The sequence below is a fragment of the Taudactylus pleione genome, unplaced genomic scaffold (genome assembly GCF_031769625.1).
Source record: "Taudactylus pleione unplaced genomic scaffold, aTauple2 ptg000634l, whole genome shotgun sequence".
NCBI lineage: Eukaryota > Metazoa > Chordata > Amphibia > Anura > Myobatrachidae > Taudactylus > Taudactylus pleione.
In genome coordinates, this window is record NW_028285036.1 from 584,905 (window position 1) to 645,537 (window position 60,633).

At 46.9% G+C, this 60,633-nt stretch overlaps 1 protein-coding gene across 2 annotated transcripts; it reads left to right on the forward strand.

Moving 5' to 3' along the window:
* Nucleotides 1–607: 607 nt before the first annotated feature.
* LOC148479148 (sodium- and chloride-dependent betaine transporter-like) lies at nt 608–43,974 on the forward strand. 2 transcript variants are annotated; one of them, XM_088454885.1, is made up of 15 exons: nt 608–720; nt 16,718–16,932; nt 23,953–24,087; nt 25,602–25,742; nt 26,718–26,799; nt 27,314–27,446; nt 34,488–34,622; nt 36,611–36,714; nt 36,949–37,073; nt 37,577–37,689; nt 38,772–38,909; nt 40,326–40,428; nt 40,519–40,619; nt 41,086–41,256; nt 41,816–43,974. In XM_088454885.1, exons 2-15 carry the CDS (start codon nt 16,722–16,724, stop codon nt 41,960–41,962), a joined length of 1,839 nt encoding a protein of 612 aa, XP_088311011.1. In that variant the 5' UTR covers nt 608–720; nt 16,718–16,721; the 3' UTR covers nt 41,963–43,974. The 2 variants fall into 2 exon arrangements, with proteins under 2 accessions (XP_088311011.1, XP_088311012.1); XM_088454886.1 differs by having other exon boundaries at nt 608–715.
* Nucleotides 43,975–60,633: the final 16,659 nt, after the last annotated feature.

Sequence of the window (60,633 nt, forward strand, 5' to 3'; positions counted from 1 at the left end):
TTGAGCAGCTTCCATGTTATGTTTGCAGTTCTTGTAACTTGTAGACTGTTATTTTCCCCATAACATTATATTTGTAAATCATGTAGATGTATTAATAAAACAACCCTGACTTTAGCTAGTTTATATAGTCCTTTATGTAAATTCAGACAACAGGGAAAAGAGTGAAAGAAATGAGGGGGTGTAAAATATCTGCAATAAGACCACAATAACAGGACATGCAGTTATATTACATGTGTGTTTATAAATAGGATTAAACGCTATAGTTTTTTTTTATGATCCCTTTATAAAGTAACTATTATTACAACATGTGTTATACACGCCTCGTGGGTATTTAGGATGCTCTTATGGAGTTACTTCTATACACGCTGCCCCGGACACTATGCATGCAGAGGGTCCCGCCATCGGAGGATGCTACTCCTGATGTGCAGGGAGTATGTACAGTGACCGGTCCTGCAGGGTGACAGCCAGGTAATAGTCTGGATCCAGGCCATGCCATGTTGCAATCATCCTCCTGTAACCTCTCTATTAGCTGTCCTTTCTCCTACCTCCTCCTCCCTCTCTCCCGCCCCCCTCTCCTCTGTTTAATAGTCAGACAAGGGATCCTGACACTGTGGAACTGACTGAGAGCAGCACTGGGGTAAATGTGACATCTGTCTATTCACATCCATTCCCCTGCGACTGTCCTGCCCCTGTGCGAGTGGAAGCTTCCTCTGAGGTGAGGTGAGTGTCAGTGGGAGTCTGAGAACAACTCTTATCCATGGAGGAAAAGTTAGTTTAGTTCACTTTTATACTATGTGAAGGCGGCTTTTGGAGAGGAGATTATTTTGAACCTTATTAGGATCTATCCCCATAGATATCTACTGTCTGTGCCAACAGCTGAGTAATGTGGACACAGAGTATATAATAGTGGGAGAGGCTTTGGCTGGATTGGGACATCTCTTTGCTTTGCTATGGCTGACATGTAACAAATAAAAAGTTGCAAATGGCACTATGAAAACTTTCTTGTTGCACACAAGGGAGGGGTGCTCAGTCTGTTACATGTTACCCCATCTGTAAAAATAACAGCAGGGGTCACTGGAGTCAATAAATGTCACCTAGTATTTTTTTTATATATACTTTTTTTTATTTTTTATTTTTTTAATTAATAATTTGTATGTTATTGTTACAGGACATTGCTTTTTATTTGCTCTTATGGTTATATTGAATGTAATGCAATGCACTGGAGCAAAACTTAACACTCTATGATGATGTTTAAATAATATGGTGTTAATAGTCTGCAGTACCCTATAACAGCTTTAGGGGGCGCTGGCTGCTATGATTCTTACATCTTTTGCTGTAGAATTGTGCTGGAGGATCTAGCACTCCCACAGGCGGTGTGAGGGTACTACAGCTCATCAGCAAAACATTTGCACATTTTGAATAAGGTGCCTCATAATTAGGTCATAACAATAACATATAGAAGACATACAGTATAGAGACTTTTTATTTTATTATGTCGTTGGAAACCCATCCTATACAGTTAGCGGTAGTGGGCTTGTGTTGTCATAATTAAGCAAGTTAGTTATGAATTTGATGTATTACAAGTGTATACTCTGCAGGAGGTTAATAAACCTTAGCATGCTACTTACAATGCACCTTGCTCTTTACAGTGTTATAAAACGAGGAAGACGTAACACAGGGCGAGCTACAATAAAATAAACATTATACAGGCGTAATAAGTTAATAGAGAAACTATACTATGGGGCTTAATTAATAAAACGGTGTAATGTGCACAAATGTATAGTAACCCGTAGCAACCACTCAGATTCTGTCATTTTTCTAGTGCAGACAGGTTTATTGTAATACATAGACAAAAGGGGCTTGTTCCCAGGACCCCTGCAAGACAGGAGGACCACCCTTAAACTGCCTAAGAATAGAGGCCGGGTCGGAGCCTCTATCTCATAGGAAGGCAATAGGCCCTTTGTGACAAAGACGTGATCTTTCCATCGGCTTCGGTAATGGGAACCTCCAGCATTGCTCCCCAGATATTTTAAAGTGGGTGCAACGCTCTCACCAGTCACAAAGACCATTCATATTTATTGTTACCTGCTCACTTGACTAACACTTGATAGTCTACCATTGGTATACAGCAGTGACAGGCAGCCTGATACAGTTCAGGGGCTGCATATTACTCTTAGGGGTCTAAGTACTAAGCCTTGGATGTTGCCCATTACTAGTATATTGTCACAAGTCACCTGGGGGCCAGCTAATGGCTTAAAGTGGTTCTGGGTTGCTGTGGGTTACGGCACATATGTACACATTATACATAAATGTTTGTTAGAGTCTGCGCCAGCGTTACCACTAGGCAAAGCTTGGCCTAGGGCCCCAGGGTGTCGGGGGCATCTAAAATTATTAACACAGCGCAACACTCCTAAGAATAGAAGCTGCTGTGTAGCCCTCACTCACCACTAGGGCAACACTGAGAGGGGATGGCAGGGCAAAGTGGCAACAGGGGACTATTGGGGCATTATCTGAGGGTGGGGTGCCCAAAGATGCACTGACCTGCCCAGTTTATAGCCGCCACTAGTGTGGCACAGGGGCCTATTCATGATGTTAATTATTGGGGTTCTATTATTGGGGTTCTAACTCGCCGCAGATTCATCATTGCTCCAGTGCGGTAACAGCTGATGCTACAATCAACTATCCCCGCGAGCGGCTTCACTGCTCCTTTTCAGAGGTCACGCATGTGCACAAGAGCCTCGACGTCCGGTGGAAGGAGCCTGACCGGGGAGGAGGGATCCAAAAGGATCCCTCTTCGTGACCCGGGACTCCTTCCCATTGGGAAGGAGCGGGTATCAGGAGCATTCACCATCTGAAGATGGTGAATGCTCCCACACTCAAGCTGTGAAAATATATTAATTTTGGAGCTTGAATTCTGTCCCCATACTAGTGTATAGGGACAGCAGGATATTCCGCCAGAGGAAGGTAAGCAGGAGATATCAGTGATACTAGTGTATGGGGACAGCGGGCCATTCCGGGAGAGGAAGGTAAGCAGGAGATATCAGTGATACTAGTGTATGGGGACAGCGGGCCATTCCGGGAGAGGAAGGTAAGCAGGAGATATCTGTGATACTAGTGTATGGGGACAGCGGGCCATTTCGGGAGAGGAAGGTAAGCAGGAGATATCTGTGATACTAGTGTATGGGGACAGCGGGCCAATCCGCAAGAGGAAGGTAAGCAGGAGATATCTGTGATACTAGTGTATGGGGACAGCGGGCCATTCCAGGAGAGGAAGGTAAGTAAGAGATATCGGTGATACTAGTGTATGGGGACAGTGGCCATTCCGGGAGAGGAAGGTAAGCAGGAGATATCTGTGATAATAGTGTATGGGGACAGCGGCCATTCCGGGAGAGGAAGGTAAGCATGAGATATCTGGGATACTAGTGTATGGGGACAGCGGGCCATTCCGCCAGAGGAAGGTAAGCAGGAGATATCTGTGATACTAGTGTATCGGGACAGCTGGCCATTCCGGGAGAGGAAGGTAAGCAGGAGATATCTGTGATACTAGTGTATGGGGACAGCGGGCCATTCCGGGAGAGGAAGATAAGCAGGAGATATCTGTGATACTAGTGCATGGGGACAGCGGGCCATTCCACAATAGGAAGGTAAGCAGGAGATATCTGTGATACTAGTGTATGGGGACAGCGGGAGAGGAAGGTAAGCAGGAGATATCTGTGATACTAGTGTATGGGGACAGCGGGACATTCTGTGAGAGGAAGGTAAGCAGGAGATATCTGGGATACTAGTGTATGGGGACAGCGGGCCATTCCGGGAGAGAAAGGTAAGTAGGAGATATCTGTGATACTAGTGTATGGGGACAGCGGGACATTCCGGGAGAGGAAGTTATGCAGGAGATATCTGTGATACTAGTGTATGGGGACAGCGGGCCATTCCGGGAGAGGAAGGTAAGTAGGAGATATCTGTGATAATAGTGTATGGGGACAGCGGCCATTCCATGAGAGGAAGGTAAGCAGGAGATAGCTGTGATACTAGTGTATGGGGACAGCGGGACATTTCGGGAGAGGAAGGTAATCAGGAGATATCTGTGATACTAGTGTATGGGGACAGCGGGAGAGGAAGGTAAGCAGGAGATATCTGGGATACTAATGTATGGGGACAGCGGGACATTCCAGGAGAGGAAAGTAACCAGGAGATATCTGTGATACTAGTGTATGGTGACAGCGGGCCATTCTGGGAGAGGAAGGTAAGTAGGAGATATCTGTGATACTAGTGTATGGGGACAGTGGGCCATTCCGGGAGAGGAAAGTAAGCAGGAGATATCTGTGATACTAGTGTATGGGGACAGCGGCCATTCCGCAAAAGGAAGGTAAGCAGGAGATATCTGTGATAGTAGTGTATGGGGACAGCAGACAATTCCAGGAGAGGAAGGTAAGTAAGAGATATCTGTGATACTAGTGTATGGGGACAGCGGGCCAATCCGCAAGAGGAAGGTAAGCAGGAGATATCTGTGATAGTAGTGTTTGGGGACAGCGGCCATTCCGGGAGAGGAAAGTAAGCAGGAGATAACTGTGATACTAGTGTATGGGGACAGCGGGCCATTCCGGGAGAGAAAGGTAAGTAGGAGATATCTGTGATACTAGTGTATGGGGACAGCGGGCCATTCAGGGAGAGGAAGCTAAGCAGGAGATATCTGTGATACTAGTGTATGGGGACAGCGGGCCATTCCGGGAGAGGAAGGTAAGCAGGAGATATCTGTGATACTAGTGTATGGGGACAGCGGGCCATTCCACAAGAGGAAGGTAAGCAGGAGATATCTGTGATACTAGTGTATGGGGACAGCGGGAGAGGAAGGTAAGCAGGAGATATCTGTGATACTAGTGTATGGGGACAGCGGGAGAGAAAGGTAAGCAGGAGATATCTGTGATACTAGTGTATGAGGACAGCGGGACATTCTGTGAGAGGAAGGTAAGCAGGAGATATCTGGGATCCTAAAGTATGGGGACAGCGGGACATTCCGGGAGAGGAAAGTAACCAGGAGATATCTGTGATACTAGTGTATGGTGACAGCGGGCCATTCTGGGAGAGGAAGGTAAGTAGGAGATATCTGTGATACTAGTGTATGGGGACAGTGGGCCATTCCGGGAGAGGAAAGTAACCAGGAGATATCTGTGATACTAGTGTATGGTGACAGCGGGCCATTCTGGGAGAGGAAGGTAAGCAGGAGATATCTGTGATACTAGTGTTTGGGGACAGCGGCCATTCCGCAAAAGGAAGGTAAGCAGGAGATATCTGTGATAGTAGTGTATGGGGACAGCAGGCCATTTCGGGAGAGGAAGGTAAGCAGGAGATATCTGGGATACTAATGTATGGGGACAGCGGGACATTCCGGGAGAGGAAAGTAACCAGGAGATATCTGTGATACTAGTGTATGGTGACAGCGGCCATTCCGCAAAAGGAAGGTAAGCAGGAGATATCTGTGATAGTAGTGTATGGGGACAGCAGACAATTCCAGGAGAGGAAGGTAAGCAGGAGATATCTGTGATACTAGTGTATGGGGCGTATATCTGTGATATCTCCTGCTTTACCTTCTTGATGAATGGCCCAATAACTTAATTTTTACAATTGCAGGTGAAAATGTTCATTTTCAGATGATTTTGTAAAAATGAATTGATGATGAATAGGCCCCTAAGTGTGACTGTCAGGGTGGCCCCACCTTACAAAGATGCCTAAATTACAATTGAAGACCTAGGGGGAGATGTATCAAGAGTGGAGAAGTTGCCCATATCAACCAATCAGCTTTGAGGTAGCATTTATCATGTACATTCTATAAAATGGCAGCTAGAAGCTGATTGGTTGCTATTGGAAACACCCCCTTGTTCACCTCTCCACTCTTGATACACCTCCCCCAGTACCTTTCATACCAGAAATACATTTCTAACACAAATACTGTGGGGTCTATTTACTAAGCTGTGTTAGGAGATAAAGTGAACAGTGATCAGGTACCAGCCAATCAGCTCCTAACTGTCATTTTTCAAACACAGCCATGGTGACATGGCAGTTAGGAGCTGATTGGCTGGTACCTTACCACCGTTCACTTTATCTCCTAACACAGCTTAGTAAAATAGACCCCTGTATCTTGATTTTATAAGGCAGGTCTAGGTAATCCTTGACTTTCCTGCTCTTGTGGAACCAGAAGTCTCAGCATGCCAGTCAGTCATAAGGTATCATCAGGTAGGGTACCGGCAGCAGTCACATCCTCTGCCCCCTGGTATTTACGCCGTTGCAGGGGATGTGATTGGACAGTCAGGGGCACACTCCGGAATCCTGTGGGCGCATCTGGCGCAAATCTGGTTCCTGCAGAGCATTCGGAGCATTTGCTCAGTGTCAGCAGCGCAGAACACGTGGGACTCAGCAGAATTAGCTACAAAACAGATAAACAGACACATGAACAGCGCTGGGCATTGTAGTACGCATGTGTTTTCCATCTTGGGCTGGGTCCGTGTAATTGTAAACAGGCTGAGGTTTATTTTGCAGTTTGGAAGGGAGACTCTGACACACGACGCAGGTTTTCTAAGCTCTGCTAAAAAAAAAAAAAAGCTCTGCATTACCCATCTGTGGCTCTCTTTGTGCTACCTTCAAGCAGCTACATATATAAAACAACTGGGTGGCTTTATAATTAACAACCTACAAAATCCAACATTGCATTTTATTTTCATTGTACATTTTTTGTTAAGTGGTCCTAAACTGGCGAACCCTGCAGGACAACCGCTGGCACCGATGTCCACACGTGTCAGTAATAAAGAACCACCCAGGGTTAAGACTATCAGGTAAATGAAGAAGACACCACGCGGCAGGATGTGTCGGGGTGACGCATCTCGCTGGCTGTGGTGCAGGGATGATATTATAGGTGTAGTCCTACAGACCATCCAAGCACAAGCTCAGCCATTATATCAGCCAATCAGCATCCTAAGGGGGAGGGTGATCAAACCTTCTATAGCGGATGTAGAGGTGTGGCCCAAGGCAACCAATTAGCTTGCAGCTATCATTGTATAGACCGTACCAGATAAATGGCAGCTAGGATCTGATTGGTTTCCTCATTCGTCCTCTTTAGAAGGTTTGATAAATCCCTATAACAGGGGCTGATGTACCCCTAGCCTGCAGAGCTTACAATCAAAGGGACTTTTCTGAAACCTACATAAACAAATGAGAGACGTTCTAAGAAAAGTTGAACATTAAGCAAACTTACATTAAGTTGGATCATGGGAGGGGGCTGCTTTGTCCTGATTTTTCTTGTATAACATATTGGGAGGGAGGCATGCATGAAGTACACAGCCTGCGGTGCAGAAGTCAGGCGCTGGGAAACAGGCTGGCATACATAGTCGTTGCCTGTTGGCACTGTTTAGCCTTAGATCAGAGGGTTACGCTGATTGTCACATGCTTCTGATGTGGTTTGTTTCTGTGTTCAGATGAATTGTCTGTCAATATTCCCCCTTTGATGGCGAGTCACGCTCTTGCCCTGTACGGTCTCTATATAATGTGCTGCTCACACAATGGCCGTGGCGAGTCTTTGTTGGCATCGTGTAGTTTGGTTCAAAAGAGATTTTTCATGTGGGCAGAAAAAAAAATAAAAAAATTAGAAAACACCATAGAAAGATGTTTTTATATGATGGATCCGTCGTGTGTTATAACGAGGACACCTGGGCAGATAAATACTACAAACACAGTATATTAACACTTACATTAAAGGTTTAGAACTATACCCTACGTAAACATTAAACGCAGTACATACAAATGATCTGCTTCGCTCTATGGCCCCTAATGAATGAATCAGTCTATAATTTACTGAGACGCTTTATGCACTGAATATGGGAAAGTGTAACTGTACAGGCACATGAAGAGCAATGACATAAAAAACATTAAGATGTACAAATGTAATATACGCAATAAAGACGGTCCCCATATCCCCATTATGAATCTCATTATTTATTTAAGATTTAAATGAGCTTCTAATGAGAAAAAATGGAAACCCCCAAAACTAATTAAGGGTGATCCAATGGTAGGAAGCAGGAGACATAGTAGAAATTAAGGGGTCTATTTACTAAGCTGTGTTAGGAGATATAGTGAACGTGTTAAGGTACCAGCCAATCAGCTCCTGATATTTTTTAAAAAAGACAGCCCAGTGAAATGAGTGAGATGACAGTTGGGAGCTGATTGGCTGGTGCCTTATCTCATTTCACTTTATCTCCTAACACAGCTTAGTAAATAGGCCCCTTATTTTGTACTTTCGCCGCAAGTGCATCCCGTCTGAGACCGCGGTCATGCGGAGTTTTGTAGAATATCTGCCATGTGAAGAATTAGATACATTGTGCAGGTCATCCTGTCTGCCGCCTCGTAAATGGCAAATCTAAACAGTATACATTTCTCGATACTAATAGAATAGGAACCCTGTGTCTGTCTGTCTGTTTGTTCCAAGTTGTCGCAAAAAAACGCACTGACCCGATTGTCATGAAAACTGAATCGTTGTGTAGAGGAAACTCCTAGAAATATCCTGCACTTTGTAATATCTCAATCCGTCAAGTAAAAGCTGTGCAATAATAAAAACAACATTTATTGACCTTATCAATGCAAGCGGTGCGGCACCATGCGCGTGGCCGGTAAGGGGTGGGGGGAGAGGTGCTGTGGCCCCGTGGTCACATGAATAGGACAGGTTACATAGCAGTCTGTGCACAGGGCACACAGTGACATTGGTGAGATAGGTGTGGCACAATGCACTTGGCCGGTAAGTGGTGGGGGGAGAGGTGCTTTGGGCCTGCAGTCACATGAATAGGATACGCTACATAGCAGTCTGTGCACAGGGCACACAGTGACATTGGTGTGAGTGGTGGGTGAATAGGATAGGATACATAGCAGTCTGTGCACAGGACACACAGTGACATTGGTGAGATAGGTGTGGCCACATGCACGCGGCCAGTAAGTGGTGGGGGGAGAGGTGCTGTGGCCCCGTGGTCACATGAATAGGACAGGTTACATAGCAGTCTGTGCACAGGACACACAGTGACATTGGTGAGATAGGTGTGGCCACATGCACGTGGCCAGTAAGTGGTGGGGGGAGAGGTGCTTTGGGCCTGCAGTCACATGAATAGGATACGCTACATAGCAGTCTGTGCACAGGGCACACAGTGACATTGGTGAGATAGGTGTGGCCACATGCACGCGGCCAGTAAGTGGTGGGGGGAGAGGTGCTTTGGGCTGGCGGTCACATGAATAGGATAGGCTACATAGCAGTCTGTGCACAGGGCACACAGTGCCATTGGTGTGAGTGGTGCGGTATCATGCACGTGGCCAGTAAGTGGCGGGGGGAGAAGTGCTGTGGCCCAGTGGTCACATGAATAGGATAGGCTACATAGCAGTCTGTGCACAGGGCACACAGTGACATTGGTGAGATAGGTGTGGCACAATGCACGTGGCCGGTAAGTGGTGGGGGGAGAGGTGCTTTGGGCCTGCAGTCACATGAATAGGATACGCTACATAGCAGTCTGTGCACAGGGCACACAGTGACATTGGTGTGAGTGGTGGGTGAATAGGATAGGATACATAGCAGTCTGTGCACAGGACACACAGTGACATTGGTGAGATAGGTGTGGCCACATGCACGCGGCCAGTAAGTGGTGGGGGGAGAGGTGCTGTGGCCCCGTGGTCACATGAATAGGACAGGTTACATAGCAGTCTGTGCACAGGACACACAGTGACATTGGTGAGATAGGTGTGGCCACATGCACGTGGCCAGTAAGTGGTGGGGGGAGAGGTGCTTTGGGCCTGCAGTCACATGAATAGGATACGCTACATAGCAGTCTGTGCACAGGGCACACAGTGACATTGGTGAGATAGGTGTGGCCACATGCACGCGGCCAGTAAGTGGTGGGGGGAGAGGTGCTTTGGGCTGGCGGTCACATGAATAGGATAGGCTACATAGCAGTCTGTGCACAGGGCACACAGTGCCATTGGTGTGAGTGGTGCGGTATCATGCACGTGGCCAGTAAGTGGCGGGGGGAGAGGTGCTGTGGCCCAGTGGTCACATGAATAGGATAGGCTACATAGCAGTCTGTGCACAGGGCACACAGTGACATTGGTGAGATAGGTGTGGCACAATGCACGTGGCCGGTAAGTGGTGGGGGGAGAGGTGCTTTGGGCCTGCAGTCACATGAATAGGATACGCTACATAGCAGTCTGTGCACAGGGCACACAGTGACATTGGTGTGAGTGGTGGGTGAATAGGATAGGATACATAGCAGTCTGTGCACAGGGCACACAGTGATGAGTGGTGGGTGAATAGGATAGGTTACATAGCAGTCTGTGCACAGGGCACACAGTGACATTGGTGTGAGTGGTGGGTGAATAGGATAGGCTACATAGTCTGTGCACAGGGCACACAGTGACATTGGTGTGAGAGGTGGGTGAATAGGAGAGGTTACATAGCAGTCTGTGCACAGGGCACACAGTGACATTGGTGTGAGTGGTGGGTGAATAGGATACGCTACATAGCAGTCTGTGCACAGGGCACACAGTGACGTTGGTGTGAGTGGTGGGTGAATAGGAGAGGTTACATAGCAGTCTGAGCACAGGGCACACAGTGACATAGGTGTGAGTGGTGGATGAATAGGATAGGCTACATAGCAGTCTGTGCACAGGGCACACAGTGACATTGGTGTGAGAGGTGGGTGAATAGGAGAGGTTACATAGCAGTCTGTGCACAGGACACACACTGACATTGGTGTGAGAGGTGGGTGAATAGGAGAGGTTACATAGCAGTCTGTGCACAGGGCACACAGTGACATTGGTGTGAGTGGTGGGTGAATAGGAGAGGTTACATAGCAGTCTGTGCACAGGGCACACAGTGACATTGGTGTGAGTGGTGGGTGAATAAGAGAGGTTACATAGCAGTCTGTGCACAGGGCACACAGTGACATTGGTGTGAGTGGTGGGTGAATAGGAGGTTACATAGCAGTCTGTGCACAGGGCACACAGTGACATTGGTGTGAGAGGTGGGTGAATAGGAGAGGTTACATAGTCTGTGCACAGGGCACACAGTGACATTGGTGTGAGAGGTGGGTGAATAGGAGAGGTTACATAGCAGTCTGTGCACAGGGCACACAGTGACATTGGTGTGAGAGGTGGGTGAATAGGAGAGGTTACATAGCAGTCTGTGCACAGGGCACACAGTGACATTGGTGTGAGTGGTGGGTGAATATGATAGGTTACATAGCAGTCTGTGCACAGGACACACAGTGACATTGGTATGAGAGGTGGGTGAATAGTATAGGCTACATAGAAGTCTATGCACAGGACACACAGTGACATTGGTGTGAGTGGTGAGTGAATAGGAGAGGTTACATAGCAGTCTGTGCACAGGGCACACAGTGACATTGGTGTGAGTGGTGGGTGAATAGGAGGTTACATAGCAGTCTGTGCACAGGGCACACAGTGACATTGGTGTGAGAGGTGGGTGAATAGGAGAGGTTACATAGTCTGTGCACAGGGCACACAGTGACATAGGTGTGAGAGGTGGGTGAATAGGAGAGGTTACATAGCAGTCTGTGCACAGGGCACACAGTGACATAGGTGTGAGAGGTGGGTGAATAGGAGAGGTTACATAGCAGTCTGTGCACAGGACACACAGTGACATTGGTGTGAGAGGTGGGTGAATAGGATAGGTTACATAGCAGTCTGTGCACAGGGCACACAGTGACATTGGTGTGAGTGGTGGGTGAATAGGAGAGGTTACATAGCAGTCTGTGCACAGGGCACACAGTGACATTGGTGTGAGTGGTGGGTGAATAAGAGAGGTTACATAGCAGTCTGTGCACAGGGCACACAGTGACACTGGTGTGAGTGGTGGGTGAATAAGAGAGGTTACATAGCAGTCTGTGCACAGGGCACACAGTGACATTGGTGTGAGAGGTGGGTGAATAGGAGAGGTTACATAGCAGTCTGTGCACAGGGCACACAGTGACATTGGTGTGAGAGGTGGGTGAATAGGAGAGGTTACATAGCAGTCTGTGCACAGGGCACACAGTGACATTGGTATGAGAGGTGGGTGAATAGTATAGGCTACATAGAAGTCTATGCACAGGACACACAGTGACATTGGTGTGAGTGGTGGGTGAATAGGAGAGGTTACATAGCAGTCTGTGCACAGGGCACACAGTGACATTGGTGTGAGTGGTGGGTGAATAAGAGAGGTTACATAGCAGTATGTGCACAGGACACACAGTGACATTGGTGTGAGAGGTGGGTGAATAGGAGAGGTTACATAGCTGTCTGTGCACAGGGCACACAGTGACATAGGTGTGAGAGGTGGGTGAATAGGAGAGGTTACATAGCAGTCTGTGCACAGGGCACACAGTGACATAGGTGTGAGAGGTGGGTGAATAGGAGAAGTTACATAGCAGTCTGTGCACAGGACACACAGTGACATTGGTGTGAGAGGTGGGTGAATAGGATAGGTTACATAGCAGTTTGTGTACAGGGCACACAGTGACATTGGTGTGAGAGGTGGGTGAATAGGAGAGGTTACATAGCAGTCTGTGCACAGGGCACACAGTGACATTGGTGTGAGTGGTGGGTGAATAGGAGAGGTTACATAGTCTGTGCACAGGGCACACAGTGACATTGGTGTGAGAGGTGGGTGAATAGGAGAGGTTACATAGCAGTCTGTGCACAGGGCACACAGCGACATTGGTGTGAGTGGTGGGTGAATAGGAGAGGTTACATAGCAGTCTGTGCACAGGGCACACAGCGACATTGGTGTGAGAGGTGGTGAATAGGAGAGGTTACATAGCAGTCTGTGAGAGGTGGGTGAATAGGAGAGGTTACATAGCAGTCTGTGCACAGGGCACACAGTGACATTGGTGTGAGTGGTGGGTGAATATGATAGGTTACATAGCAGTCTGTGCACAGGACACACAGTGACATTGGTATGAGAGGTGGGTGAATAGTATAGGCTACATAGAAGTCTATGCACAGGACACACAGTGACATTGGTGTGAGTGGTGGGTGAATAGGAGAGGTTACATAGCAGTCTGTGCACAGGGCAAACAGTGACATTGGTGTGAGTGGTGGGTGAATAGGAGAGGTTACATAGCAGTCTGTGCACAGGACACACAGTGACATTGGTGTGAGTGGTGGGTGAAGAGGAGAGGTTACATAGCAATCTGTGCACAGGGCACACAGTGACATTGGTGTGAGTGGTGGGTGAATAGGAGAGGTTACATAGCAGTCTGTGCACAGGACACACAGTGACATTGGTGTGAGAGGTGGGTGAATAGGAGAGGTTACATAGCAGTCTGTGCACAGGGCACACAGTGACATTGGTGTGAGTGGTGGGTGAATATGATAGGTTACATAGCAGTCTGTGCACAGGACACACAGTGACATTGGTATGAGAGGTGGGTGAATAGTATAGGCTACATAGAAGTCTATGCACAGGACACACAGTGACATAGGTGTGAGAGGTGGGTGAATAGGAGAGGTTACATAGTCTGTGCACAGGGCACACAGTGACATTGGTGTGAGAGGTGGGTGAATAGGAGAGGTTACATAGCAGTCTGTGCACAGGGCACACAGTGACATTGGTGTGAGAGGTGGGTGAATAGGAGAGGTTACATAGCAGTCTGTGCACAGGGCACACAGTGACATTGGTGTGAGTGGTGGGTGAATATGATAGGTTACATAGCAGTCTGTGCACAGGACACACAGTGACATTGGTATGAGAGGTGGGTGAATAGTATAGGCTTCATAGAAGTCTGTGCACAGGACACACAGTGACATTGGTGTGAGTGGTGGGTGAATAGGAGAGGTTACATAGCAGTCTGTGCACAGGGCACACAGTGACATTGGTGTGAGTGGTGGGTGAATAGGAGAGGTTACATAGCAGTCTGTGCACAGGACACACAGTGACATTGGTGTGAGTGGTGGGTGAAGAGGAGAGGTTACATAGCAGTCTGTGCACAGGGCACACAGTGACATTGGTGTGAGTGGTGGGTGAATAGGAGAGGTTACATAGCAGTCTGTGCACAGGACACACAGTGACATTGGTGTGAGAGGTGGGTGAATAGGAGAGGTTACATAGCAGTCTGTGCACAGGGCACACAGTGACATTGGTGTGAGAGGTGGGTGAATAGGAGAGGTTACATAGCAGTCTGTGAGTGGTGGGTGAATAGGAGAGGTTACATAGCAGTCTGTGCACAGGGCACACAGTGACATTGGTGTGAGAGGTGGGTGAATAGGAGAGGTTACATAGCAGTCTGTGAGAGGTGGGTGAATAGGAGAGGTTACATAGCAGTCTGTGCACAGGGCACACAGTGACATTGGTGTGAGAGGTGGGTGAATAGGAGAGGTTACATATCAGTCTGTGAGAGGTGGGTGAATAGGAGAGGTTACATAGCAGTCTGTGAGAGGTGGGTGAATAGGAGAAGTTACATAGCAGTCTGTGCACAGGACACACAGTGACATTGGTGTGAGAGGTGGGTGAATAGGATAGGTTACATAGCAGTTTGTGTACAGGGCACACAGTGACATTCGTGTGAGAGGTGGGTGAATAGGAGAGGTTACATAGCAGTCTGTGCACAGGGCACACAGTGACATTGGTGTGAGTGGTGGGTGAATAGGAGAGGTTACATAGTCTGTGCACAGGGCACACAGTGACATTGGTGTGAGAGGTGGGTGAATAGGAATGGTTACATAGCAGTCTGTGCACAGGGCACACAGCGACATTGGTGTGAGTGGTGGGTGAATAGGAGAGGTTACATAGCAGTCTGTGCACAGGGCACACAGCGACATTGGTGTGAGAGGTGGGTGAATAGGAGAGGTTACATAGCAGTCTGTGAGAGGTGGGTGAATAGGAGAGGTTACATAGCAGTCTGTGCACAGGGCACACAGTGACATTGGTGTGAGTGTTGGGTGAATATGATAGGTTACATAGCAGTCTGTGCACAGGACACACAGTGACATTGGTATGAGAGGTGGGTGAATAGTATAGGCTACATAGAAGTCTATGCACAGGACACACAGTGACATTGGTGTGAGTGGTGGGTGAATAGGAGAGGTTACATAGCAGTCTGTGCACAGGACACACAGTGACATTGGTGTGAGTGGTGGGTGAAGAGGAGAGGTTACATAGCAGTCTGTGCACAGGGCACACAGTGACATTGGTGTGAGTGGTGGGTGAATAGGAGAGGTTACATAGCAGTCTGTGCACAGGACACACAGTGACATTGGTGTGAGAGGTGGGTGAATAGGAGAGGTTACATAGCAGTCTGTGCACAGGGCACACAGTGACATAGGTGTGAGAGGTGGGTGAATAGGAGAGGTTACATAGCAGTCTGTGCACAGGGCACACAGTGACATTGGTGTGAGTGGTGGATGAATAAGAGAGGTTACATAGCAGTCTGTGCACAGGGCACACAGTGACATTGTTGTGAGTGGTGGGTGAATAGGAGGTTACATAGCAGTCTGTGCACAGGGCACACAGTGACATTGGTGTGAGAGGTGGGTGAATAGGAGAGGTTACATAGTCTGTGCACAGGGCACACAGTGACATTGGTGTGAGAGGTGGGTGAATAGGAGAGGTTACATAGCAGTCTGTGCACAGGGCACACAGTGACATTGGTGTGAGAGGTGGGTGAATAGGAGAGGTTACATAGCAGTCTGTGCACAGGGCACACAGTGACATTGGTGTGAGTGGTGGGTGAATATGATAGGTTACATAGCAGTCTGTGCACAGGACACACAGTGACATTGGTATGAGAGGTGGGTGAATAGTATAGGCTTCATAGAAGTCTATGCACAGGACACACAGTGACATTGGTGTGAGTGGTGAGTGAATAGGAGAGGTTACATAGCAGTCTGTGCACAGGGCACACAGTGACATTGGTGTGAGTGGTGGGTGAATAGGAGAGGTTACATAGCAGTCTGTGCACAGGACACACAGTGACATTGGTGTGAGAGGTGGGTGAATAGGAGAGGTTACATAGCAGTCTGTGAGAGGTGGGTGAATAGGAGAGGTTACATAGCAGTCTGTGCACAGGGCACACAGTGACATTGGTGTGAGTGGTGGGTGAATAGGAGAGGTTACATAGCAGTCTGTGCACAGGGCACACAGTGTCTCATCAGTTACCTAGTTCAACACATGTGTCTGCAATCATACATTAGGTGGGGAGTCCAGGAGCAGAGCATTTTGTAGCGGGTGTAACGGGTCATGTTGGAGGGTAGGTTATTGGGGGTCTGAGATGACATAATTGATTGTATAATTAAGCTCAGATGAATTCCGAAAATGACAGCAAACAGTAAAGCAGATGGAGACGTTACCTCCTAAATATGATGCAAAACTGCAGCTACTGACTTTGCGTCTGTCTATTAAAGATACAAAGTTCTAGGCCTATATTTTTGGTACAACGAATGGAGATTGTTGTACTTTTACCTATATAATCCCATCCACTGCAGGCAGATTCGCAATACAGACACATTGTTACACATTCCACAGTATCTATAATATTGTCATCTCCTCCTATAATATTCCCTATAACCCCCTGATTCTCGCCCTGCAGCACCCGGCCGCTGCCAGCAATGAATGGCTCAATTCAGCCCATCGTGCTGCTGCTGGTGTCGTATTAGTGAGTGGCAGCTGATTCTGAATAACATCCTCCTTGTTTACCCGAAGGGCCATGGGTCGGAAGAAGTGCGAGGAGGTCTGGAATGGAGCGGAAAAGTCGGACGTCCTGTGCGCCTCAACGCCGGGTCAAGAGACGGAGACAAAGATGGTGGAAAGGGGACAGTGGGGGAACAAAGTGGAGTTTATCCTGTCTGTTGCCGGTGAAATCATTGGGCTCGGAAACGTCTGGAGGTTTCCTTATCTCTGCTATAAAAATGGAGGGGGTGAGTATGTACTAAGACTGCATTTCAGCTGGGAAATTCCCATGTACAGTGGAGGCATCACAGGGGTCTATTTACTAAGCAGTGTTAGGAGACAAAGGGAAAGGAGCTAAGGTGCCAGCCAATCAGCTCCTGTCAAATTTCAAACACAGCCTGTGACATGGCAGTTAGGAGCTGATTGGCTGGTACCTTATCTCTTTTCACTCTGTCTCCTAACACTGCTTAGTAAAAATACCACCCAGGGTCTTGCAACTAAGGGGCCTAATGCAGATTTGACCATGCGGAGAGTATCCGAAATCCAAGTTCATTTTATACAAGAGAGAGACAATGGATATGTGCTGAAATATCTTCATTTATTTATTTCATACGTACGGTACTGAGGGGGAGATTTATCAAATCTTGGAGAGAAATAAAGTGGAGAAGTTGCCCATAGCAACCGATCAGCTACTGTCATGTTGCAGGCTGTGCTAGTAAAAATGACAGAAGCTGATCGGTTGTTATGAGCAACTTCACTTTATCTCTCTCAAAGGCTTGATACATCTCCCCCTCGGGGTCTGATATAGAGGTGCCGACTAATGCCGCCGTGACTGCGTACGTTTTATACAGCGCAACTGCGTCGGGCCAGCCACCGGCTGTGGCGCTAATCTGCCGCTTTGCTTAAAAAGTCGCACCATCGAACACTGCACTAGCCTTATGGAGGTGCAGAATGTCCATCCGCACGTGGCCGCTTGGATCAGTGAAACTGTGGAGAAAGTCGCAGTCGCCGCCACGCCCGCGTCTGGCCAGCCACCACCCAAAAAACGCCCACAAAAATTCCACCTCTCTGCGTCCAAATTCGCTCCTGCGTCCCGTGAAGATAACCATTGGTTTTGCGCAGTGTGTCTCTGATTCATGCGCAGGCTGGAAACATTGGCCGCTTCCACCTGTCATGGACACTGTGTCCGCCTCTGAAATAGGCCTCTCAGTGAGATTGGGACCTTGGACAGCTACAAGGCCGGGATGGAGGTTGAATGGGGAGACCTAGGTGAGCTAAACATCATTCAGGCTTCATCTACCGGGAATCCAGCACCCAATGCAGCCCAGTATCAGCTCCCCCACCTCCCACATGGCTCAGTGTGCAAGGTTTCCACTTCAGTTAGAGTCCCTTGATCTCCCTGGACTGAGTTATTTGAATATTTCTATGTGAACATCAGTGGGGGGAGAGTTTATGGAGAAGCCGGGGCGGTGCATTTGGGAAAACAATCTCACAGGAACACAGTCATTCCCTGGACGGTATTGCTGAGCGCCACACTGGTCATGTGACTGCTTTGGGCCTGCAGAATGAGCTGTACATTAAACGCGATGATAAATTGGCATTGCTGGTAAACATTGTACCACCAATACACAACATTTTCACAAAAGTTTGTGTATTTCGTTCCCCTGTAGGGGACAGATTCCAGGGGGATAATGGCATCTCGAACTGGAGAGGTCTACATTCGTACTGGAGGCACTGGGAGATTTCCCAGCATTTGTCATCCATTGAAGTCATTGCCAGGGTCGAGGGCGGCTGGCCCCGGGGGGGCGTACAACTTATTTACAGGGGCTATTAATCACCCTTCATCAGGCAGCGGGATACATAATTAATTAACCCATTGCTCTGTCGGGGCTGGCAGGGAAGATCGCGGATGTATAGGTTGGGCATTGGGGAGGGGGGATCTGAGAGAAAGTGTCTGTGGTCCCCTGTATGTGACTGCAGGGAGTCCGCGCTCTCTTCACACTTCGTTATGGAGAAGAAAGGACGTCCGGATCATTTCACAGGCTGTTTTGTTAGACATTTCCGCTGCTTTGAGGACTGTTCTTTTCTGGAGGTAGAGACGGGCTCTTTTAACTCCTTCCCGGCTGGAGAAGCTGTCAGTCACTTGGTTTCACTCCGTAGACAGTGCGAACAGCGTCCCTCCGGCGCTGAAGAGGTTAATGCAGAAGAGTGGGGAGCAGGGGGGGGTGGGGTAGGGGGTTGGAGGATTGGGGGGAGCATGTCATGGCTGCTTTCCCCAGATAAATAACAAGTCTTGTGTATTAGCACTGAGCCCACACAATGCAGCGTCCACTCCCACTTCTCTATCAGGCATCAGTCTATCAGGGGGTGTGAATGCTTTTTGGGTGGTTGGGAAAACATTGGAGCCTGCAGCGCAATGTAAGAGCAACGCACCCTGGCTTTTCATGCCTATAACCTAGAGGACATCATGCTTGTAGCCATGGGCGTAACTACCATCGGTGTAAGGAGTACAGCTGTTATGGGCTCCAGAGCTACAGGTTACGTTATATACACTTTTCACCATTGGGGCCCTTACAAACTTTTGCTATGGGGCCTGGAAACTCTTAGTTACGCCCCTGCTGGCAGCGATATCCTGGTGCTACAGATGTCTGTATAGTGACCAGTACACTACAGTAGATCATCTATGACCTCAGATACCTTTCTGGAAAAGTACCCCTTATATATTTTATACTGAGGCCTGCAGAGTATTGCACTGTACTCTTACCTCTATGTTTGTCTGATATTACCCAGTCTTGTTGTATTACCGCTTGTTCCCAATTGTAAAGTGCAACGGAATATTGCTGGCACTATATAAATAACTGTTAATAATAATAATGATGATAATACCAACTGTGATTGAGTGATCTGTATTATTATAACCAGCCGCGCTACTTTCACTGTTCCATGAATAATCCTTGCAGCTAGTCACAAACACTCCTTTAGCCTTCTGGGGGCGCTGTTGAGTTTCTGAGCCTTGTTGTATCTAATGAGCTGGACCGGTGACAACGCTGGCCTACCGTCTAGGTAAGCACACTGGGTCTGATACCAAGTCTGTCGCAACTGCAGCGGCTGTTCCGTGCTGCCGCAGCGGCCAGCTTGCTACCGTACGCTAAATTGAGTATCCGCTCGTCTGTGTTGAATATCCATCCATCCTCATGGAGAAAGGTCCAGGCCATCCACCGTTTCCCCTTCTGCAATCGTCGTCATTAGTGCCCATGTTTGGGGGCAGAAGAGATGTCTGGAACAGGCGTCCTATCGGTGTCCGCACGCTACAAGCAAGCGCAGAAGTCTGCCAACACTCCCATGACTCTTCCATGAGATGCATCTGGCGCAGTTGGGTGGCCAGCATGGTAGAAGCCCGATTGTTGCCCAGAAATGCCCATTTGACAGGAAAAATGATCCGTCGGCGGATAGATCGCTTTTTGCGGCGTATGCGCAGTCTTCAGAAATCCGTCAGCATTTGGATTTGTGTCCGATTTAGAATCAGGCACTCTGTCATTATTAGATGGGAGTACACACATTAACATGCATAGTGACTGGGGGGAGATGTCCTAAGTCACAGGTTCTCAAACTCTGTCCTCAGGACCCCAAACAGTGCATGTTTTCCAGGTCTCCTCTCAGAATCACAATTGAAATAATTAGCTCCACCTGTGGATCTTGTAACGTGTCAGTGAGTAGTGACTACACCTGTGCACCTGCTGGGTGACCTGGAAAATGTGAACTGTGTGGGGTCCTGAGGACAGAGTATGAGAACCACAGTACGAAGTCTTGGAGAGAGATAAAGTACCAACCAGTCAGCTTCTACCTGTCATGTTACAGGCGGTTTGAAAAATGACAGGAGCTGATTGGTTGGTACTTTTATCTCTTTCCAAGGCTTAGTACATCTCCCCCTGGGAGAGTCATAAAGTAAAGAATGCACATGGAGCATAAAAGTACAGAAGCTATTATCCGGCTGTCTGTATTACTCTTTGTGATATATAACAAGTAAGTTTGGTCACTGAGAGAATACAGACAGGAGTCAGAGCCAAACAACAAACAGATCTGAGCCAGGAGAGAAGCGCTGTGGAACGGGGGCTGGTTTTAACTCCTTCGGTGAAAAGTGCACAGCGGGCAGTGCCCAGATCGGAATCAGTATGGTTGTAATCCCGACAGCGGCAGCCCGGCAAAGGTGGAAATCTTGATCGTCCATTAAGGTAAGTATGCTAACCTAATTCCCCCCCTAACCCTTACCCTCCCTTAGGGGTGCCTAACCCTAACCTCCCCCCCCCCTCAAGTGCCTAACTCTAATCCCCCACTAAGTGCCTAAACCTAACCCCCCCTTCCCCGCTACCTAAACCTAACCCTCCCGAGGGGGTGCCTAACCATAACCTCCCCCCCCCGGTGGGTGCCTAATCCTAACCCCCCTTTCCCTAGCCTACCCCTAACCTCCCAGGGGGGTGCCCATCCCTAAGTCCCCCCCGGGAGCCCGGGATTTCGATGCCTGTCATTAGACACTTGCTGGGATTAGACATTCGGGAAGCCGGCGGTCGGCATTTCGTCCGACTGCTTCCCCCCAGATCACCTTACTGACGCGTGGAACTAACCTTCCTACAGACTAACCAGCGAGCAGTGCCCAGATCACCTTACTGACGCGTGGAACTAACCTTCCTACAGACTAACCAGCGAGCAGTGCCCAGATCACCTTACTGACGCGTGGAACTAACCTTCCTACAGACTAACCAGTGAGCAGTGCCCAGATCACCTTACTGACGCGTGGAACTAACCTTCCTACAGACTAACCAGCGAGCAGTGCCCAGATCACCTTACTGACGCGTGGAACTAACCTTCCTACAGACTAACCAGCGAGCAGTGCCCAGATCACCTTACTGACGCGTGGAACTAACCTTCTTACAGACTAACCAGCGAGCAGTGCCCAGATCACCTTACTGACGCGTGGAACTAACCTTCCTACAGACTAACCAGCGAGCAGTGCCCAGATCACCTTACTGACGCATGGAACTAACCTTCCTACAGACTAACCAGCGAGCAGTGCCCAGATCACCTTACTGACGCGTGGAACTAACCTTCCTACAGACTAACCAGCGAGCAGTGCCCAGATCACCTTACTGACGCGTGGAACTAACCTACAGACTAACCAGCGAGCAGTGCCCAGATCACCTTACTGACGCGTGGAACTAACCTACAGACTAACCAGCGAGCAGTGCCCAGATCACCTTACTGATGCGTGGAACTAACCTACAGACTAACCAGCGAGCAGTGCCCAGATCACCTTACTGACGCGTGGAACTAACCTACAGACTAACCAGCGAGCAGTGCCCAGATCACCTTACTGACGCGTGGAACTAACCTACAGACTAACCAGCGAGCAGTGCCCAGATCACCTTACTGACGCGTGGAACTAACCTACAGACTAACCAGCGAGCAGTGCCCAGATCACCTTACTGACGCGTGGAACTAACCTACAGACTAACCAGCGAGTAGTGCCCAGATCACCTTACTGACGCGTGGAACTAACCTACAGACTAACCAGCGAGCAGTGCCCAGATCACCTTACTGACGCGTGGAACTAACCTTCCTACAGACTAACCAGCGAGCAGTGCCCAGATCACCTTACTGACGCGTGGAACTAACCTTCCTACAGACTAACCAGCGAGCAGTGCCCAGATCACCTTACTGACGCGTGGAACTAACCTACAGACTAACCAGCGAGCAGTGCCCAGATCACCTTACTGATGCGTGGAACTAACCTACAGACTAACCAGCGAGCAGTGCCCAGATCACCTTACTGATGCGTGGAACTAACCTACAGACTAACCAGCGAGCAGTGCCCAGATCACCTTACTGACGCGTGGAACTAACCTACAGACTAACCAGCGAGCAGTGCCCAGATCACCTTACTGACGCGTGGAACTAACCTACAGACTAACCAGCGAGCAGTGCCCAGATCACCTTACTGACGCGTGGAACTAACCTACAGACTAACCAGCGAGTAGTGCCCAGATCACCTTACTGACGCGTGGAACTAACCTACAGACTAACCAGCGAGTAGTGCCCAGATCACCTTACTGACGCGTGGAACTAACCTACAGACTAACCAGCGAGCAGTGCCCAGATCACCTTACTGACGCGTGGAACTAACCTTCCTACAGACTAACCAGCGAGCAGTGCCCAGATCACCTTACTGACGCGTGGAAATAAACCTTCCTACAGACTAACCAGCGAGCAGTGCCCAGATCACCTTACTGACGCGTGGAACTAACCTACAGACTAACCAGCGAGCAGTTTAACAACATTAGGAGCAAATAAGAGCAACGAGGCAATTCCTGCAAGTTTGCTGATCACTCTGGGATAGTGTAAGAGGCCCAATGGGTTCTGACCACCAGGGCCACCAAGACATCGGGATGTAGTCAGCATGCCGCCGTGCGGGATGCAGACGGCCGAAATCCTGGCGCCGAAATCCCGACCAACCGGCATCCCGAAGGTATGTATTGGGCATTAGGGGGAGGGTTAGGCACTAGGGGGGGAGGTTAGATTTAGGGTGCGGGTAGGGAGGGGTAAGGGTTAGTCTTACCTTAGTTCCCTTATGGGTGTTGGGATTCTGACCAGCGGCATCCCGACAGAAGGGATCTCATATCCAACCCCTGACAAGCCCAGGCCCAGGAAATCAGTACCCGTTAACCCCCCCCAGTGCCCCTCTTCTGAGCACTTGTCAAAAGTGGTTTAACTCCAGATATTTCCAGTTACACCGCCGATGTAAGTTTCCAAATTGGAACCAGGTCCTTGGACCTGGAATTTGGGCCCAGCGGAAGGATCAGGCTGTGTGCGGCCAACTCACCTGTATTTATAGCGATGTGATCGTTCTGATGCCTCCAATCCCCGCTCACCTGAGAAATTCCTGCCCTTGTGGCTGCCCTACCCATTAAGCATGGGCCCCCTACCACTGCATTCCACTGGTGGGCCCTCCGTGCCCCAGTCCAGCACTATGGGAAGATGTGTAATGTGTGCATGCCTACAAATTGCACAGATTTACTGTAGTTCCACTCCTGCACAGGTGCAATGCAAGTCATAGCCGTCTGCAAGATAAAGGTATACAGTATCAAGGTGTGTAGCTCCGAGCGATCAGGTCAGCTGGATACCGGGGTGTGACGGGAATGTTGGGCCACACAAGCAATCTGTGATGTCATACTGATGACATCCTTGTGACCTAATGATCTTTTTTCTGTTTCCAGGAGCCTTCTTCATCCCCTACCTCATCTTCCTCTTCACCTGCGGGATACCGGTCTTTTTCCTGGAGACGGCGCTGGGTCAGTACACCAGCCAGGGGGGTGTCACGGCTTGGAGGAAAATCTGCCCCCTCTTTGAAGGTTGGTTTGGTTGGTCCCGTTCTCTCGCATTCAGCTTTAGATTCACACGACCTGACAGGGCAGGGAAGCCATAGAAACCGAAACACTGGCAGCATCTGAGAAACTCCTTTCAGGCCAAAGTTATCAATCAGAAATTCCCCGGCCTTCAGGAAAAGAACGGCAGCGCCGGGGTTAATTTCCACAGCAGGCTCCGGCAACCTGCTGGGACTTGTAGTGCCACAAAAGATGGAAAACTGCATGTTGCTTTCCTCTGCACCAGAGCCTGTGTGTAATAAAACATGTCAGAAAGGGAGCAATTTATTACCCTTATTGTAAAAAGGAAAAAGAACAGCTCCCTGTTGTGTCCTTCAGCATCAAAGCATGATCTTTACTTGTGCGATTCTTCATGCAGTCTTTCTGCACAGTGCACCCTCTGGATACCCTTAGTTACGCTAATAAATGAAAGTTCCTCTAAAGCCTGATATTATACCCATCTTATCTTGGCTGTGACTCATACTGAGCAGTAGGGTTTCATCTTTCTATGTAACAGCGCCATCTAGTGGAGTACACACTTTATGCAGGTTGCCATCTCTGAAGTTGCTTCTATTGCAGAACTATGTTGTAGTTTGTATGAAATAATACATTGCTCTCTGAAATCTCAATACTATGGGGCTCATGGAAAGTTGGGGGCAATTTGCGTCTATATTGCAAGGTAACACCAGGAGAGAACAGTAGTATATGTGCCTGGGTTACACCAGGAGAGATCAGTAGTATAAGTGCCTGGGTTACACCAGGAGAGAACAGTAGTATATGTGCCTGGGTTACACCAGGAGAGAACAGTAGTATATGTGCCTGGGTTACACCAGGAGAGAACAGTAGTATATGTGCCTGGGTTACACCAGGAGAGAACAGTAGTGTATGCGCCTGGGTTACACCAGGAGAGAACAGTAGTATATGTGCCTGGGTTACACCAGGAGAGAACAGTAGTGTATGTGCCTGGGTTACACCAGGAGAGAACAGTAGTGTATGCGCCTGGGTTACACCAGGAGAGAACAGTAGTATATGCACCTGGGTTACACCAGGAGAGAACAGTAGTATATGTGCCTGGGTTACACCAGGAGAGAGAACAGTAGTATATGTGCCTGGGTTACACCAGGAGAGAGAACAGTAGTATATGTGCCTGGGTTACACCAGGAGAGAGAACAGTAGTATATGTGCCTGGGTTACACCAGGAGAGAGAACAGTAGTATATGTGCCTGGGTTACACCAGGAGAGAGAACAGTAGTATATGTGCCTGGGTTACACCAGGAGAGAACAGTAGTGTATGCGCCTGGGTTACACCAGGAGAGAACAGTAGTGTATGTGTCTGGGTTTTACCAGGAGAGAACAGTAGTGTATGTGCCTGGGTTACACCAGGAGAGAACAGTAGTGTATGTGCCTGGGTTACACCAGGAGAGAACAGTTGGATCATGCTGAATGAATTATATTACAATGTGCACTGGATACATTCCGAGCCTCTGCTTATCCTTCATCAGGTATTGGCTATGCTTCGCAGGTGATTGAGAGTTACCTGAACATCTATTACATCGTCATCCTGGCCTGGGCACTCTTTTATCTCTTCAGCTCATTTACTGCCGAGCTGCCTTGGGCCAACTGTAACCACACCTGGAACACAGGTAAGGAATTAATGTCAAGACACCTGGGAAATGGGTAAAAGAGTATGTAATACAGGGCCTGATTCACAGATGTACGTTAAACACATAGCCGCAGCGTCTTCGTATGCAGCGCCTGCGGGATAATGTGCGTAAGCCGCAGAGGGCATCAGATGTAATTAGGCGCCTCCTGCCGGATTCTCTGATCCTCTGCTGCTGTCAATCAGGCTGTGGCGTCCAGAAGGCGATATGACCTTGCGCTCTGCGGCATCTGACACCATCGGAGATGTATGTAAACCATTGGGGTAGGCTACAGCGCTGAAGTAGGCCACACAGGGAGGAGAGGTAACACACCTGACTAAAGGTAACACCCATTTCTACCTGTGTTACAGGTACTGTATAACACATGTAAAACACAAGTGGGAGAGGTCATACACCTGTACACATGAAGAAAAAAAAAGGGCAACACATCTGTAACATGGGTAGCCCAAGCTAACATGCCAGGAACATGGGTAAGAAAGCAGCACACCTGGAATATATGGACTACAGGGTAACTCCTCCGGCTAGAAAGGGCATCACAGAAACAGGTAACACACCTGGGGCTATATTTACTAAAGGTCAATTTGGGTCGATTTTTGTTCGATTTTGTGTTTCAGGGTCTAAATCCCACATTTACTAAGAGATGATTTTTTGATGTTGTTTAAAAAAAAAAAAAAAAAAAAGTCAAAAATCATGTTAGTAAATATGGGATTTAGGCCCCGAAACATAAAAACAACTAAAAAAAAAATCAACCCAACATCGACCAAAATGGACTTTTTATTAAATATACCCCCTGTGCATGCGTCTGAGTCGCACCGCGCAAGGCGCAGTCTGCATCAGAATCAGAATCAGCCCCCTGAACACCGGTCAGAGAGGTGATGCTACATATATATCTGAAACAATAGTAGCACCCTGAGTACATTGCCTGTTGTGTCTCACTATTTCCCCTTTGACCCTCAGCAAATTGCGTAGATGACCTCCGACTTTCCGAGAACTACACCGCGTCGCCGAACGCTACATCCCCTGTTGTGGAATTCTGGGAGTAAGTGAGCTTGCACCTCGCAATCCTTTCATTATGTGAATGGGAGTGCCGCCTCTATGGACAGAATATATTCCCCATGTTCTGTTACCTTGGAGATGCACCCACAGCTGATTCCAGCAGCTTAATCATGAAGAGTTAGTGAGCAGCTGTAGAACCATCCTTTCTGTACCCCGCCTTGTGCAACCTGCTTCCCCTGCAGTACGCTGTGTCTCTCCAGCTGCTGTGTGCTTTGGCTGGCAGGACATGCTGAGACTTGCAGTTCTACAACAGACAGAAGGCCACAGGTTCTCAAACTCGGTCCTCAGGACCCCAAACAGTGCATGTTTTCCAGGTCTCCTCACAGAGTCACAAGTGAAATAATTAGCTCCACCAGTGGAACTTTTAAAATGTATCAGTGATTAATGAATACACCTGTGCACCTGCTGGGTGACCTGGAAAACGTGAACTGTGTGGGGTCCTGAGGACCGAGTTTGAGAACCTCTGCAGTACACTTCTATATATATATTACTTGTAGGAATCGAGCCCTGGGCCTGTCTTCCGGGATTGATCACCTGGGACCTGTTCGCTGGGATCTCGCCCTGTGTCTGCTGCTGGCCTGGATCGTCTGTTACTTCTGTATCTGGAAAGGAGTGAAATCCACTGGAAAGGTGAGTCCAGAGGCGGAGACTTATAGAACGAACGTGAAGCCTCGCACCTCACAGCATTTCCACGATACACTGGGGTTCCAGGGAAGTTACCGCATAGACCCCTGGGCTGACAAATTAGACTGTAAAGCACAACACATACAGTACACAATAGTAGATGGTGTATGAATGACTGTGTATGGACAGCTCTTACCCATCACATCAAGATCTAAGTTTTATATAATATCCTGGGACTAATATCCATTGCTGGGACTAGGTGTAAATTTTATATAATATCCCAGGACTAGGTGTAAGTGTTATATATAATATCCCAGGACTAATATCCATTGCTGGGACTAGGTGTAAATTTTATATAATATCCCAGGACTAGGTGTAAGTGTTATATATAATATCCCAGGACTAATATCCATTGCTGGGACTAGGTGTACGTTTTATATAATATCCCGGGACTAGGTGTACATTTAATACAATTTCCCGGGACTAGGTGTACATAATATATAATATTCTGGGACTAGGTTTACGCTTTATATAATATCCCGGGACTAGGTGCACTGTATGTGTCATATATAATATCCCGGGACTAGGTGCACTGTATGTGTCATATATAATATCCCGGGACTAGGTGCACTGTATGTGTCATATATAATATCCCGGGACTAGGTGTACGTTACGTTTAATACAATTTCCCGGGACTAGGTATACATAATATATAACATCCCGGGACTAGGTATACGTTTTCTATAACATCCCGGGACTACAGTAGGTATACATTTCATATAATATCCTGGGACTAGGTATAATTTATATATAATATTCTGGACCTCCGTGTGAGTTTTTCATATCTCAGGACTAGGTGTGAGTTTTACATAACATCCCGGGACTATGTATACGTGTTATATAATTTGCCGGGACTATGTATACGTGTTATATCATTTGCCGGGACTAGGTGTACGTGTTATATAATATTCCGGGACTAGGTGTACGTTATATATAATACCCCGGGACTATGTATACGTGTTATATAATTTGCCGGGACTATGTATACGTGTTATATCATTTGCCGGGACTAGGTGTACGTGTTATATAATATTCCGGGACTAGGTGTACGTTATATATAATTCCCCGGGACTAGGTGTACGTGTTATATCATTTGCCGGGACTAGGTGTACGTTATATATAATATCCCAGTACTAGGTGTACGTGTTATATAATTTCCTGGGACTAGGTGTACGTTATATATAATACCCCGGGACTAGGTATACGTGTTATATAATATTCCGGGACTAGGTGTACCAGTGGAGTATCTATAATGGGTGCAGTGTGTGCGGAGGAAAAGGGCCCCCGAGTCCCACACCCTGCACCCATATTATTTTAAACTTACCTGTCCGTGGTCCCGCGGCTGGTGTCAGCGCTGCTCAGAACACCGGAAAATGGGCGCGGCGGCCATTTTCCCGGCATTCTGCGCATGCGCAGTAGACCCCGGGCACACTCTGGTCTACTAATGCTCCGGTGGCTGGCCAGCCGCGTCATTCGGCGGCCGGCCACCGGGAAGAGAGGAGGGGGCCCCGCGCGGGGAGTGCACACGGGCCCCCTCCTCTCTTAAAATGCCCCTGAGGTGTACATTGTATATAACATCCTGGGACTAGGTGTATGTGTTATATATAATATCCTGGGGCTAGATGTACGTAATATATAAAATCCCGGGACTAGATAAACGTGTTATACAATATCCCGGGACTAGGTATACGTGATATATAATTTCCCGGGACTAGATGTACGTTCTATATAATATCCTGGGACTAGGTGTACGTTATATATAGTATCCTGGGAATAGGTGTATGTTTTATATAATATCCCGGGAATAGGTATACGTTTTATATAATATCCTACATTATATATAAAATCCCGGGACTAGGTGTACGTTTTATATAACATCCTGGGACTAGGTGTACGTTATACTTTATATCCCGAGACTAGGTATACGTGTTATATAATTTCCCGGTACTAGGTGTACTAATATATAATATCCTGGGACTAGGTATAAGTGTTATACAATATCCCGGGACTAGGTGTATGTTTTAAATAATATCCCGGGACTAGGTGTACGTCATATTTAATATCCCGGGAATAGGTGTACGTGTTATATAATATCCCGGGACTAGGTGTACGTGTTATTTAATATCCCGGGACTAGGTATACGTATTAAATAATATCCCGGGACTAGATGTGCGTTGTACATAATATCCTGGGACTAGGTGTATGTGTTATATATAATATCCTGGGACTAGGTGTACGTTTTATATAATATCCTGGGAATAGGTGTATGTTTTATATAATATCCCGGGAGTAGGTGTACGTTATATATAATATACCGGGACTAGGTGTACGTTTTATATAAATTCATGGGACTAGGTGTACGTTATATATAATATCCCGGGACTAGGTATACGTGTTATATAATTTCCTGGGACTAGGTGTACTAATATATAATATCCTGGGACTAGGTATAAGTGTTTTAATCAATATCCCGGGACTAGGTGTACGTAATATATAATATCCTGGGACTAGGTATACATGTTATACAAAATCATGGGACTAGGTATACGTGATATATAATATCCTGGGACTAGGTATACATGTTATACAATGTCCTGGGACTAGGTATACGTGATATATAATTTCCTGGGACTAGGTGTACGTTATATATAATATCCTGGGACTAGGTGTACAGTATATATAATATCCTGGGACTAGGTGTACATTATATATAATATCCTGGGACTAGGTGTATGGTATATATAATATCCTGGGACTAGGTGTACGGAATATATAATATCCTGGGACTAGGTGTACGGAATATATATTATATCCTGGGACTAGGTATACGTGTTATATACTGTAATATCCCGGGACTAGGTGTATGTGTTATATAATATCCCGGGACTAGGTGTACCTGTTATATAATATCCTGGGACTAGGTGTACGTGTTATATAATATCCCGGGACTAGGTGTACGTGTTATATAATATCCCGGGACTAGGTGTACGTGTTATATAATATCCCGGGACTAGGTGTACGTGTTATATAATATCCCGGGACTAGGTGTACCTGTTATATAATATCCCGGGACTAGGTGTACCTGTTATATAATATCCCGGGACTAGGTGTACCTGTTATATAATATCCCGGGACTAGGTGTACGTGTTATATAATATCCCGGGACTAGGTGTACGTGTTATATAATATCCCGGGACTAGGTGTACGTGTTATATAATATCCCGGGACTAGGTGTACGTGTTATATAATATCCCGGGACTAGGTGTACGTGTTATATAATATCCCGGGACTAGGTGTACGTGTTATATAATATCCCGGGACTAGGTGTACGTGTTATATAATATCCCGGGACTAGGTGTACGTGTTATATAATATCCCGGGACTAGGTGTACGTGTTATATAATATCCCGGGACTAGGTGTACGTGTTATATAATATCCCGGGACTAGGTGTACGTGTTATATAATATCCCGGGACTAGGTGTACGTGTTATATAATATCCCGGGACTAGGTATACGTGTTAAATAATATCCCGGGACTAGATGTGCGTTGTACATAATATCCTGGGACTAGGTGTATGTGTTATATATAATATCCTGGGACTAGGTGTACGTTTTATATAATATCCTGGGAATAGGTGTATGTTTTATATAATATCCCGGGAGTAGGTGTACGTTATATATAATATACCGGGACTAGGTGTACGTTTTATATAAATTCATGGGACTAGGTGTACGTTATATATAATATCCCGGGACTAGGTATACGTGTTATATAATTTCCTGGGACTAGGTGTACTAATATATAATATCCTGGGACTAGGTATACATGTTATACAAAATCATGGGACTAGGTATACGTGATATATAATATCCTGGGACTAGGTATACATGTTATACAATGTCCTGGGACTAGGTATACGTGATATATAATTTCCCGGGACTAGGTGTACGTTATATATAATATCCTGGGACTAGGTGTACAGTATATATAATATCCTGGGACTAGGTGTACGTTATATATAATATCCTGGGACTAGGTGTATGGTATATATAATATCCTGGGACTAGGTGTACGGAATATATAATATCCTGGGACTAGGTGTACGTAATATATATTATATCCTGGGACTAGGTATATGTGTTATATACTGTAATATCCCGGGACTAGGTGTATGTTATATATAATATCTTGGGACTAGGTATACGGGAAATATAATATCCCGGGACTAGGTGTACGTGTTATATAATATCCCGGGACTAGGTGTACCTGTTATATAATATCCCGGGACTAGGTGTACGTGTAATATAATATCCCGGGACTAGGTGTACGTGTAATATAATATCCCGGGACTAGGTGTACCTGTTATATAATATCCCGGGACTAGGTGTACCTGTTATATAATATCCCGGGACTAGGTGTACCTGTTATATAATATCCCGGGACTAGGTGTACCTGTTATATAATATCCCGGGACTAGGTGTACCTGTTATATAATATCCCGGGACTAGGTGTACGTGTTATATAATATCCCGGGACTAGGTGTACGTGTTATATAATATCCCGGGACTAGGTGTATGTGTTATATAATATCCCGGGACTAGGTGTACGTGCATTGGATCTGTGCTTTCTATTCTTATTGCTAGGTACAGACAAATGCATGTGCTGTCTTACACTGGGTCATTTACTCACAGGGCCTGATTCAGTCCTGGGAATAGAGTAAGAAATAGCAAATAACTGTGGGCGCGATTCAGAGATGGACGCTAAGGCGTTTGCAGCTGCGATTTCGTATGGAACGCAGCTGTGACAATATACTAATGGTTCACCTGTGCATAGGGAGGCTCAGTGCTGCCTTCTTACATGCGTACACCGTCGCTTACCAGCGTAAATATCGGTAACATCGACAGACAGTTGAGCAGCCATCTTGGCCTTGCGGGTGGCCTGACCAGCTACAGACTCATCGGCACTACTGACACGCAGCGGTATCTCATGCTGCGTATGCAATCACAGTGGCTAATTTATGCACTCCTACGTAACAGCGTTCAAACGGCCAGACACGCCTGCCTTTCTCCGACCACCCCCCCCCCGTCAACACCCCCAAACGCTCACTTCCTGTCAGTCACTCTGTCACAATGGTTTTCCTTGTTCATCATGATCGCGGTGCGGTGCAGAGCTGCTACGGCAAACAATCGCTCAATCTGCGTGAAAATTGCATTAGCGTCCATCTCTTAATCAGGCCCTGTGTACCTGGGCAAACCACGCTGCAATGCAAGGGGGGCAAATACATACATTGTTTTACATGCAGGGTAAATACTGGCTGCTTTTCCCGCGGCCGCCCTCTCCAGCGGCGTCTAGTCTGTGTCTGGAGGCTACCACGCCATTTTCCCGGCGATTTCTTTACTGCGCATGTGCAGATCGCCGGGAGAGTGACCGCTGCGGCCACTCTCCAGGCGTTCTGTGTAGCGCCTCTCCAGCCGATGTGAGACTTTCGGAGAGGTAAGTATTTGGAAGTATGGGTGCAGGGTGTGCGGTGTGGACCATCAGGGGCCCATGTGCCCAGCACACCCTGCACCCATTATACACAAGCCCCTGTGCTTTTACATGCAGCCCACACATGCTGGACAGCTTTATACTTACACTGCAATTTATATTTCAGTGAGGACACGCCCCTCCCAAATCTAATGGTGGGTACACACTTAATGACGTGTACCCAGCCGAAGTCGTGAGCGGCAGGTCCGGGCATCGGCGAGTGCATACACACTTGCCAATGCAAAGAGCGACGGTGGGGGCCATGCGGCTTTTGGCGTGCAGCTCCGACGAGCGATGTAGCTGACGATGCGTGGGAGCATAGCGCGCACCTTTTTTGCCGGATCGGACAGGATATGGTCTAGTGCAGTGTTGGCTAACCTTGACACTCCAGCTGTTGTGGAACTATATATCCCAGCATGCCCTGCCACAGTTTTAGCATGCCCTAATAGCAAAACTGTAGCAGTGCATGCTGGGTTATGTAGTTGCATAACAGCTGGAGTGTCAAGGTTAGCCAACACTGGTCTAGTGTGTACCCAGCATAAATCTCTGCACATCCTGCCCCACCTGCAGTGCAGCACGGCTTTACCAAGATGCAGAGTTACTTGCACATTCTTACGGGTATAGTTACTGAAGTGACCAATTAGATTCTACTTAACATTTACTCATACCTCCCAACATGACCCTCTCCAGGAGGGACACAATGCTCTGGTCCTGGACTTCCCTGGTAAGAGGCGGGGCTGCAGCGCAGTCCAAAATTCAAATAGGGGAGTCACACCAACTGTCATCTCACACACTGCCCAACATCACTGGCTGGGACTCACTGGCAGTTGATGTGACTCTCCTATTTGAATGTTGGACTGCACTGCAGCCCCACCCCTGGCACCTCCACCAATCATAAATTACCAGGGAAGTCCAGGACCAGAGCATTGTGTCCCTCCTGGAGAGAGTCATGTTGGAAGGTGTGATTTACCTAGCACCTTCTAGATGATAATAGCTAGAATCTGATAGGTTGCTATGGGTAACATCTCCACTTCTAAAACTCTCACTTTAGTAAATATACCCCATTTCTATTCCCAAATCTGAATCGGGCCCATAGCCAACAAGCTGGCCTAAATTCACCTTGGGCGTGAGCCTCGTATCTCCTTATACTGGGCAGCGTCTACGTATAGTAATGCATGTTGGGCAATGACCACATTGATGTGTGTAGAAGTCACTGGTCCCTGGAGATCTGGTCATTCCACCTCTCATTCCTTGTCTGTGACCGAGCTGTAGACACTTCCACCATCAGAGCTCACGGCTGTCGAGGTTTGGCCCATCTCAGGGTATATATAGTTGTAATAACCCATAAGCAGCCATCTCTACCTCTAATGCTGGAATGTCAGAGTATTGGGGCTGTGCTTGCCATTGTTTCGTAGTAATCATTTGATAACATGTTACCTATACCGCCCGGTTGTGCCAGGTTGTGTATTTCACCGCCACCTTTCCCTACGTGATGCTCATCATCCTGCTGATTCGAGGGGTCACCCTTCCGGGAGCGTACGATGGGATCATGTTTTATCTGCAGCCAGACATCTCCCGGCTCAAGGACCCTCAGGTGAGGTGGGTCATGGGCAGTGTATAAGAATACTATTAATGTTCTCTAGATTCCTCACACGGGCAGGGGTGGGGGGGCGCATACAGTACTATATGTCTTTTGTTAGCATTGTCACGCTCCCAGATAAGCATTAATGCCCCTCGGTATCCAAAGCCACACCCCATTTTACCACAGTGTATTCAACAGATTAATCCCTATTTTTTTTTGTTTTATTAAGTCTTTGATCCAAACTAGAATGATTCCTAATATTCCCCACCTGAAAAGGAATCCCAGTATCCCCATCCCGAAGCTAATCCCTAATCTGCTCCAGTATCAGTATAATAACCCGGCCTGCTCTAGAGATGGCCAACGACTATCAATGTTTTCAAAACATCGATGATTCCCCATTGATGTTAACTAGTTTTGCCATCGATGGCAGAGAGACAATGGTTCTCCGCCATCGATGGATGAGTGGGAGACAATTTTTTTTTTTTTTTAGGTAGGACGGTGCATAGCCAGGCCCCCGGCGGCAGCTAAGCCCCTCCTAATTTTTCATTGACATGCGGCCTGCTGTGCCTGCAGCAGAAGGGGACCATTGATGGGGTGCAGACCATCGATGGTTCGCCATAAATGGGTTTAGTTGCATCGATGGTAATCACCGATGGGCCCATCCAGCGATGGTAACCATCAATGGACGCCACACCGATGGCCATTCCTAGCCTGCTCCCTTATTCCAGGGTGTAGGGGGTGTACACACCCACATGGCACTGGCCACACCCACATATCAATGGTCACATCTACATGACATTGGCCTTGCCCACATGGTACTGGAGACACCCACACGTCACTGATCACACTCACATGACATGGGCCATGACCACATGTCACTGGCAACACCCAAGTATCACTGGTCACAGCTCCTCCCCTTCACACAATAGGCCCTTTAGCCCCAGGCCCACGTGGCCATTAATCCAACTATGCAGAAAAAAATCTTATCATCTAACCTAGCATAACATTTTGTGTGGGACATGTCGGTACTCCATCATATATGGATACCATAGTTACCAAGGATGTATGTGAACAAGACCTCAGTAACTGGTCAGTAAAGTGTGACAACATCATAATTGACAACCTGGCACCATGCTGGTTTTATTGGTCATGTGACATGCAGCATAGGTCACGTGATATTTTGCACATTGCTTCTGCATTTGTGCCCCCCCCCCACCTGACGACACATATATCGCTGTCTGGGTGTTGTCCATAATACTGGGATCCTGACAACGTATTGACCTGATCAATTCCTCTCCTGCAGTTCAATAATGGTGCCTCCCATAGATACTCGCTGTATGATTGGTAGGACAAGTGCCCTCATTCAGACCCGGTCGCAAGCGCTGAGCGCTCGCAACCGGGTCGATGTTTTGGCCCTGCGCACGCACAGCGGCCGCACTGCGCGTGCGCAAGCCCCGGAGTGAGAGAGAAATTCTCTCGCTCCGGAGCTCACTACAAAAGGGGCAGCTGTCGATGTTGATCATTTTGTAGGCGTGGCAGGGGGGTGGCTTCACAAACGGAGGCGTTCCTTAAGGAACCTCCTGCCGTTTTGTGGGCGGCCACACTGACATCATCAGTGATGTCAGTGGGGAAGCTTCCTGCTCGATCAGAGCAGGAAGCTCCCTGGGGCTTGCGGTTGCCGAGACCCAACCTTAGGGTCTCGTCGCAAGCCCCGATGGTCGCGATGGTCTTGACCATCTCGTCCATCAACCTGGTCGGCCACTAAATCTGTGGGTGGTAACCCACAGCTTAGCTAGCAACCAGGAGGCCGCACTTGAACAGTCAAGCGGCCACCCTCATTCAGAGCGAGCGCTTGCTTTTGCGACCGCCTCTGAATGAGGGCCAATGTACTTGTATATGAGTTACTGTATATAGGTCGTGGCTAATTTGGTGTAGTTATGGGGCCATGATGCACATCAGAGAGAGAAGCCAAAGCTATGTACTGGTTGTCCGTTATGCAGGTCTGGATGGATGCCGGGACCCAAATCTTCTTCTCGTACGCCATCTGTCAGGGTTGTCTGACGGCGCTGGGGAGCTACAACAAGTACAACAACAACTGCTACAGGTACGGTTACTCCTGGTTACAGTATCTGTATTGTCTGCACAGTGTGGAGGTTGTAGACTAATAACAAGTGACATCATTGATGGCTATAAAGACTGGCGTGACATGAGGTGACGTCTCTCCATGTATTTGTCCCGTGTTCCCATAACCCTCACATATCGCATCTGTCTTCACTCCATTTGTTTGCGCTGCTCTCTCCACCCAAAGACAAAATGTCTGTCCTTTCTCCGTCTCCAGAGACTGCATCGCGCTCTGTTTTCTGAACAGCATTACCAGCTTCGTGGCTGGATTCGCCATCTTCTCGGTTCTGGGGTTCATGGCTCGGGAGCAAGGCGTTCATATCTCTCAGGTGGCCGAGTCTGGTAAGTTGAATGGTTCCCGTTACTAGATGGGAGAATAGATGGTGAACAGAGACCAGAGTGACCACCACAAGCGGTGGAGAAGGACAGGTTGGCAGTAGGACCTCACTAGTGATATCCAGGAGATCTCCACAAAGAATGTAAATTTGCCACAAGTGGGACCTTTGTCTGAAGGATGCAGCCATATTAGGTGATCTCCTCAACTGCTCCTTAAAGCAAACCCCACAATTATTTATTCATGTTTCTAGAGAACTTCAGACCTTCCCTCTCTTCTACATGTAATCAGGACCCTCTACAAACCTCCTGAAGTGACTTTTTGGGGTATATTTACTAGCAGTTTGTCATAGCTGCCCTTTCAACGATAGATTTAAAACCGCAACAAGCCTGGTCGATTGGTGGCTATATATGTATATAAATATATATATGTATATGTCTTCAAAACTCTTACATCTAATCCTTATGCCTACAGAGGTCTTGGTGGCTCACAGACATCTTCTCCATTGCAGGTCCTGGGCTGGCTTTTATTGCCTATCCAAAAGCTGTGACAATGATGCCGGTGTCCCCGCTCTGGTCCTGCCTCTTCTTCCTCATGCTCATCTTCTTGGGACTCGACAGTCAGGTACTGGCGGACATTGTGCAAATGGGTATTGAGGGCACTATGCACTAGTTTTGAACCCGCTTCGATGGGCGCAATAGGAACCATCTCACAGCAGACGGAATATATATTGAGTACTTGACCGATTGTATCTGTCTGTGTCACCGCCCTTAGGAGAAGCTTCAAGCTTTGGAGAGAGATAAAGTGCCGTAATTGCCCATAGCAACCAATCAGCTTCTAGATGTCATTGATCTAGCACAGTCTTTGAAATGACAGACGCTGATTTAATGCTTTGGGCAACTTCTTCACTCTATCTCACCTCCAAGCCTTGATACATCTCCCCTTCAGTCTCCAACCTGTCGCTGGTGACAGTGTCCACCATTTTCTTCACTCTCCGGAAGGTGAAACAAATGGCAGCAGTTATCATAGGGCTTCAGCTCTCGCAATGGGTGGAGCCAAAGGCCAACAACCAACTCCGTTAAACAGAACAGGGGAAATAGGATGAGGGTGGGGGGATGAGGGAAAACCTTGCAGAGATGCATTTATCCTTATTTCTAGATTTGCAATCATTCCATTTATTGCAATTCTTCAAACTGTGACAGTATATTTTATTTTTAGTAACTTTAAAATAAAAAAAAAGTTTTAATCGAAAATATATATATATATATATATATATATATATATATATATAAAAAAAATCTCCTTAATTTGCAATGCAAAGTGTGGAGCTGGTGTGACTTTACCTGCCCACTGGGAAGGAGATACGTTCAATATCCCGGCACCGGCATCCCGTTGGAATCCTGAAGGTAAGTTGTGCGGTTAGAGGGAGGGTTAGAGGTTAGGCACTAAGGGGAAGGAGGATTAGGTTTAGGGAGCAGGGAGGGGATTGTTAGGTTTAGGCACCGAGAAGGGAGGGTTAGGGTAGAGAGAGAGGGGGAGGGTTAGGATGCCTACCGACAGGTGTTGGTATCCTACCCCTGTCGGGATGCCGGAATCAGAATTTTGATCTCCAGGGACCCGAGCACCGGTATCCCGTACCATTCCATGAGAATATGATACTGTTACATGGTTAGTTACTTACGGGTACTTGTGTTCTCTCCGTGCAGTTTGTCTGTGTGGAGAGTCTGGTCACGGCAATCGTAGACCTGTTTCCCGAAGTATTCAGGAAGAAGTATCGCCGGGAATTTCTCATACTGGGAATCGCTGTCATCTGCTACCTGCTGGGCCTCATCCTCCTAACTGAGGTAGAGTAACATAATCCACCCCTGCAATGGGAAGGGGGCATGTACACACCTCCTGCGATAATCACAGTTAGGACTATTGCATCTTGCATGTAAATGTAGCATTTAGTTATTAAAATACATTTATTAAAAAAAATTTACTTTGAAAGGTGCGACCGTGGGGACAGGTTTCCTGCAAGGTCCCTGGAAGCCGCCAACAGGTGTTAACATGGTCTGTTTGCCTGCACATAGCAGACGTCGCAAGCTCACGTGGCCCCCCTATTCTCCCATGATGCCCCCAGCTCCCTCCTGGCCTTATGGTCAGATGTTATACCTTTTCCGAAACGTTAACCAAACTTCAAGCTGCCTCCTTGTTTATAGGGAAAGAAACACACACTTTCCACAGCAAGAAATTAAACTTATGGAATGACCAGGTTTTGGCGCTGTATGGTGGATAAATGTTTAAATTGTTAGCTCTAATGTTAATCCTTGTCTATTTCATTGAATGGACCAACACACAGTAACCTAATATATAAAAGAACAATTTATTCATATATATCATATGCTGGCAGCATATAAAACATAAATATACATACAATGTAAAAAAAAAAAAAATTTGGGGTAGGGTGTGACCCTTATTCTCCACTCACCGTAAATTGGTGGTGCGGTGGGCTATGCTTACAAAGCATCTGTAGTCCTGGCAATGTGCTCGGCACCACCGCAGAAGATATGCAGGAATAATGGGCACCGATGGTGGAGTTCAAACAACCCTTTCAGTCGTCCTCATGGCCTCCATGCAACGCGTTTCGGATTGGTATTATCCTTCATCAGGTATGGTTGCCATTTGGAGCTCCTATCTAGCCTTTATACCCTGCTAATTGCCATGAGATTGGTACAATTACCTCCTCTTCCGCTTTACCCCATGCGGAAGGGACCTGTGCGTTCCAGATACTGTTGTTGTTAATGGGACGCGCGCAGTCCCATGAATGATCTCCGAGTCTCATTATGGTCAGATGTGCCTGTTATACAGCTGGATGACATGTCTGTAGGGAAAGGTATATTTCCCCTTCAGTTTCTGTACCTGAAAGTGACGTGGAGTGAGGACGGAAGTGTGGTTCCATGCCCATACAGTCCACCAAAAAAAGAGACTTGGCCCCTCGCGGGCTAGCTTCGCTCGCTGCGCTCACCACAAGATTATATTCCCCCTCTATGCCCACGTGGATGGTAGGGAATGATGTTGGACAGTACCTGATGATGTCAGGGTTCAAAAACTGAAGGGGATCTATCCACTTCTATGTCTGTATGGATAGGAGTCTCTTTCTTTGACTAAATGTATTTCCGTAACTTCTTATATTACACAAAGAACTACTGACTATATCAGGCACACTCAGTGATGGTTGGTACGTTCATCCTGCCTTTGCTTGCTCTTCTCCCCTGTAGGGTGGTATGTACGTCTTCCAGCTCTTTGATTATTACGCAGCCAGCGGAACCTGCCTTCTCTGTGTCGCCATCTTTGAGGTGGTGTGCGTTGGCTGGGTCTATGGTGAGTCCAAAGACTGTTTAGTACCAGGACTGTATCGGGCAAATGACTAGGCAATGCCCATTGGCTCTAATGCTTTGTGTTCCTTTACAGGTGCTGACCGTTTCTATGATAACATAGAGGACATGATTGGCTACCGGCCGTGGCCACTGGTGAAGTACTGCTGGCTAGTAACCACCCCCGCGGTGTGCCTGGTGAGTTATTACAGATCAGGGGCCTGGAGTGCTCTGCTGGTTGGGAATTGTGACAGCCACGGAAGGGAGAGATCCAACAGGAGAGATCATAATAACATTTTACTTGTGATTGGTCAAATCCTTAGGCCGTTAGATTAGGAGCCAGCTGTTGTTTCTACTTTTAGAACCTTCAACTCTTCTCTGTACAGTACAGAACATTAATGTACAGAGATGGGGGTTAAGTCCTACGGAAAAAGTTTTCAATAGTACTAATGTATCGCTGGATCACACGTTTGTAGAAGGCTATTGCTTGCTATTCATGACATTATATTGCAATATAACAGTGTATTACTGACATTCTGTGGGCGGCCTATGGCACAAAGTCTTTTTGAGCCCATGGGTTCCTTCCAGGTATATACTGAGATGGTAGATAGATCTGATTTAATCTATTCATAGTTCAATTTCCCCTTTGGTTCCTCCCCCGCAGGGCACCTTCCTCTTCTCCCTCATCAAGTACACGCCCCTGAAGTACAATAACCGCTACGTGTACCCGCCCTGGGGTTATGCCATTGGCTGGCTCATGGCGATCTCATCCATGATCTGCATTCCTATCTATGCCGCCTACATCACTCTGAGGACCAAGGGTCCATTTATTCAGGTAACCTTTCTGCATGGGGTGTGATAAATGGGGAGGTCCCCTTAATATAGATCCAAACAATGTCAGCGACCGGTGGTTCAATTTTTTTTTCAATGTTGACGTGTTTTCCTTTCAACTATGTTACTGTTGTCTCTAAGTATATTTGTATTAATGTAGCAAAAATATAGTTCATTGTAAATAAACATTAAAACACGATCAGTAAAAACAATTCAGCCTCTTGGTCAAAGCGGCAATTGGCCAGGCCTCATCCAGTTTGGCAGAGCATCGGGTTTGGCGCAGTACTGCCCAAACTCAGCGTAACCGGCTTCTGGATCTTGCAGCATGTGCGCCTGTTGTTGTTTATCAATAAGGGTCCCCACAACTATTGACGGCAATCCTTACAAAAGGTGGTGGGAATCGGGGGCACAAGAAGTGTGTGTGTGTATGTATGTATGTATGTATGTATGTATGTATGTATGTGTGTGTGTGTATGTATGTATGTATGTGTATATATATATATATATATATATATATATATATTTGTATCTTATGTATTTATATTATGGCTTATTCCTGACAGAGGCTGAAGCAGCTGGTCACTCCGCACGCTGACCTCCCACAGCCTAAGAAGTATACCTTGGATTGCAGTGAGCCCTGGAAAAGGGGGGCATTGGGCGTGGAGACGAGAGATGGACTCATCCTGCCGGACAAAGAGACAGGGTTCTGATGGAGCTACAGAACACGTCACAGACCAGGGAGATGTACAACTCTCCATCTAAGCCTCCACGGCTATACAAGCACATCTAATAGCGCCTGGAATCCAAACAGTCCTCCTGTGCCACTACCCTACTGTCACAATTCCAATTCCATACACTCCTGTCATATCTCCATCTGCCCAGGTGCCCTCTCTGATCCACCTGACTCACTGCCATATATTCTAGCAGCCATCACACAGCTACTCCCTGTCCATGGTCACTTCTCCTGCACCCTGTCTCTTGGCCTCCGTATTGCTCACATTCTGCCCCATGCCCCTTATCACTGGGTACCTAGGAGAAATGAGTTTGCTAAAATCGTCCTTTTTTCGCTGGCATTTTATGCTGCTGATGACTTTGCTCTGCAACTGCGTTATCTCTAGGAGACGATGATACTGATATATCCGAATATAAATGCAAATTCATAGATTTTTTTTTTTTTTTTAAGTGCATCCGTTGCTTACACACAATCATAAGAATGCAGCCTATCCAGTCACTAGGAACCAGTGACATCACTGATAGTGCAGCCTATCCAGTCACTAGGAACCAGTGACATCACTGAGAATACAGCCTATCCACTCACTAGGAACCAGTGACATCACTGACAGTGCAGCCTTATCCAGTCACTAGGAACCAGTGACATCACTGAGAGTGCAGCCTATCCAGTCACTAGGAACCAGTGACATCACTGAGAATACAGCCTATCCACTCACTAGGAACCAGTGACATCACTGAAAGTGCAGCCTTATCCATTCACTAGGAGCCAGTGACATCACTGAGAGTGCAGCCTATCCAGTCACTAGGAATCCGTGACATCACTGACAGTGCAGCCTATCCAGTCACTAGGAACCAGTGAAATCCCTGAGAATGCAGCCTATTCATTCACTAGCAACCAATGACATCACTGATAGTGCAGCCTATCCACTCACTAGGGGTCAGTGACATCACTGAGAGTGCAGCCTATGCACTCATTAGGAGCCAGTGACATCACTGAGAATGCAGCCTATACACTCACTAGGAACTAGTGACATCACTGAGTGCAGCCTATCCATTCACTAGGGACCAGTGACATCACTGAGAATGCAGCCTATTCACTCCCTAGGGACTAGTGACATCACTGAGAATGCAGCCTAACCATTCACTAGGAACCAGTGACATCACTGTGACTTAATATTCCAATTTAAATCATGGGTTATATTTTAATGAACATTGGTCATGCAAGGTAGCATTGACGATGGTCATTGGTTCCTAATGAAATGATGGGATGTTTTCCCTTGAATACTGGTTCAGCCCAAAAGATATCTGCCACTACCACACAAGGTGGAATTGTATTATTAGTCCTGAACAAAGCAGGCTTATGTACAGTATGGCCTAATGTGCACTTTTTTTTTTTAAGGTTATAATCTGATAGTACATCTGCTTCTTCTGTGAATGTATTTTTAGACATTTTTATAGTGGTTCTCAAATGCTGTTTCCCACGTTTATCTTAAAGGACCACTGAACACAAAATACCATCTGGCTCATATGAAAGAGTGTCTGATAACGTACTTCAATGATTTAGGATATTATCAGAGTTGAAGATGTGAGATAAAGCTGTGATAGTGGGGGCAGATATTTTTCCTATGCACACAAGTCTTCCTGTCAGTAAGTCCCATTGAATGGATGGTAACAGAGAACCCAGCATTACCAGTTACAAAGCATGCGTAAATACATGTCTGTCCTGGTTTGGGGAGTTTTACACTGGCCACACATAGGTTGATCCTGTGCTTGGCGACTGGTTTCCTGTTCAAAATGGCCACAAACGTGTAAGTGTCCAGCTGTTCAGCACTCGTGGTGAGCAAACTAATAGCAAACTAATAGCTTATGGCGTCATTTGGGTGGTTTGAAGATGGCCGCACACACAGGCTCCCAATTGTCACCATTTTGCTGGATTGTCTCACATTAATATGGATGGAGCTTCATCCAAATGTTGGTGTTTTGGGTGGATCGTAGGTTTTTTTTGGGGGGGGATCATAGGGGGTTTAGGTGAATCATAGGGGGGTTTAGGTGGATCGTAGTGGAGTATAGGTGAATCATAGGGAGCTTTAGGTGGATCGTAGGGGGGTTTAGGTGGATCGGAGGGGGTTTTAGATGAATCATAGGGGGGTTAGGTGGATCAGAGGTGGGTTTACGTGAATCATAGGAGGGTTTAGGTGGATCGGAGGGGGTTTTAGATGAATCATAGGGGGGTTTAGGTGGATCGGAGGTGGGTTTACGTGAATCATAGGGGGGTTTAGGTGGATCGGAGGGGGTTTTAGATGAATCATAGGGGGGTTTAGGTGGATTGGAGGTTGGTATTATTTTGTCCTGATTCTGCAGGAATAAATATTGGAAGTTATGTTGCGGTAATCTGCTGACTACCGTTACCACCATGATAATTTAGTCGTTTCTCATTGGAATATTCTCAGTCCCACACGCTGCGATATCGGCAAAGTCGCCACATATCACTGCTGAAGTGTGCTCATCATTACATATATATATATTTTTGGATAATATTACCTGCTGATTTATATAAAGGAAACTTGTATCTTAAGTTTGATAGGTTTTCAGAAACCCAGTTTGATTCGCATAAATCATCAAGATTGAAAATGCATTGCAGGTTTATGTGTGGGAGACGGTCAGTGTGTACTGTGTAGTGGTATTGTGAGTACTCGATTGGGGCTATTACTTTACAAATAAGAGTTGTCTCAGCTTCCTAATGCTTTATAGAAGAAGTTGGTGTGTTCTATATTCCGAGACCACATCACATACATTAAGTAGTATATCATGACACAAGACCATGATATATAAATCAGTGCCCAATAGAACTTAGTATATGTCTCACCCCAGGCCAGAGGTGGACGTAGACTTAAACGGTCACCATAAGCCAAAATGTGCTGCTTTTCTAATGAACACTATCAATATATAACCATTGTGCTATACATCTTATCTCTATGTACTAACGGTGGAATGCAATACTTACACTGGCAGCAATATGTGAATGTATTTATTTCACTTCATTTGAGGAGTTATAGAGCAATGCTGGGAGGTAACGTTGGGTAATGATCTGTAACAGTCCAGTAGGTTATAGCGACTTGTTCTAAGGTGCAGTGGATGAGGCTTGCGGGGCGAAGGGGTTATTAGGCTAAAAAAGATAGAACAAAAAATCTATAAGAAAATAACTTTTATTATAGTGCGATACGATGAGTTACAGAGAGATGATATATGTATTAATATGAGGTTTTATATGTATTTTTTTTTGTATTATGGTAGACAAACAGTAAAAGACGGCCTTTATCTAAACTGCAATTCCCAGAATCCTCAGCCAGCCAAGAGCTTGGTTACTTGTATAGAACAATATCTGGTTGTATATTTAGCTATAGAGGTTGTGCGGGCAGCTAAAAAGATTTACATTGTATTTTCTGTGTATTGACTGTTTTTCTATAATCTGTATGGTTTTTTGATATTCACTTATTTTCCTGGCAATTGTGGATTGGACCTGGTTATCTGGTTCTAGTTGACAATTGGAATAAGGCAGCTGATACAAAGTGCTATCATGACATCATTAAAAACAAACAAAAATATAAAAATGGAAGAATTTAGATTCATTCAGTCCGAATGGTGACATAAAGGGGCGTGGTAGTCCGTGATACTGTTATCGAAACTGGAGATATATGGGGGGGGTCTTATGCTGAGTGTTCATGCATTCCAGAGGACCCCAGCTCTGCATTAATAAACATGCATGGGGGCTGGCCTGTCGCAGTAACGGATGGCGTCCTCTTCCCGCTAACACTGAATTCAAGTTACACTCCTGGCTGCATCCTTGTAATGTTTACAAGCACATTGTTGGGGCTGCCATTATGGAGAGAAGGCTGGTGGGAGGAAACAGCAGGGTTAGGTCAGAGCCCTAAATTATTATCATGTGTTTTTGTATTCTATTAATATAGCACAAATGTCACAATGCCCTTTCACAAATCCATTGTGACAAAACACATTTCCATATGGTGTGAATTTAGGTACACAGAATATGTTATTAAAATATGTATATTTTGTAAAACTCTTTTTGCCTATAATGAGCACTTGAAGTTGCAACTTTATTAAAGTTAAAAGGAAAATTGTTTAATGGTATTTTAAAGGGGTGTAGTACTGACTTCCATCCTGTAGGTGGCATTATATGTTACGCGATCAGCTGAGAGAGCCTATTGCTTATGATAGTAGACCAGACTGGGTTGGGAGATAGGAAGTTCAACATTCAACTTGGTTGAGATAACAGTTAAATAATTAAACACTGAGCAAATCCTTAATTTCAAGTAAGGGTATATCATCAATATAATGGGTATCAAATGTAACATTTCAAGTCAACATTTGGGACAAAACCAATTGTGTGTGGGAGGTGAACCTTAGGCTCACACCAAGGACAGTTGGCAACTATGCGCATCCTTTAGATTGTAAGCTCTTATGAGCAGGGTCCTTTTGTATAAGATTGTTTATAGGATGAAATGTCTGTGGGCTAATTATAACGTGCCAACAGTTTTTACGTAGCACTGTACAACATTTAAGTACTAGAGAATATTTATATCAAGATATTTGACCATACTTTCTACACATATTAATGTCAATTGTGTATTATTTGTATATCTTGATATAACTCCGTTATATAACACACCAGCAGGGTCACTCTGAAGCCTTTAGCCAATAGGAAATGCCCTTCTGGAGCACGCCCCGCTAGCGTCAGGCGATATCATGTCACAGTTTGTAGACTGTATGAAGATAATTTGCCGTCATGGATCTGAGCCTCTATTAGGAGGCATTAATGCTAATATTGTTAATATATTTGTAGATATTTTTAGGGCTGGTCTGGGGCCATAATGTGTCCGGCCTGGACCGGTCAGGAAATGTGCTGGAGTAAAGACGTAGTGACACATTATATATTAATATAGTAGCTCACTGACAGGACTGGCACTGTGTACTGTGTACCAATCCTTACTGTAGTGCCTTCTCAGTATGAAATATTAAATGAACTAAATCTGATTTATCTTTGTGTCGTGCTCAATATTTTGTCTCCATTTCCTTTTGTACCACAATAATACTGTATGCATGTGCGAGGACCTCTCATCTGTCCCTATTTCATAAAGACTGTCCTAATTTGTGGGCCAAAAATATGCATGGTCTAACTATAATATGGGCCTGATATGGGCACTTCTTGGTGTGGCTGGGCAGACATGGGTGTGTTTTTGGAGGCCCTGGGCATTTGGGCAAATTGTAGGAGGGGTTTATTTTATGTGTGTGGGCAGGCAGTGAGTGAGTGCCATTGGCTGCTTGAGGGCAGGCAGTGGGTGAGTGCCATTGGCTGTGTGTGGGCAGGCAGTGGGCGAGTGCCATTGGCTGTGTGTGGGCAGGCAGTGGGCGAGTGCCATTGGCTGTGTGTGGGCAGGCAGTGGGCGATTGCCATTGGCTGTGTGTGGGCAGACAGTGGGCGATTGCCATTGGCTGTGTGTGGGCAGGCAGTGGGTGTGTGCCATTGGCTGTGTGTGGGCAGGCAGTGGGTGAGTGCCATTGGCTGTGTGTGGGCAGACAGTGGGCGATTGCCATTGGCTGTGTGTGGGCAGACAGTGGGCGATTGCCATTGGCTGTGTGTGGGCAGGCAGTGGGTGTGTGCCATTGGCTGTTTGTGGGCAGGCAGTGGGCGTGTGCCATTGGCTGTGTGTGCGCGTGTGCCATTGGCTGTGTGTGGGCAGACAGTGGGCGATTGCCATTGGCTGTGTGTGGGCAGACAGTGGGTGATTGCCATTGGCTGTGTGTGGGCAGACAGTGGGCGATTGCCATTGGCTGTGTGTGGGCAGACAGTGGGCGATTGCCATTGGCTGTGTGTGGGCAGGCAGTGGGTGTGTGTCATTGGCTGTGTGTGGGCAGGCAGTGGGCGTGTGCCATTGGCTGTGTGTGCGCGTGTGCCATTGGCTGTGTGTGGGTTGGCAGTGGGTGATTACCATTGGCTGTGTGTGGGCAGGCAGTGGGTGAGTGCCATTGGCTGTGATGAGAGATAATTTATAGATGTTAATCCCATTTTACAGCTCCACCATGACACTGACCATCTGTGAACAAATGCATGTCAGTGGTAAAACTTCTGGGGGGCTGGCCGGACATCATGGGTGTAACTACCATAGGTGCAGGGAGGGGTGCAGCTGCTATGGGGCCCAGAGCTTATGGGGGGCCCATCTTCCTTGTCAAAGTTACATGTGTTATATACATTTTTCACCATTGGGTGGTACATAGGGGCCGTTACAAACTTTTGCTATGGGGCCTTTAAATACCTAGTTACGCCCCTGCTGGACATTTACTGCGTGTGTTGGATGTGAAGGGGAGAGGGGGCGCATGGAGTCAGGGCCCCCTCTGTACCGTAGCCATCGCAATTGCCGTTGTTTGGCGCGTCCGCATTGCTGCTGTTATATAGAATTCAAGCTGCACCCAGGGCAATGAGATCCTAGCAACACCCCCTGCGCATAACACATCTTATTATTCACTTACTGTCAGCAGAAAAGCAAATCCCACCATCGTAATGACTTTGTTCTTCTAACATTTAAGGGAAATTACGCCTAAAAAGTGAACTTAAAATGGGGTAATTATTTATGTAACAATTTGATCAGATCTTTGTGTATACTATCACATTTCAAAGCGTTTATTCCGGATGGTGGCGAATGTATTTGTCAATTCCTCTATATGCCTATAAACTGCCAGAGATCAAAGGCAGCTCTGCAAACGTGCGCAATAACATTGTGTCAGTGGCAAAATAAGATCCCAGAGGTCTGGGCAATATTATATTTACTGCAATTGGCAACTATGCAATCTTGTGACCAATTAAATCCCTTCCCCCCCTCCCCATCCCGCCTTCCGTGAAAAAAAACTACATACATCGCCTGGGGCACGGAAAGTAATATAGTTATAGATGCAGCATTAGGACAAATGACAGTAATAATATCAATAAAATATTATAACTCATTTATTTATAAAGTGCCAAAATATTATACAGAGCCGTACATTGAAGGGATCATGGTACAAACAAATTATAAACAATCATTTGAAACAGAAGGTAATGATGGTCCTGGCCAAGTAGGCTTACAATCTAAGAGGTATATCATTTATGAACAATAGAGGATTATCACTATCAATGTTAAGGATTAAAAGAACTGGATCACTATAGTAAAAACACATTGCTTTAAATTATGGGGGTCATTCAGACCCGCTCGCGAGCGCAGGACTCTCACAAGCGGGTCGATGTTGCCCCACTGCGCATGCGCACGATTAGTGATGTCAGTGGGAGTGATTTTGGCTCTGATAGAGCCAAAATCACTCCAGGGCTTGCGGCAGCGAGACCCTACCGGGTCTCGACATGTGCGAGCGACGAGGATACGTTGCTCGGGGTCTCACACCAAAGGGGGCGTGCTGTCGATGGTGACTGACAGCATGCCCCCTTTGGTGGGTGTGGCTGCCAGACAGAGGCGTTCCCATGGGAACGCCTACCGTCTGAAGCCGGCCCCACTGACATCAGTAATGATGTCAGTGGGAGTGATTTTGGCTCTGATAGAGCCAAAATCACTCCTGGGCTTGCGGCAGCGAGACCCTACCACAGGGTCTCGTCGCAAGCCCCATGGTCGCGATGGTCTTGACCATCGCGACCATCATCATGGACGCTCGCATCAGCTGTGGGTGGTCACCCACAGCTATGCGAGCGTCCAGGAGGACGCTCCATTTTCATGGAGGAGGGCCCTGATTCAGAGCGAGCGCTCTGGTCAGAGCGTTCGGCTCTGTATCAGGCCCTATGTTCGGTACTTGTGTACTGTACAGAGAGCCCAAGTGTCCTATTATTATTACATTTTATTTATAGGGCGCCACAAGTGGTCCGCAGCGCTGTACAGTAAAGGGTACACAGAACATTACATTACATTACAGTAACCAAATTATACACAGAGAACAGTAACAATTAGCAATACAATTCTCCATACACAGTACAGCACTGAAGGTGAAGGCTGTCATAGAAGTGCTAGAGAAGAAGGCTGTGAGACAGTGGGGAGGAGGACCCTGCTCCTAGGAGCTCACAATCTAGGGGAGAGGACTAGATTGTAAGCACTCATTAATAAGTCCTTAATAGTCCTACACTCATTATTATTATTATCAATCATGGTAATGTCTAAATCCCCTTCACAGAGAGGACCCTGACGTCATCAGCCAGTGTCCATCATCATTCCTAGTGTCCAGCGTCAATCCCTACCATCCAAGAGGGCATAGGGGCGGAATCTAACCTTGTAGTGAGCCACCGAGCCCGAATCGTGGCGGGTTGACAACTTTCTTCTTTCAGTGGGGACAACTTTCGGTACTTGTGTATGTAAAGTACACAAGTACCATTTAAAACGTTCATTGGGTTCTCTCTGCAATGAGGAGGTCATTCAGACCTGCTCGCGAGCAAAGGACGCTCGCAAGCGGGTCGATGTTGTGCGAATGCGCATGCGCACGACGGAGGGAGCTCTGTCGTGCGCATGCGCGAGACCCGGCGAGCGACGAGGAATACGTTGCTCGGGGTCTCACACCAAAGGGGGCGTGCTGTCGATGGTGACTGACAGCACGCCCCCTTTGGAGGGCGTGGCTGCCAGACGGAGGCATTCCCATGGGAACGCCTACCGTCTGAAGCCGGCCCCACTGACATCAGTAATGATGTCAGTCGGAGTGATTTTGGCTCTGATAGAGCCAAAATCACTCCTGGGCTTGCGGCAACGAGAGCCTACCGCAGGGTCTCGTCGCAAGCCCGATGGTCGCGATGGTCTTGACCATCGCGACCGTCTTTCTGGCCGCTCGCATATGCTGTGGGTGGTCACCCACAGCTATGCGAGCGGCCAGAAGGCCGCTCCATTTTCAGGTAGGAGGGCACTGATTCAGAGCGAGCGCTCTGGTCAGAGCGTTCGGCTCTGAATCAGGCCCTGAGTCCGTAAAGTACACAAGTACCTTATGTTCATATACATTCTATAAAATGACAGGTAGAGGCTGGTTGGTTGCTATGGGCAACTTCTCCACTCTTTAGAAGCTCAGCTACATCATCATCTCCCCGTTTGTTTTGTGGAGCCCCAGAAGACGCAGAGGCCATGGCAGGTGCCCTCTCCGCCTGCTGCATCCGCTCATGCATTGTACAATGTAATGGACACGGGGAAGGAGGGGGTCATCGTCTCTCAGCGAGGAATCTGTGGGAGATGATTCGCCCGCCCTCCCCAGTGTACAGCACACTCTGTCTTCCTCCCCTCCCCTCACGGGCTATTTGCCTCAGAGCAGTAAGGGCACTGTGTATAAATAGAGCAGCTCACGTCATTCCCTCGGAAGCTCTGCGCCCTGCCAGCCTGTCACACTCACACATTTCTCCATTTGCTAAAGAAGCGTCAGCTGGCCCATGAATTTCCATTCAGCTCGTTTCCTGTCAGAGCCGGGGGCCCGCAGGGCTGGCCCCTGGCCACCCAGACTTTTAACTGTCTCAGTTATTTTGTAGGTGATTGTCACCCGTTTTGTCGCTTTCTTCACTTCCGAGCTGTCTCTCCGCAGGCTGCCTGACTTCTCCGTGCAGGAACCTCAATGTGACAGGGTCACACACTGCGAGTCTTTAGCAATAACTTGGAGCTTTACCTTGTATAGGGATTGTCTGCTTCTAAGGGGTAAATTTACTAAAGTGAGAGTTTTTAGAAGTGAGTTTTAGAATAGATGTTGCCGATAGCAACCAATCAGATTCTACTTATTTAAATAGCACCTTCTAGAAGATAATAGCTGGAATCTGATTGGTTGCTATGGGCAACATCACTTTTAAAACTCACTTCTAAAAACTCTCACTTTAGTAAATTTACCCCTAAGAGTTTATGTCCAGATATTCACCGGCAGTGTAACGCTTCGATCCGGGGGGGTGCAGACTATTGTGACGTGAGATCTGCTTTTTATTAAATTTTGTTTACTTTATGTTGATCTATAAAAAATAAAATAATTAACCCTAGATAAATAAATTATATATCCATACAAAGAGATATACCATGTTACTTCTGCTCCTGCCACTGCCCCCCGGAGCTTCCTCAGAAGATCTGGAATAAACTAGGCATCGACCATAGATTACTTATATAAGGCGCCACGGGATCCGGAGAGCCGTCAATCAACAAGATGCAAACATGGCAGAATACAAACAACCGTAGGAAACCATGGCAACAGTAAATGTCAGTGCAAGATGAGACAGGAAAGGCACCTAGGTAAGAAGGCCGGACATGATGAGGGACATACATATAACGTTAGTCTCTCCGTCTGCCTCTGTGGCTGCGGCTCTGCATCTGGGAACCCAGCCGGTTTCGCCGTCACGCCCGCGGCGCTCCCATAATACGTTCATAGACAATGGTGTTTTCCTTGGTGAGCTGGGTTTTTTTTGCAGACCTATGAAAATACACATATGGTTAAAGAAAGACTATATCTATAATATTCCATTAACAACTTTGGGTTAAAGAAGAAATATTCCGTACGACACAAGGGATAAGATCAAGAGAGTCATTCAAGAACTTTGACGGAAGTTTAGCGCCTTCTGGTTTTTTGTTTGTAGTACGACTTCATAGACCTATTTGTTTTTGCGTTCCCCTCAGGCCACCACACAGCCCATCTCTTTGATGCTCCGTTTCTGATACCGTCTCTAGCGATCGCAGTAGAATCGTTGAGCGCACATTCTGTGTAGCGCATGCGTCGCGGGGGCTTTTTGCGCGTGCGCAGTGACAAATAATCGCTCAACTGCGTGAACATCAGCATTGCTTTCTAACTTTGTGAACCTCTGAACCCAATACAGGAGGGGCCGCACACATACAGCGGTTTAGTTTTCCGATGCCTGTTCCGAAAATCGCAGAGAAATGGAAGTTGTCCATTATTTTAATCCTAAATGCAGATAACATTCTCACGCTTGGTATTTGCGTCCGCTTTTTTTTTTTCTCGCCACTTTATCGTCACTAGGTGACCCTACCATTCCCTACAGTGCTCTGACGTAACGACATGCTTCTTTGGCCTACTTCCCCAAGGCTGAAAAAAAATCACAGGATGAAAGGAACATGTGCGAAAATAATGTAAATAGCGAATTGAAAAGCGCAGTATTAGCGGAGCGCCAAAAAGCGGAATGCTGAGAAGCAGGGCCCTCCTCTCCTGCACTGTAGTTGATCTGTGGGGGTCCCATGCTTAGGCTCCCAGGGGCTTCAAGGATTCTTGACTTTAGGTTGAGATGCGTCAATTGAACTCACTTCTGGTTTCCAACACATCTGATTGGACAATTTATGGCAACTGTCCAATCAGCCACAAAGACCACCCCCCCCACAGCCCGCAGTGTACATTCATTAGCAGCTGAGAAGCTGGATGGCCATGACCCATGACATACAGTAGGCATGGGACATCCTCTGTGCACAATGGGCCTGATTCAGAGCCGCTCGTTCGCTCCGAGCGATGTTTGCCCAACTGCGCATGCATACGGATCGTAATACGCATGCGCGAACCAGTCAGTGCGGCCGAAAATCGTTTGTTCGCTAAATAGCGAATGCCTGCTATTTTGAGTGACAGGAGGAGGCGTATGTGGGTGGTAACAGCGGAAGGTGCTTGAAAACGGGGAGTGGAGATCCGAACGCAGGCGTGCTTAAAGGTCAAAATGGGCGTTTTAAGGGTGTGCATAATTAATACAGCAGCGTCATTGACCACGTCACTGGGTTATTTTATAGCCGGAACTGCTCGCAAGCTTGTGGTAGCAAAAACCAACCACAAGAATAGCGAGCAGTTCATACCCTGGTCGATGTACTCGATTAATCTAATAAATAGCGGACATGACGTAGGATGCGAGCGGCCAGGGGGCGTATTTTTTCAAAAATCGACCGCAAGTTTTGTTCGCTCGTTCAGACATAGAGGCATGAACAGACCGCAAAGAGCGAACGGTTCATTTGAATAGCCACCCCTTTTTTCTGGACGAACGACCGCAAATAGTGTCCGGCTCTGAATCAGGCCCAATGTCAGGGTCGCTATCAGTGATTATTGTGCTGGGTACTTGTAGCTGTTGCAGATCTCGTATTCATTTTAAAATAATACACTCATTTCTGGATCATTAATTAAATAATTAATAATATCAAGCTGAAGTTGCGAAAAAAAATTTAGTAGTTAGCAATTTCTTATATAATGTTCTGTTCCCAAAGCGCGGAGTCAGCAGCCGTTCGGCCTCCTAGGATGTGTGTGTGCATAACGGTGACTCTCTTCTATTATCCGCTAACTGCAGCCACCGGCATCAGGCAGGAATTGCCGCCGGGAAGAGAGGATAGCGGTTATAAAATGACAAATAAAAATTAACATTTGTGGAGCGAAAAGGCAATAAAGAGATACGGTCATTATTCTGCGTTTATGCGATCCCAGGACCTAGTGGTATTTCCAGCTAATCCAGATGAGAGAAGTTTGCCGAGCGCAGAACCATAAAGTAACCGTTACGTGACCTGTAAGCGTTAGGGAGGGAGTCGCTCATGGAAGCTGGCTGCTTGGATGGGAACAGGTTAATGTTCTCATAGAGTCCCAGTTCTCTCGCCCGCCAGGTCTGCGCTACCAGAAAAGAAACCAGTTTATTTATAAAGTTTTTTTTCTTCTTTTACTGGTGTAGAAATAATCTAATGTGACACCACTGGCTGCCTGTTCTGCAGAGCTAGGTGCTAGCGTGAGGTGGGGGTCAGCGGGCTGAGTAAGACCCCTATTAGAACCTGTGCACAGCTGGGGGAAGGGGGGGGCAGTGTGTGTGTGTGGGGGGGGGGTCACATGGTGGACCCATAGGGTGTACGGTGGCTCTGCAGAGAGTTAGTGCAGGAATGCCAGCTATAAAATGGATATAAAGGGGGCGTAATAGTAGCAGGACATGTTGTGGGGGTACCGAGTACAGATGGAGTAGAATTTATTGCAATGGGTGGCCCAGGCATGCAATTATCAAGAATACTGTGAAATACACACAAATAATCTCATTAGAAATCAACCATATACTTTCCACTTACTTCACAATCATAATAATAATTATACCAGGTCTGAAATATAAAGGTGTAAGATATCTATAGGGAACTCGTTTTAATTTATGTTCTTAGAGAAGGTGGAACCCTGCTTCTACAGAAAAAAATAAATAAGTAAAACAAAAGTTGGCTCCCTGCTCGTTTAATGGTGATGCCAATTTTGGCATATGCAGAGCCTGTGACACTATCCAAAACCTGCACCCCTGCCCTCTGACACACTGTGCACTTCACTACCCCCTACTATGATGGTGTTTACCTACTAACAGTCCCTCATCTTTACAAAAATTACCCCCGTCCAAGGGGTGGCTAGCAAACGCGGCAGCTTAATAAATGTACACAGGGGCTCATGTAGGGGGAGATGTATCAAGCCTTGGAGAGAGATAAAGTACCGACCAATCAGCACCTAACTGTCATTTTGCAAGCACAGACTCAGCCTGTAGAATGACAGATTAGAAGCTGATTGGTTGATATTTTGGGGGAACATTTGCCAAAGTTTGGATAGAGATAAAGTCGAGAGAGATAATGTACCGACCAATCAGCTTTTAACTGCCATTTTTCAAACACAGCCTGTAACGTGACAGTTAGGAGCTGATTGGTTGGTACTTTATCTCTCTCCACTTTGCGCTTAAAATCCGCAGGAACATAATGTGGCAGGAAAAGGAGCAATGTGAGTGGCTTGTAATGTCTTACAGGAATCCGTAGGAATCACCACCGGACCTAAGCCCGGCGGATGAAACACAGACACCAGAAGGCCGGCAGCTGAAGATCCCAACTGCGGTAAGTAACACCCCTAACCCTCCCCTCTCCCCCCTAGCCCTCCCTTAGCGGTGCCTAACCCTAACCTTCCTCCAGTGGTGACTAAACCTAACCTCCCCCCAGGGGTGCCTAAACCTAACCCCCCCCTCCCCGCACCCTAAACCTAACGCTCCCAGATGTGTCAATTGAACTCACTTCTGGTTTCCAACACATCTGATTGGACAATTTATGGCAGCTGTCCAATCAGCCGCAAAGACCGCCCCCCCCACAGCCCGCAGTGTACATTCATTAGCAGCTGAGAAGCTGGATGGCCATGACCCATGACATACAGTAGGCATGGGACATCCTCTGTGCACAATGTCAGGGTCGCTATCAGTGATTATTGTGCTGGGTACTTGTAGCTGTTGCAGATCTCGTATTCATTTTAAAATATTACACTCATTTCTGGATCATTAATGAAATAATGAATAATATCAAGCTGAAGTTGCGAAAATTTTTTTAGTAGTTAGCAATTTCTTATATAATGTTCTGTTCCCAAAGCGCGGAGTCAGCAGCCGTTCGGCCTCCTAGGATGTGTGTGTGCATATCGGTGACTCTCTTTTATTATCCGCTAACTGCAGCCACCGGCATCAGGCAGGAATTGCCGCCGGGAAGAGAGGATAGCGGTTATAAAATGACAAATAAAAATTAACATTTGTGGAGAGAAAAGGCAATAAAGAGATACGGTCATTATTCTGCGTTTATGCGATCCCAGGACCTAGTGGTATTTCCAGCTAATCCAGATGAGAGAAGTTTGCTGAGCGCAGAACCATAAAGTAACCGTTACGTGACCTGTTCTCTTCTAATAGGGGCCCTAAACCCTAAGTCGCCCCGGGAGTCCCTAATCCTAACCCTCCCCCCACCGTGGCTAAGCGCTCCCGACGCTCCGGCTTACCTACGATCGGTATGCCGGACGTCGGGATTTTGGCATGGGGCTGATGATAGGCGTCGGTATTTAGATGCCTATCATTAGTCCCATGCCGGGATTTCACAGTCGGGAAGCCGGCGGTCGGCATTTTGACCGCTGGCTTCCTAACTACATAACTACATCCCGTTTTACATCAGGCGACAACATTAGTATAGAAATCAGATATCTGCTGTGATCTCTCCATAACATATCTGGGGGGGGATGCTTAATATTTGCGAGTATCCCTATTTATCAAAAAATATTTATATTATTTACACGTTTTTGTGCAATATGCTGCAAATATTCAATGATAAAGAGGCCCCTAAGTGTAAGTAGTGGGTAAGTGCAAAATGTGTTTGTATCTGATATTTGTATAGATGCGATGTGCATTTTGCACACAAAAAAAAAAGTTTTGCTCCCAACTCAGCCCCTCTCTATACATAGATCTATCAGAGCAGGGAACGGTGGCACCGTGCAGTACTACCATGCATGAAATGGCACAATGTGGTTAGAGGGTCGGTAGCATTTGGCATGGCAGCTCGGTGGGGGGAAGTGACTGCATGATGGACGTGACATGGCAGGAAATGAGGACTTGTTAAAGGGTTGTTTGTAAATATCAGACAGGTGCTGTCACCTCTGATTACACAGAGGATTAGTGAGCAGAGATCGGTATTAGGAGAAAACATCTCCCGGCTATAGGTGTTTTACTAGATGAAGCCAAAGTTGTCCAGACAATTAGTGACATTCTCCTGAAAAGGGCAGAAAACGCAGCGGGAGGGGCCGGGGGGATGTGACGGGAGAGAGCAGAGCGTTGCAGAGGATAGAATAGGCTATACAATGGAGAGGGGGGGAGAGGGGGCAGGAAATCAGGAGGACGAGCAGTGAGTACGTGGAGGAGCTAAGGGGACAGGTGAGCTCTTTGCAGACTAGGGGTAAATTTACTAACGTGAGAGTTTTTAGAAGCGCAGATGTTGCCCATAGCAACCAATCAGATTCTAGCTATTATCTTTTAGAAGGTGCCAGTTAAATTGTACATAGAATCTGATTGGTTGCTATGGGCAACATCTCCACTTCTAAAAACTCTCGCTTTAGTAAATATACCCCTAATCCTGCACCACAATCTTCTACAGACTACTTCCAAAGCTGCAGAACATTGCTCTGTTCCAGCTACTTCTTGGCAGAGGTGCAGTAATATCTTCTGCATAGAGACATACATATTTACTAAAAGTCGATGTTAATCATACATACTTACCTACTTTTGAAAGAGCATTTCAGGGAGATTGTGAAAGCAGCACCTGTGAGCGCGGCGGTAAAGTGGGCGTGTACTGCTACATCTGAGAGGCGTGTCATACATCTGAGGGGCGTGTACTGCTACATCTGAGAGGTGTGTCATACATCTGAGGGGCATGTACTGCTACATCCTAATGTAAATGAGCCCCAAAGCAGTTAGTAAGATCTACGTGTTGATGAAAACACACTGATACTTTTCAGAAAATACATTTAGCCATAGGGATCATTGTGCCTTATACCCAATGCAGGGAAATGATACTGATTATCCCATTTGAATGTACAGCTGTGGCCAAAAGTTTTGAGAATGAAACAAGTATTTGTTTTCACAAATTCTGCTGCTTCAGTTGTTATCATGGCAATTTGCATATTCTCCAGAATGTCATGAAGAGTGATCAGATGAATTGCAATTAATTGCAAAGTCCCTCTTTGCCATGACAATGAACTTAGGTCCTCATTCAGAGCCGCTCGTAAGCGGCCGCTCGTTCGTTCTGACCGATGTTCGCACATCTGCGCATGCGTATGGATTTTAATACGCATGCGCGAACCAGTCAGTGCGGCCGAAAATCGTTTGTTCGCTATATTGCGAATGCCTGCTATTTTGAGTGACAGGATGAGGCGTATGTGGTTGGTAACAGGGGAAGGTGCTTGAAAACGGGGGAGTGGAATTAGAACGCAGGCGTGCTTAAAGGTCAAAACGGGCATTTTAAGGGAGTGCATAATTAATACAGCAGTGTCATTGACCACGTCACTTGTTTTTTTTTTACTCTGAACTGCTCGCAAAATAGCGGTTGAAAAAACCAACCACAAGAATAGCGAGCAGTTCATACGCTGTTCGATGTACTCGAATAATCTATTAAATAGCGGACATGACGTATGGTGCGAGCGGCCAGGGGGCGTATTTTTCAAAATAACAACCGCAAGTTTTCCTCGCTCGTTCAGACTCAGAGGCGTGAACCGACCGCAATGAGCGAACGGTTCATTTGAATAGCCACCCCTTGTTTTAGAACGAACGACCGCAAATAGCGAGCGGCTCTGAATGAAGCCCTTAATCCCAAAAACAAAATTTCCACTGCATTTCAGCCCTGGCACAAAAGGACCAGCTGACATCATGTCAGTGATTCTCTCGTTAACACAGCTGAGACGAGGACGATGACAAGGCTGGAGATCACTCTGTCATGCTGATTCAGTTAGAATAACAGACTTGGGGGTGGGATGTATTAATGCTTACCGCCGCGGTCTAGGCTCTGAATTTGCATCGGTGACGTGATCGGGTTTCTTTAAATAAAGTTAACGCGAAAAGTACTACCGCACTCCCGTTGCCTCCCTTGTTACACACGCGCTGCCGCTTGTCCCATCAGCTGTGTATGTCAACACTACGGTAGCATCGCGGGAGTTCAATGACGCTCTTCAAAAAAAAAATTTCACGTTAAGTTTATTTAAAGAAACCCGATCAAGTCACCGCTGCAAATTCAGAGCCTAGACCGCGGCGGTAGGCATTAATACATCCCGCCCTGGAAGCTTTAAAAGGAGGGTGAAGATTGAAATCATTGTTCTTCCTCTGTTAACCATGGTTATCTGCAAGGAAACACGTCCAGTCATCATTGCTTTGCACAAAAAGGGCTTCACAGGCAAGGATATTGCTGCTAGTAAGATATTGCACCTAAATCAACCATTTATCAATCAATCATCGAGAACTTCAAGGAGAGAGGTTCAATAGTTGTGAAGAAGGCTTCAGGGCTCCCAAAAAGGGAGGACAGTCTCCTAAAGTTGATTCAGCTGCGGGTTCGGGGCACCACCGGTGCAGAGCTTGCTCAGGAATGGCAGCAGGCAGGTGTGAGTGCATCTTCACGCACAGTGTGTTGAAGACTTTTGGAGGATGGCATGGTGTCAAGAAGGGCAGCAAAGAAGCCACTTCTCTCCAGGAAAAACATCAGAGACAGACTGATATTCTACAACAGGTACAAGGGTTGGACTGCTAAGGACTGGGGTTGTTATTTTGTCTGATGAATCCCCTTTAAGATTGTTTGGGGCATCTGGAAAAACGCTTGTCCGGAGAAGGAAAGGTGAGCGCTACCATCAGTCCTGTGTCATGCCAACAGTAAAGCATCCTGAGACCATTCATGTGTGGAGTTTGTTCTCAGCCAAGGGAGTGGGCTCACTCACAATTTATAACACAGTTATGAATAAAGAATGTTACCAAAACATTCTTCAAGAGCAACTTCTCCCAACCATCCAACAACAGTGGTGATGAACAATGCCTTTTCCAGCATGATGGAGCACCTCGCCATAAGGCAAAAGTGATAATTAAGTGGCTCGGGGAACAAAACATCGAAATTTTGGGTCTATGGCCAGGAAACTGCCCACTGTCCCCAGACCTTAATCCCATTGAGAACTTGTGGTCAATCCTCAAGAGGCGGGTGGACAAACAAAAACCCACAAATTCTGACAAACTCCAAGCATTGATTAGGCAAGAATGGACGGCCATCAGTCAGTATGTAGCCCAGAAATTGAGTGACAGCATGCCAGGGTGAATTGCAGAGGTCTTGAAAAAGAAGGGTCATCACTGACAAAA

Bases quoted from the DNA above. Each gene is read 5' to 3' on its own strand.
- LOC148479148 (XM_088454885.1), top strand. From the start codon at position 16,722: ATGGGTCGGAAGAAGTGCGAGGAGGTCTGGAATGGAGCGGAAAAGTCG. The intron at 27,447-34,487 runs GTGAGTCCAGAG...CGGTTGTGCCAG, and splicing joins GAGTGAAATCCACTGGAAAG to GTTGTGTATTTCACCGCCAC. The intron at 40,620-41,085 runs GTGAGTTATTAC...CCTCCCCCGCAG, and splicing joins CCACCCCCGCGGTGTGCCTG to GGCACCTTCCTCTTCTCCCT.